We start from the raw sequence: 71,800 nt of genomic DNA, 5'->3' as shown, positions 1-71,800 counted from the left end.
CCTCCTCCTCCTCAAGAGCTGCGCTCTAATTCGGCGCTACAGGGAGTTGTAAACGGCTTTCATTTTTTTCTACCCATTTTAGTTTTTCTAAGCTTTTATATTGCATATATTCAGACAACTTTCCCATCATATTTCGCACAGTTTAGTTTAGCTCTCAGAAAAATTCGTGAAAAGATATGAAATTTTTTTTTAATGGCAGCTGTTATATAGTTAGTCAACAAGAGCTCGTATGTACCCTAGGCTCTGCTTCCGTTCTTTCCTCTTTCTGCTACAGAGCTGTCCATCATCACTCCTCTGATTGTTTTCTGCGTATATAGGTAATTGGAAGCGTCATCCCTATTATTATATTAATCATAATAATTGAATAGTGCTTTTAGGTTTGGTTGTCTTTCTTCCCTTTTTTCCTTAACCCCTGCACAGAGTAGTCGGCAAGGACAAGCGTCCAGGCATTTGGTTCAGGTCGTCTGTCTTCAATCTCGCTAATTCTGGGGGTGGTTGGTTAGTACTGGGGACGACGTACTCGTTGTTCTTGAGAGCTGCCAGCTGCGGGCTGATGTCCAGCTGGACCCCGTAGGGCCAGGACACTTCGCCGATGCCGATGGCTCCCTGCAGAGCGTGCACCCAGACCTCTCGCGTTTCCTGGTCGTCTGCACACTGAAAAGATACGATGCCACTTTAAGTATACGGCAAGTTCTCCTCCAAATCTGACAACACTCGAGCCGTGGTGCATGTGCACTGGGACTGCCCGACATTTGAACTTGCGTCGAGTTTGTAGTGGAAGTGTCCGCCATGGTGCATCGTGCTCCGCCGGTAGCAGGGCAGGGCAGTATCGCGATACAAATGTATCGCGCAAGTACCTTGGAGATACACTTGAGTATCTGCATCTCTGTATCGAGATTTATTCGAGAAATGTATCTCAGTAGGGAAATACTTTTGCGATAGTATCGATTGTATCGAGGTACTTTTCGAGGCTCAGGTACTTCGATACATTTGTTGTCAAAAATTGACTGGCGCAAGGGGTTCAAAAATTTGTGATATGAAACCGCCATTTAACAACCTCTAGAGGATGGAGAGAGATAGAGAGAGAGAGAGATTGCTTTGCATATTGTACAAAGTCACCAAAATTGAGAAAAAAAATATAGTTCGCTAAATGAGTTAAGTCAGTCATTTTTCCCAGGATCCTCATTTCCTGTAGATTCCGTGGGTGCAGCTTTCTTGTTCAACCATTTTCTCTTTTTGGCCCTCCCCCCTTCCCTTTGGGTTACACAGAAGCACTTATGACGACAGTTTGCCACGCATCCTTCCCCCCCATTTCAAGTTACCGGTAAAACTGTAAATAATAATGCTCCAAACAGGCAATAAGCGAAACAGGGCTCATTTCGATTAGACCACGTGCACGTCTTCGACGACTTCGAAGGCGGTGGTTCCTCCTCCTTAGCAAGATCAGGACAGATCCAAGTGAGGACGGAGGTCTTTGGCTACCCTTGCGACCCCCAGAAAAGACATCTCAATGCTCCAGGACTTTCTTTTCATCAAGGCAGCATTTATTCGTTTCGGTGGTGGTACGGGCTTTTCTCTTTCGCTAGTCTCGTGCTGCGATCGAATCGTTGGTGCCTTTAAAACGCAACTCGTGCAGAAGTGTAACTAGTTCACTTTCAAAGCTGAAAATTCATTTTCGGATCAAATGTACATGTGCATTTGCTTAAGATTTTGAATGCCCCTTATTTTGTGCCATATTTGATACTTGCGATACGAATAACGTTGAGGGATGTCCAGTTACATAAAAAAAAAAAAATATATATATATATATATATCTCAGTATCTGAATTTTTTCCTTAAAAGACATGGATCTCAGTATCTTAATTATCTGGGATACTTTTTTTTAGCACATCTGCCCAGCCGTGGTTGGTGGTCACTGAGTTTGTTTCACTTATTAAACGCAATGTCGAGATGGCGCAGGCCGCCGCCTGATTAAAAGGGTTCAGCCATCCTCTTTGATATCCGCCCAAATTACAAATGTGCACTTCATGTCTCTAGATTATGATTTGCGCATAGAACTAACTTTACAAATGCATATTAACGAATCAGACTTGTCCAAGCTTGATCAGTTTTCTCGTGGAAGTGTCTGTATAGCTTTATACTAAACCCACAATCTTACTGCGTTTTTTTATAGCGAAAAAATATCTATAATTCTAAATATATTCGTGGACCTTACCAGGTGAATGATGTCAGACCGGGTGATGATCTCCATTGCGAAGGTCTTCTTGGAGTGATGAGTCGGCCGCACTGCTTGCACGAGCCCGAAGTCAATTAGCCCCTTGCATGTACCCAGAGACTGCAAACCATCGGAAGACGCACTAAATATGTTTTCTTACTGAACTCTGATCGGTCCCACCGGTAAAAGGCTCTAAGCTGAAGTTACGCGCGAGAAACAAGCATTGATCGGCGAACTCACGTTGTAGTCTGATTGAGACTTGAAGTAGAGCAGTGACTTGCCATCAAGCACGAACCAGTATTTCCTCCAGAACCATTTTAGACTCTGAAAGAATTAGTCGTTAATAGCATCAGTCAGAAATATCCTAAGCGCGGCGACAAACAAGTGCTTTCTGGCGCAAACTCTGACCGATGATCACGCAGGGCCCGATCATCTATAAGGTTCCAAAGGGCCGAGAGCTTGTCAAGCCGTTTAGTGCGGCTTTTTTTCTCGACCTCCACCGATCTATCAATGAAAAATAAAGATATATTCAGAGGTCTCTCAACCTCGGCCCACGGGCCAGGTCTTTCCAATGAAGCTCGGCCCTCGGCCCTTTTCCAGCAGATCCGCTGCTAGCGGCGCAAAAAGAAGTGCGCGTGTAGAAACGGCGCCGTGACGCGCTCCAAATGCGCAAACTATGATATCAGGATGAACGAGAGGAACTGCAACGTTTATTACGGGACACCTCGCGCCTATTATTGTCATTGTCATCACTGGCATTATCATTCTTAGCCCCCTGCTTCGTGTCTGTAAGTATCTGTTATGTACTTCGGGTTCCGTATGACAATAACACTTTATTAACACAAGCGGCCGGAATGGCAGTTGCCTTCCTGGGCGCGGTTCCCGAGTCGGCTCAGTCGTTGCAGAGCGGGTCGGTCGCGCCATCTAGTGAAGGCGTACACATCACTCCTCCCTTCTTAATGAAGACTGCCTTCTTATCGAAGGTTATGTAAATCTCAGGGGCTTGCGGACAGTTCGTGTCGGTCGTCTCATACCGGGCGTCCTTGCTTCGCTCGTTGCGTAGCCTTGGTCCTTGTTAGGTGGTAGTTGTTCCCCAGGACTTGATGCCAAAGTGGTCAAGTGCGGCTTTACTTGGTCGTTGTGGCGACGCGCTTGCCCTTGCGGAGTTGACACAGTAACAATAGATGTTCCACTGGTTTTTTCAACCTCGCCCAACCACCAACGAGGTCCTTTACCGAAATTGCGAACTGCTACCTTGTTCCCTTTCTTGTGGCGTAGCCCCTTTTTCTTTTCTTCTTGCTCGGCCCGTTGCCTAGATTCTGTCGGCAACTGCTCCAGAATTGCCTCTTCACCTCTCCTGGGAATACAGATGTCCAGTCTTGCTTTCATTGGATAAGCCAGCATCTGCTTCGCTGGAGACGTTCCGCTCGGACGGGGTGCTCGGCGATACATGAGCAACCATTGAGCAAGTTGGAGCTTGAGGTCTCTTCCCTCCGTTTTCTTGAGTCCCTCCTTGACCGTGCGAACAGCTCATTCTGCTAAGCCATTAGATGCTGGATGAAAGGGGCAGTTCGGAGATGCTTGATCCCATTTCCTTGAACGAAGTCTTGGAAGGGCTGACCAGTGAATGGAGTTCCATTGTCTGTTACAATGCACCTTGGTAGTCCGAACCCTCACGTATGTTCTACGGTTTGCTCGGATGTGGCACTTGGCACAATGATAACTTCAAGCCATTTTGACTTCGCATCTACCAACACCAGTAGCATCTTCCCCTCGAATGGTCCTGCATAGTCGAGATGCAGACGCTCCCAGCATTCCTTTGGTTCGGGCCAGGGTACCGGTTCTGCTTTTGGTGGCATTGGGGAGTTCTGGAGGCACTGTGAACATTGTCGTGAACAGCGCTCTGCTTCTGCGTTCATGTTCGGCCACCACACAAGAGATCTCGCCATGCCTTTCGTGACCACCATCCCCTGGTGAGTTTCATGGAGCAGGTCTAAGATGTGTTGGCGAGCAGGGGTCGGCACAACCACTCGGTTTCCCCAGTACAGGAGATTCCGATGCACGCTTAGCTCATCGCGTCTGTTCCAAAATGGTTGTAGTGACTTGTCCGGAGGCTTTTGTGGCCATCCTTCCTCCACCCACTGTAGCACTTGACTTAAGTCCTTGTCGCTGTTTGTGAATTGTTGTGCTTGACTGAAATCTCCAGCTTCACCAAGCTCGAGATTGAGTTAACCAGTTTCGGAGGTTCTGGAGGATCGGTGTGTGCCGTCTTCAAGGGCAGCCTGCTCATGGCATCGGCGTTTCCGTTGAGACGTCCTGGTCGGTGCTCGATGCTGTACCTGTAGGCTCCAAGAGTAAGAGCCCAGCGTTGGATGCGCTAAGCTGTCATGGTTGGAATTGCCTTGTCTTCCCGAAAAATCGCCACAAGTGGCTTGTGGTCAGTGATGAGCACAAAACTTCGACACAGCAGGTAGTCTCTGAACCGTGTGACACCAAAAATAATGGCCAGTGCTTCCTTTTCCAACTGTGAGTAATTCCTCTCGGCCGGTGTCAGAGTCCGGGATGCGAATGCAAGGGGCGACTCCACGCCATCCTTCCGATGCGAGAGCGCAGCACCCACACCATACGGTAAGGCGTCGCATGCCAGAACAAGCTCTTTCGATGGGTCGTAGTGGGTCAGAACCCTTGCCTCCATGATGGCATTCTTGCTTTCGACAAAGGCTTTTCGTTCAGTGTCTGTCCATTGCCAGCGGGTGTTCTTGTGCAGTAGGGCATACAAGGGTGCAAGCACTGTGGACAGGTTCGGAATAAACTTGCCGTAGTACGAAAGAAGTTCAATATAGGATCTCAGTTCACTGACATCCCTGGGTTCAGGTGCTTCAAGGATAGCTTCTGCGTTTTACTTTGAAGGCTTCAGCCCCTCTGCGTTGATCTCATGGCCCAGATAGCAGAGTGATTCTTTGAAGAACTCGCATTTCTCTCGCTTGAGCTTCAGTCCAGAGTCTTTGACTTTTTGGAGAACTTTCCTTAGGTCCTCTAGATGTTCTGCGTCGGTCTTTCCAGTCACCAGAACATCATCCAGGTAAACAGATGTTCCTGGAATTCCCTGCAGGGTCTCTTCCATTCTTCTTTGAAACAGTGCCGGAGCCGAGGACACGCCAAAAGCTAAACGGTTGTAAGCAAACAGTCCTCGGTGTGTGTTGATAACCAGAAGCTTGCTGGTTTCTTTATCAGCGAGTACTTGGTTGTATGCTTCACGGAAGTCTAGCTTCGAAAACTTGACTCCTCCTTGCAGAGAAGCAAAGATGTCTTCCCCTTTGGGCAGTGGGTACTGGGTTGTCATCACTGCAGGATTCACACCCAACTTGTAGTCCCCGCAAATTTTGACACTTTTGCCATCGGCTTTTAGCACTGGTACGATGGGGAATGCCCAATCAGAGTGGTCTATAGCCGTGATGATGCCGTCTTCTTCAAGTCGTTGGAGTTCAAGTTCCACCTTGTCCCTCAGTGCATATGATACTGAGCGGGCTCTGTAGTACCGTGGTTGGGCGTCGGGTAGAACGTCCACATGCACCGGTGGTCCTTTGAATGCACCGCAACCTGGTTTGAAGACCTCATCAAATTCCTGGAGTGTTTCCAGTAGCCCTCGGTCGTTTGCAGTTTCTCCCAGTTTAGTGGAGTTTACTTGCCATGGAAACAGGTCAAATGCTGCCATCCAGTTCCTGCCACAAAGGTTAGGGCTCTTGCAAGAAACAACCAGAAGTGTCTGTTGACTTTTGGTCTCGCCGAGACTTACGTTTACAGTCAAAGTTCCTTGCAGAGGAATGGGTCCACGGATGCATTTGAGCTTGATGTCTGTTTCAGCTGGTCTAGGCAGACTTCTCTGATGGCTCAGGTATGTATCCTCGGAGATCAGCGAGACGGGGGATCCTGAATCTAGCTCCATCTCAATTGGAAGTCCATTTACCATGAATGTTACCGTGATTGGTTTCACAGTTGACTTTGCTTGCAATGCATGCAAGTAGTACTCGGACGGTCCACCAACTGATTCCAGCACGTTCACTTGTTTTGTGGACTGCTTCTTTGGCTTATCAGTCTTTGACAAACAGCAACTTGCCAGGTGTCCCACTTTTTCGCAGTTGTAGCACTTTGTGTTGATGTGGGGACACTCCGGGGGCTTGTGATCCCGGGAACCACAACGAATGCAGGCACTTGCTTTATCTTGTGATCCTGGCTTCTTTTTTGCTGTGGCCTTTGGATCCTTCCATTTTTGACCTTTAGGTCCCTGCTGACCATTTTTCTTTTTGTGGAACTTGAGATGATTAGTGGTACCTTCTTGGTTTTTCGAAGAGGTCGCGTCCACGTGGCCTCTTTGTATCTCGGTCGCGTTGCGTTCCGCTGCTTCCGTCGACCTCGAGATTTCGACAACCTTCTCCAGGGTTAGGTTTTTCTCTACCAACAGTCTTTGCTGCACAGTTTTGTCCCGTATCCCACACACGAGGCGATCCCTCAGCATGCGGTTGAGAGCTGCTCCGAAGTTGCAGTGTTCTGCCATCTGCCGAAGTTCGGCGACGAACTTAGCGACGCTTTCGTTCTCGAGCTGTACTCGTGTGTTGAAGCGAAAACTCTCGGCGATTTCGGACGGTGGAGGGCTGAGGTGACTGTTCAAGGTAGTCATGAGGTCCTTGTACTTCTTTTCTTTTGTCTTTGCAGGAGCTAGCAGACACCGGAGTGTCGCGTAAGTGCTGGTCTCGACGGTTGATAGGAAGATCCATTTCTTCTTCTCGTCGTCTTCGATGCCGTTTGCATTGAAGAACGCGTCAACTCTTTCCGTGTAGGATAACCAGGGCTCCTTATTGTCGTATTCTTCTAGCTTGCCAAAAGTCGTCATTTCTATAGTTTCGGAATTCACGCGCGGAAGTTCACGCAGTGTGGAATTCCTACCGGGTCATCCCGTGGTGCTGCTGCTTGGCGGCTTCTCCGGCTTGTCGTCGATCCGTTTCTCGTCGCCAGTTGTTATGTACTTCGGATGCTTCGGGTTCCGTATAACAATAACACTTTATTAACACAAGCGGCCGGAATGGCAGCAGCCTTCCTGGGCGCGGTTCCCGAGTCGGCTCATTGCAGAGCGGGTCGGTCGCGCCATCTAGTGAGGGCGTACACATCAGTATCTTAAAATTCCAATTCGTTATCATGTAGATTGCGCTTAGTGTCATCGGTCACAACTATTGCATATGGTGAGCATTAGTTTTATAATTTTCATTGGTCGTTTGCACTGTGGAACGTGCCATAGTTCCTACGCGCCTGGTCAGTTTTCTCGGCCACTAGTGTTACATGTCATAATTAGCTAAATATTAAATTTCAATTTGAAGTATATATGTATTCATCTACCTTAGGTATCTTTTTAACACCTACTCAGGCATTAATTTCTGCGTTTAAATGCTTTTCTAGGCTTATTTACTTAGTTTTGCTTCGTTCATAATTAGTTGTTTTTTTCCGGACCTCGAGAATGCTCGCACAATGACTTGTGTTTCATAAATGTACTTGTAGCACCGCTTCATTGAGCGAACTGCTATTCGGTTTAATGAGGAGGCTGCTATATCTCACATCGTTTCGATTCGAGAAGGGGTACCCTATAGATGAATGTTGCGCCTGATGAAGGACGTTAAAGAGTTTACCGTGCTACATCCTGCTAGTCCTCGGAGCTCCGAAATATTTAGAATTGTTCGCGGTCTGATCAAGCAGGTAGCTAGCCCTGTTGACTGCGCTTCTCCCCACGCATTGATGCACTGCGGAGACAACGCGATTCCACACCGACGCGCCGCGGTGTAGACAACGCGACTCTGCGTATCCCGTGCTTTCAACACGTGCTGTTCATCGACGCGTTAAAATTCGGAGGTTTTTATTACGGCACACCGCTGGCCGCAAACGCGAACTAGAGTATTCGCCCACGTAATGATCCTTACCGAGTGCAGCCCGAGTGAGGCAGTTTGCGTGCTCAAAGGAACTGCGTGAATTCCGCGGGTTTTTCCCTGACTGCACATATTTCACCGCAAAGTTAAGGAGGAAAAAGAGCCCCTTGTCAGCAGCGACATCAGCCCTGTAGAAGAGACTCAGCCACGGCCGGACTGGAAGCGCGCGCTCTCTTTTAGACAGCGCGCGCTGTCCGGCCGTGACTCAGCCTACCCGGCTAGGGCCCATTGTCCAATGCGTTAAAGGGATATTGAACCAAGGAATTTAGTGTCCATAATAAGTGGCGCACGTTCCTTCCACGAGCCAGCAGCCGCTGGTGTGCGCGAGCACACGCAATGAAAATGACGTCAAAGACCTCCATTCGTGGCTAAAATGACAGTGAAATGTATGGGCTTCGGGCCAAAGGAGAATAAAGACAAGTTTTTCATCTACACAGTGGTGTCTGGCGTAAAAGGTAAGCGACTAATTGGTCTAACAAGCACGTAGCTTTCACTTGTAGAGATGAAAAGCTTGTCTTTATTCTCCTTTGGCCTGAAGACCATGCATTTCACTGTTAAGTAGTCGCACTGAGCATCAGGAGGAGTTTCGCTTTTGTGGGCGTCAGTCCCGAAAAAGCTTGACAGCGACCTTTATCTCCAAAGTCCTTTAACGCATGAAATGCAGTATTAAACAGCGATGGTTTAAATTTGTTTAGAAGACATTAAGCAATCGTTTCGGGGAAGGAAGAACCTATGGCTTTTATAATTTTCGCGTTAAATCGTAGCCTCCTCTCTACTCACAAAGCCTGGCAGTTCGATGACGGAGCCATAGAGTGCCCGGTCGCAGATTTGGAGCGCGAGGATCTGGTAGCACAGAGCATATCTCGGGGAGTCCGGAATTCAGCGCACAGCTTTTGCAGCGGCGAGGACCCGAAGCATGGTTTAAAAACCCGACGAGAAAAGAAGCAGTAGCCCGAGGAACGCGAGAAGCACGAGCGGACATTCCATCGCTCGGGACAAGTGTGTTTCGGTTTCTCGCCGCAGCGGGGCGCCCGTTACCTGACCATTGTCTGCCGCTCTACCTTTTCACTTTCGACGGCCGCGTCACGTGACGATCTGCCAGGCTTTGTCAGTATAGAGGAGGGTATGGTTGAATTTAACAGGGAAACTAACTTGGTACAAAGATCACGCGACGTAAATATTTTTTTTTGTGTGTGTGTGCAAAACTTAGCGGAACTAAGTTTGCGTATATGTCACGTGACGTCAGGTCACACGACATCAATTTTCAACTAAATTTTGTGGGGAAACTGATATGGTGTATAGGTCATGTGATGTAAATTTTGCCGCTAATTTAAGTGGGGAACTGAATTGGTGTTTAGGCCACGTCTGCTTAATTTTCGCAGCGCCGTCCACACACTCGCTCCCGAGTCGGACCGAGAGAGACCAGACCGGTTTTTAGCCTCTTGCGTCGGCATAGGACCAGATGCGATGCTGCGGATCAGGTCCCACGCCGTCGCAAGAGGCTTAAAACCCGGTCTTGTCTCTCGCGGTCCTACTCGGTTGCAAGTGTGTGAACGGCGCTTTATACCCTGTGTCAGCATAACTTGACAGACGTCAAAAGCTCCTGCCCCAGCAAGCCAATTGAGGTGACGGAGCTAAGCGTGACAGCGCACCGCTAGCGCACGTCAGCGGTGCGGTGTCCCCTGCTTTGCACCGTCGCTCTACTTAGCTGACTTGGTGAAGGGTGTTGACCCTTTGCCAAGTTGGACTGAAATGGAGTATAAGACCGTTCTGATGATCCCTCTGTGCGCTGCCATCTTGGGCTGTGGAACGCGTTCTGAGCATGCATGCGCAGCAAAACTGTCGCTTCTGCCCACGGAACAGTTCTCTGTGACTCGTTATTGTTCGCCGTGACAAGCGCTAGAATGGTGTGTGTACACTAAATATACACCCGTCTATCAAGGCTACAACGTGGGCAACGGTATGCACGGTGTTGCGGACAGTCTTACGATCTTGGCGCTTCTCTTTTTGAGGTATCCTTCCATCTTGGGTGGCCCAGAATGCGACTTCCGAAACTGCACCCTGGCCCTGAAGCTCCTCGAGTCTTCTCGGGGACGCAGTTGGACATCCGCCGGCTCCGCACACATCTTGGCGAGCTCTGGGAGAAGACATTGAACATGCCTGCTACAGCGCATATATCATTGCCAGTACATTACATCAGCCGTCTTTCTTTCTTTATTGTCTATATGACATTATAAAATAAAATGAGACATTGGAGAGCTCTGAAGTTCGGCAGAGTCGTGCTAGAAGTGTTCTGTAGTCTTTTGGAGATACAGACATGGGCGTAACCGGGGGGGGGGGGGCAGATTTGCCCCTCCCCTTTCCTCCCCCCCCCCCCCCTCCTCAAAAACAAGTTGGTACGCCACTGGATACCGACATTCTTCTAGCAGGCATGGTTGAATGTCTAGCGAGCGGGAAATGATATGTTTCTTACATTACTTTATGCTTTTGAATTATAACGAATTGTGAATGATTGTCTCTCGATAAGATTGCACGCCATTTTTTGTTATTGCCTTCTGAGGATGGATGATGGATGAATCCGGCTGAGCCCTTTGGCTGAGCCCTTTCAAACCACGCCCGCGAGCTGCCACCTTGAGGCGTGGTTTGAAACGCACACCCAGAGAGTGGTCGGTCCTACGAAAATAATTTGCTAAAAAGTTTTATTGACTGCCGCTTTAGAGGTACCGGCAACTTCTTTGCATTGTATATTGTCCACTGACCCCGAAGTACAAAGCCGCTACAGACAGCAAGCACCGCGCAAAATATAGTGAAGCGTATTTTAAAGTACCATATTGCGCTTTGTGGACTCTGCGAACAATACAGCAAAAACTGGACATCGGTTTATACATTTTCCCTAACTTGACGCCTATTTTGTTTTGCTTTCTCCCTAACTTGATGAACACAAAGTTTCAGTGCCGGTTTAGTCTCCAGGATAATCACATTCAACCACATTGTTAGGTTTGCTGACAGTTTTCTAGCTGCAAAAAAGAAGAAAAAAAAAAAGAAATAAAACGAATTGACTTATTTCCAAGAGGCGTTTTGAATGTATATCATACGAGGGTGATTCAATAAATAAGGTGAATATTTTTGTATAAGGACTTCTAATACAGATAGAAGCTTACTTTTTTTTTTTTTTTCTACGTAGTCTCCCAGCACTCTCACACACTTTTCCCATCTGTGCACAAGCTTCCTTATTCCCTCAGCGTAAAAATCTTTAGACTGATGTCTCAGCCAGTCGCTCACAACACTTTTGACTTCATCGTCACTTTCAAACTTCGTGCCTCTCGTGAACGCTTTCAAGGGACCAAACAGGTGAAAGTCCGAAGGGGCAAGGTCTGGGCTATAAGGGGGATGAGGGAGCAGTTCCCAGCCGAGCTCGTTGATGGTCTGCACCGTTAAGGCTGCTGTGTGAGGCCTTGCGTTGTCATGATGCAAGATGACTCCTTTTGACTGATGACCTCTGCGTTTGTTCTTCATGTCTTTCTTGACCTGCCTCAGCAGTTCACAGTAGTCGGCACTGTTCACAGTGCTTTTTTCAAGGAATGAAATTGTGATTGGGCCTTGCATATCCCAAAAAACGGTGAGCATCACCTTCCTAGTGGACCGCTGGGACTTGAACTTCTTCTTCACTGGAGAGCCTGCGTGCTTCCACTCCATGGACTGTCGTTTAGACTCAGGCTCATAGTGCCAAACCCATGTCTCGTCAGATGTGACCACCTTCTGCAGAAACTCATCACCATCCTTCTCATAGCGGGAAAGACACTGCTGGGACAACTCGACCCTCCTCTGTTTGTGCTCCGCAGTAAGCATCTTTGGCACCCACCTGCTGCTGACCTTCGAGTAGCCAAGGTCATCATGGACAATTTTGTGTGCTGTCCCCACAGATAAGCTCAAAGTCCTTGCAATGCCATCCAGTGTCACCCTTCTGTCAGACTGAATGAGGTCATTGACTGATTCGATCACCTCAGGAGATCTCACTTCTGTAGGCCTCCCAGGCCTGTCTTCATCCTCAACACTGCTCCGTCCTTCTTTAAACAATTTAGCCCACTTGTAGACATTTTTCTGGCTGAAACATGTGGCACCATACACAGTTGACATTCTCCTATGAATTTCAACGGGTCTGCACCCTTCAGCAACCAAAAACTTGATAACTGACCGCTGTTCAATCCTGGAGCATGCTTCTTGGTCAGCCATCTTTGTTACTCGGTTAAATTCTCACAGTGTTGTTTGTAATCTGCATAAGAAATTAAATCCACGTGGAAAAGTAGTAAAACAATAAAAATAACTAAAAAGTAAGCTTCTATGTGTATTAGAAGTCCTTATACAAAAAAATTCACCTTATTTATTGAATCACCCTCGTATAAAACGCCTTTGCTCACGTCTGCCCGAAACCACAGTCCGTCGAACACATCTCACCGAGCGGATTGTCCATTTACTGGTGATTAATTACTACCGAAAACTCGCTTTTACGTAAAAAAAAAAAGTTTTTCGGCAATTCGAATGACTTCCTGCGGTGCCTCATTGTCCATTAGTATTTGCGACCTGTGCGCCAGTTTGCTACGTTTCAAAGTAATAAAGGTTGCTAATTGCGCGTTTGCGAACGCCGTTGGTCGCTTTTGTAGAACCAGCTCCTTGTGAATTTAATCAGAAACTGCTGCCATTGTTTTTCGTATGTCTTCACCAGAACCACGATTCTCATACAATTCATTGTTTCGAGTTATTTTTTCTGAAGAATCTCCATGCGTGCTTTAGTATGAATTCCCTGGCCACGCCGTCTAGTATACATAAGGCTTGTATTAACTTTCCAATTTAAAAAAAAACTTTTTTTCTTTGTAGTTATAGGCAAGCAAGCAATTCTTCCCCTATGTTGGAACAATATAATGGTTTCGTATAACGTTAGTAAAATATGACACGGTGAAATTAGTAAAATAAGAAAGGGTGTATTTAAGCGTGCATTGTTGTTCAGCTAAAACATTTACACGTGAATCTGAGTAGGTTGGTCTCTCCACGTATAAGAGCTCAGACGCCCACAACTGGAGCGTACATGATGACTGCAATGTCCAAATGAGTATCGTTGTGGCATGTGATTGAAAGATCTTTAAGGTATGTCTCCTGACATTGTGGCCTGCAGCGGACTTGCGAAAAGGACAGTGAATCTTTGTTCCGTCTTGCCTTCTTTGATCACCACGCATGCAATGATCATGAAACGGTCACATTTTGGGTATGGGCACGCAGTGTGTGGCGCCATCAAGCAATAATGGTATAGTTGTTATATTTTCGCTCTCTCTCCTGGCTATATGCGGACTTCGAATTTTCGCAATAGTAGCATTTTCTGGTTACAGTTTTTCGGAAAACTCCTCGACTGTTACGTGTGCGCGCGAACCAACGACATCGTTGTCCGATTCTTTGATGCAGGCTAAAGAATGGGCGTGGAAGGAAAGGGAAAGCTCAAAGGCGTCTGGAAATATATGTGCAAGCATCAGCTGACGTAGTAATAATGATATAAGTAATCGGATGGACAAAGAAAGAATGTCAGACAGTTCTCCAACACAATTACAGAATTTGATGTTTTGAAACTCTCATCAATTAGGCAGTTTCTTTGTTCTGACGGAACTGGTCTATCAGTACGAGACCAAGTCTTGCGTCGCGTCGGACAAAGTACCTCGTTACTGTTCACCGCTTTTTACAATTAACGGTAACAAACACGAATACCGAAGTATGTTCTGCGAGAACATGGCGCCTTCCAGTTCATTCTGCTTCTGTGAGTGCACTGTCACGCCTGCTGGTGCCGTAACGACATCGTTACGGCAGGCGATTTTTACCCGGTAATGTTACATCAAACAATAACTAAGAACACTTACCTCCTTTTAGAGGCAACCGCGAACATTCGATGATGCAGCAGGTGACTCTTGTGCAGTCATGATCGTTTCATCCTTTCGTTCGCGCCACCCATGGTACCAGGAGCCTACGCAGAAGTGCAAGTCATTCTGCCACTATGATGCTGTACGAAAATGGTTCGTTGGCGCCTGGATGCGTGTTGCCTGTCGATTGCTACCACTCTGTGGCCGAGTGAAGATCTTTTTCGAGCGGATGTAGATTACTCTTTGATGTTATTTGTTTCGACAACGTCCCAGCGCGGAGGAAGCCGGAAGTCGTGCTGTTCCCGCATCCGCCGTCGACTTCCGCTTGTCCTCCTCTCAGTGCGTCCAGCGTATAGAACTGAGTCGTCCTTTCGGTCACATCATAAAAATAAAACACACAGAAAAAATTTGAAAACAGCTCTTTCTAACAAAAGCCTTCCTCGCTTCTTTGTTGGTGTGTTTGTGTGTGCGCGTTTGTGATTGAGCTACGTCTTTGTTTGTCCCACGGGCTAGATCAAAGTGCCACAAAAGTTTCATATTTGTGTTTCGTTCTTTGGTTGTTTGTGTGTGCCATGTTCGGGCTCCGTAGTAGCAGACGACAAAAATGAATCAAAGCAGACGACGCCCGCACGCGATGCTGTGCAGTCTGCTTTTTTTGTTTGGTGTTTCGTACCTCTCTATTAATTGCAGTTTCGCTTTCAGAGCACCGCGTACCGAGCGAATAGAAATCTGCATTTATTATTGCGTATTCAAAACAATACTTAAAAAACAAACAAGTATTCATCTCAAGTAAAATATGAAGTGGTTCCCTCTCACGCGTGAAAAGCAATAATCAAAATCGTAGTGCAATCAGCTCATCTGGGGAACAACTTGAGTGGTCTTGTTCGTTTAATCTCGTCAGTTTGTTGTACCCCGCGGAATATGTGAGCTGAAGCACCCAATCCGGCTTTTTTCTTCGTCTGCGGTCTCCACTAGCTCTATTATTTCTCAATTTTCCAAATAGTCGAAAGAATTTGACATAAACTTCGTATTCAATCCCTGGTCCGAACCACAAACTTTTCAAGATACTGACATGTATGCCAAAGAAACATGAAAGACTGCTGCAGCTTATATTGTCCGCGATAGTACATATGAATACATCGGTAAGGTGGACCTCTTTCTCGAAGCGCCAAATATAGCCCCTGTAGTTCAGAAGTTTAGCCATTAGCCAATGAGTGCTAACCCTGACTTTTTAAGGCGCATTGTGAGGCTGATGACATGAACGCACGCCAGTACGATATGATAATCAAGCTCGAAACTGGCCAGAGAGCGAAAACTTTGCAGGACATGTTTTCGCTCAACGTGCTCGGAGTTGCGTTGCGCTTGCACATATACTCCACCGATGTCCTTCCCTACTTATTCGCTACTTCGCTATTCTGCGAGAAAGCGCCAATTGCCGTATTTGCACTTTGTCGTGCAGTGCCTTCGGGTGCGGGTACAGTAAGGTACACTCAACGAGCAGTTATCATATCTACAAGTAATACTAAATTTATTGCTGTTTTTTTTTTTTAATTCACGATCGCTGGTTTGTTTTGGTGGAATGTTTAGCCGAGATTTTGGTCAAAAGATTCAATAATCTCGTCGTGATGTGTTATAGATACTTTCTATCAAATTTAACTTAAATTTGTTCGTTTTCAGTCAGAAAAAAAGAATCGTAGTTCCCGATTAAAAAATTGCCCCAGAAGAGCAAAACAAAATTGTAAATACATTTTTTTTAAAGTATAGCTTTGCACTGCACCGGACAGAGGGGTCGAGGTTTAATCAAATATTTATTTCAGAAAAAAGGTAAAAGTTCGCTAGATGCCAACAAAAAGATCCGGAGATTCTTGGAGCAGTCAATGATGAGTAGATCGGGTCTGCGCATTCCGACATCGTAGCTTCCCAGACGCCATCTTTCTGTGCGTCTTTTTGCTTACTAGAGGTTTCCTCTCATCTGTTGGTCCATCTCGATGGCTTCGAAGAGGGCCTTGAAGTTTCCAGCACCGAAGCCCTGGGACAAAATAGAAATAAAAATGACGTATTTAAAGCGACTCCTTGTTTACAAACAAACACGTTTGCCTCCAAAATCTCTGAACCCCCCTCCCCCCCCCCCCTCTCTCCCCCCCCCCCCCCCCCCCCCTGAGCGAAACATCCGCGCGCGCCTCTTGCTTGTGACGTCATACACATGGCCTAGTGTATACAAACTAAGCGTTGCAGGCAGTAACAGAATAGAGGCGCCGCTGCTTCGTAACACTGCGAAACGATTTCAATGCAATTTTAGTATAAAATGACAATAAAATTAAACAAAAATGGATGAGTGGAAGACTGCGTTTGAGTATCGTCTGGTGGGGTAAGTAAGGGAAGTCAGCTTCTGCCTTCTTCCCCAAAGAGCAGCCATTCAGCTACATCTACCACCGTACCGTACTGGTACAGCGGTACGGTACGGTAAAGTACGGCGGTAGTAGCGGTACCACCGGAGTCTTTGAAGCATACTTTTAAGCGCGAGCCCCGCAGTCACGGTATTACCCGGGCGCGCGCTTAAAGGTACACAACCCGCCCCCCCCCCCCCCCCCCCCCCCACCACAATTTTTGTATTTTTTTTTGTCAGGCGAATTAAATCAATATTTTTCTACAGCGTCACTTGTATTTATATTATATTAAAAAAAAAAAAAAAAAAAAAAAAAACGCAACTGCTCGAAATCGAAACGAAAACTGGATTGGGGAGGACAAAGAAATGTAGAGGAGGGGAGAGTTACCGAAAGTCACGTGGCTACACCCGACTGCGTTTTCTTTTTTTTCTTCTTCGTCGTTTTGGTTGTGCGAAGCAGTCAAAAAACGTGCACATCGAAATTCGCACGAAAAACGGAAAAGTCAAGCACTTAGGACGCTGTAGAAATTACAGAGAAGATGCAAGTGAACTGGTGAACTTTCAACATTGTAAAACCCAAAACGTAAAACAAAACAACAAAAAAAAGAAGAAAAAAAAAACAGAAAAAGGGGACACACTGGTCCCCCTTTTCGACCATCGCGGAAAAAAAGCGACGCGTTTCGAGCAGTCACTATAGCTGACCAGACTTTTTGCGATGCGATCTAGTCGTGGAGCGGCTGAGCCAATCAGCGGCGTTCCGAGCAGGGCCTCCGAGAACCGACTCGCTCATCGCGCACGCCAGTGTGACCATCTGATTTTTTTTGTGATGCGATCTAGTCGCATCGCGCGAGTGCTTTACATCGCTGGTGTGAACGCACCTTTAGTACTTGACGTTTGCGCGTTTTTCAAGCTCTTACCAATTCGTGTTAGTAAGACGAGCAATGTCTTCAGCTTGGAGAAGGGGCGACGATTCGAGGGCGTGCGAATCAGCTTGGTGGTCGGGCGTGAGTACGAAATAAATACAAAAATTGCTTTGATCGGTAAACTATTTTTCTTTCGAAGCTAGACAGATTCGCCGGCATTCCGCGAACAGGTCTGAAGTAGAAATGCCCCCGCCCGTCGCCACAAAAAAAAAAAAGTATAATATTTTTTTAAAATTATTATTGAGTGTGTGCCTTCGATGACCCACGACTTTGATTATATTTGGTGTGTGTCTAAACCATCGAGAACGGCACGTGACCACGGAGAAGGGAGTGAGCGCGACTCAAACCGGCCAGTTCTCGACCGGCGGTTTGCGGGCAAAAAGAAAACGAATTTTGAGCTGGAAATTGTGTTCTGGGTAGTGGGGGCTCATATGTCATGTCGAAATAGAATCCTTGGCGAGCTCAAATACCCTGTTACTGCCTCTTTAAAAGCATGCTTGAAAGACTCCGGTAGTGCAATACGCTGAACACGGTAACGGTTTGCTAAAAGTCCCCCAATAAGGGGACCACACTGAACTGGCAACCAATCAGTTAGTTCGCTGTAGCAAATAGTAGCCGCGAATGTCACGAACTGCAACTGGCAACCAATTAGCAAGCCCGTCGCCTACCAGCAGCGAATTAGAGACGACCTTTCCAACATGGCGTTTCGAGAACACGTCGTTCGCACTGTGTGTTGTAAAGAACTGAAAGTGCCAGGAAGACAGGGACATGTGAAAAAAAGACACCGCAGTACGCTACTAACAACTGACGGTTATTGAATAAAGCATACACCATTTAATCCTGCATTTCAAAATGCCGTCAGAATCGTCTTTGTTCTCTTCGATAAACAAAAGTTGCGTACGACATTGTGGTGCTGAGTTCTTCACTTGTCGTCGTCTTCGCACTTCAAGTTGTTTGAAGCTGTACCGGCTAGCCAATTTTTCCGTATTGGTGCTGTACTTAATACAGCAGCAGCCGTGCAGAAAGACCCGTAAAATAGTGTGGCTCGTATCTATGTGCGCGTAAACAGTCTCCGGTTCTGGAAGAGAAATGCAAGTGCTCGCTCCCACTGACCGAGTGGTTGTGCCTTTGGATGACCTCCAGGAAGACGGTGGGCCTGTCCTGCATGTTCTTGGTGAAGATCTGCAGCAGGTAGCCATTGTCGTCGTAGTCGATCAGGATCTTCAACTTTTGCAGCTGTTGGAATGCGGACAGATAGAACAGATGAACGGGACGTGACGTAAGGTATGTAGTCTTCAAACATATCTAGAGCGCGGATCGCCTGTTTGTTGGTCTGGTTCGGGGAAGGTAATTAGTGAGTCCTTTTCAAAGTTAAGTGCCATCTGGCGGCTCAAAAAGCAGTTTTACTTTCGACGAACTTTTTACTTTAGACAAACTAATGTATTTCATCGGGCACCGTCACTTTCGCAAGTCCATGGCAGACAAGAACTGGAGTTTTGGTCACCTGAATTGTTTCTTCACTTTTTTTAGTTCGCATGATGTGACCTGAAGCACTGACCATGCAAAGCGCGATTAAAGTTCCGCCATAAAAATGCTTTGGAGTTCAACTTGTGACAAGAGGTTGATTGAGCCATACTTTGAAATAAACGCTTACGCAGGCGTTGTCTCTATACTCTGCTTCATATGTCATGTTGTTCTGAAGTCTCGAACGTACAGGCCCCTATGTCTTCCGCTTGGAAGATCTTCAGCGTCCTCGTTTATCATCCTGAAGGCTGCCATTAGTTTGGCACGAATGCGATACACTGAGTTCGCTCTGTGGAACCGAGGGATCCTGGGTTCAATCCCCATCCCTTCCCGTTTCAATCTGGATGAGCATCGTACCGGCGTGCGGTCGTGTATCACCACTGCGCAGTGTTGGCGGGAACGCGTTGCAAGTAACGGCGTTACCGGTAACGCGTTACGTGTTCCGGTAACGTTGTAACGCACTTGTTACATTTTCAAAACGGTAACGGGTAACGCACTTACGCGACTTATTTCGACAAACGAGCAACGTAGTTACGTTTCTAGTTACATATTCTTTACGGGACTTAAAAAGATTACACTTAAATTTGTTTCGTGTTTCAAGGCGCCAAGTTATGTAAATTTTGAGGTCTTTGCGTGTTTTTATTTTCCGTTTCTTCTCGTGAGTATTTAGGTTGAACCGCAAAAAGACAAGGTAATTATGTTCAGTTTCTAAATAGACATCATTTTTCTTAAAATACGGCGCTTATGCGTGCCTGCAACGTCAAAAGAGTAAAACATATTTTTTCATAATTTAATAAAGTAACGCAGACGTAATGTGCGTTACTTTTTAATGGTAACGTCTTCCTTTTATTTTGAGTTAACGTAGGTCGGCAACGCGTTACTTTTATTTGCAAGTAACGAGTAAGGTATTTAGTTACTTTTTTCAGTAACTCCTACAACACTGCAACCGCTTGATGCACTTTAAAGAGCCCAGGCTAGCAGGCGTACTACGCTGGCGAAATTTCTCATCTACAGTGGGTAACCATGTCACCATACTCTGGCAGACTAAACTGCCTCTGTCTATACAACTAACGACTATATTTTTTTTTGCCATGCACTGATATGACGTTAGGGGTCAAAGTTGCCAGTCTGAATTTTAAAAAAAAAATGGTCTATCGGTATTCCGGGTGAATAGTAATGCAGTTTTGGCAAGTAGATCCAACCATCGCGCCCCTAGTTTCTAAATTGAGAACTACACTGACGGGGACAACAGCAACATAGATGATATGGTTGCGTTTTGACGCAGCGCTCGACCCACGTAGCCAAACGTTGTGTCAGCGTTTGGCTGAGGCTCGTGTTCAATCCGTGAAGCCGAACGCGGACGCAGCAAATAATTGGTCAAGAGTCCTGCCCAATCTCGGCCCTTTGCTCAGTCGAGAAAGATGAAGTAAAAACCATATGGTTCGATCTCTTCACCTTATCCTACGACGTTGACAAAAGCAATGTACTACACCTACCGCATTCAGGTCCTCGGAGACTGTGATCTTGGCGGTCTTGAGCTTCTCCCTGAGTTGCACGTAGTACTCGTCCGGAGTGTCCAGGAACTCCATGCCACGTTCCCGGAGCGCAGTGATCTGTAATCATGACATCATCGGAAATGCATTCTTAGTGGGAACATCTAGCGATAAACAGGGGCATGTCAAAGAATGTGCCCGATACATACCGCAGCTATGATGTCGCTGGTGTTGAGAGCAATGTGCTGAACACCGGGTCCGCCGTAGTAGTCCACATACTCCTGCGAGGTGGAAATGTCCTTAAACTTCTGTACTGCTGAAATATCATTGCATTGGCATTAAGAAGTCATTGAGATCATGTTGTTTTAAAAACGGCCTGTTTGGTCTAGGCAGTTAAAGTTCAGTGGACAACGAACTAGCAACATCACATTTCCTCTTTTCTTCATCTCTACGGTATAGTGGAAATGGACTCTTCTGCCATAACAGAGGAGTCGAAGATTCAAGACAGTAACAAAGCCTGCCTACATATGGTTTACTACCTCTATTTCGCTCTGCTGATATAATGGTCACATTTCTGGCTTTCCCCATCCAGGCGATGAATGCACAGTCACTGGGCTGTGACGCGTGTACGGTGTCCTATGCTATTTCGCAAAAGATTAAACTACTGAGTATTTTCAAAACTAGACCCGCATCCGAGTGGACAAAGATGGCAACCCGCAAAAGGCGATCATATGGGTTGACGAAACGAAGCTGCATATAACTGTGACCAGAAGGTTCCTGGAGGTGAAAAGGCACGAAGGTAACAAAAACTAGTCAAAACTAGTAAAAAAAAAAAAAATTTGAAAAGACGAGAACTTTCCGAAATCTTCAAAATGACATGTTACGTACCATTAAAGTAACGTGTTCAGTGTTCACCTGATACGATGTCAATGCTCGATTAGCTCTCATGGCTTGGCGACCTAAATGTACACACATCATAATGAACAGCGTACGCGTATTCAGAACCTTGGCCTCAGATAGCACGGATGTTCTATGTACTATCACGATCCATATGAATGTGAACTCTGCACCACGTGGCCCGCGGTACTATCAGTGAATACTCCGTTAAGCTTAGATGCAAGGGGTGAGACAAGTAGATACCTGCGCTCGTGGACATACTTGTTGCGACGCCCTTCACTTCCGGGTCGTCTGGATAAACCGACCATGGCCTCCGCAATTTGTCGTACGCACGCACGCCGTTTTATACGTGCGTGACGAGGAAACTATTCGTAACATTCGTTCGAGCTTCAAAGTGGTTTATTGGATATCACATGATAATAACTCTGAGCGACGCCAAACTCGCTGCGGGAAAGTTTGCGATTGATTTATGTTGTGTCTTGTTGCTTTCACCGTTCCACGGATCGAAATATCGTCTACGCTTGCAGTCCGCTAACTTCTTGCGCGTGCGGATTATGCGGTATTTCGGTCTCGCAAAACTCACGCCAAGTAATTATTATGCAGTTTTAGTAGATTGTTCTGACACTCCCGATAAGGAAATGATGCATGCGCAAAGGCGTTGGCGAAGTATCTGGTATTGTTACTAAAACCATAGAAACAATCCTAACGCAGCCTAATAAAAAGTTACCACACACAAAAAAATATATAAGCTATTTTTGCTAGCGCACATTCCTAGCGAAAAAAAAAAAAGCTCTTGATCATCGGTCAACAGTTTCGCGGTTCCGCCGACTGTTCTTCACTGGCAGACGATCCGGAAGTGCAGAGTGGTGCAACGATCGCAAAGCGCAACCGCAATCTCAACCGCAAAGCGCAACCGCAATCTCAACCGCAAAGCGCCTTTGTATACTTCACGGAGCAATCGACAGGGGGCACTGATAGTACCAATGCCACGCGAAGCGGTGTTCACAATCATATTGACCGTAATGGTACGTCCTGAAGACATCCGTGGAACGTTAACACATCTCGAGCAAGTCTGTAGAACCACGTCCCTTCGTCCCTGTCGTTCTGTGTTTTGTCCCTTGTCCGTATCCCCAGTCTCGGGTTACAACTATGCTCAAGTTACACCAGCTAGCCTGCACCCTCACCATTGCTTCATAACCATATGTGCTTCCAGGGTCAGCTCAGCAGTGACCTCGGGTCGGCCGGGCCGGTCGTTGCCTGACCTGACCAGAGGAAAATTGGCTACTCCTTCGCCCGGGGGGGGGGGGGGGGGGGGAAGGGGGAAGGAAGGGGGAGGGGAGAAGACGCGAGGTGTGATGCTTTTAGTTCGTTTGCCCGATCCCCCAAAGTTCATCCTTATCCCGCACCGCTAGGTGATAGTTACAAAATTGCAGAGGGGACGCAAATTGGCTTAGAGGGGCGAAGGGATGAGTCATACTTTTGGTTTTTAGTCTCAAGGCAAGGTGGCGCAAACTACCGCCCGATATAAAAGGTACAACCGTTGGCATCCATCCATCCTATCCGTCCTCTGATTAAAGCCCGGTTGTTTGCGAATTTGTGCCAGCTGAATGCGTCCTCTGAGGCATCACCTGTATCTGGGACTTGCGCATCCCGTTGGCTGGCTCGTTGATGGGTATCTTGATGGTCTCCTCATAGTTGCTGACCACGATGGACCTCAGCGAAGAGTAGTTGGTGTGAATTTGTTTGTCGTCCACAGACCAGAAGCGATGGAACATCAGGTTTTTCTCGTACCTGTAACCATTAGAAGCGGATGTATAACATACAAGTTTGCTGGCAGTCACTCTTCAAAAGGTAGTCTTGCTAGCGTGAGTCGAAAACACTTTGTTGAAGCACCAGTCAGGTCGCCGTGGAACACTTTAACAAGGCTTGGCAATCAGACGATTTACACACAACTGGAGCAAGACGGCGGTACCCTGATGCCGTACTTGCAGAAGAGTACTTTACATGTTTCCGTTTTTCAGAGACGCTCTATCCTCCAAAATTTGTGTAAAAATGCGGATCTCTATAAAGTTGCCATGGATACGATAAAGGCTCTGGGCATTTCTGAAGGGTCTCGCACACAAAAGACGAACAATTCAATTTATTATCGCTCTCAATTTTGGTGCGGCGATAACAAAGGCATTTGATATTTTTGGCCGGTCACAGCGATGTGCAGACCAATCAGTTCACTGGCATGAATGTTGTACCCTGACTTACCATTGAGCTGCCGGGACCATCTCTAAGTCAGGCTGATTAAGGACGCAGTGATCGATGAAGTTGAGGCCTACGTGAGAACTGGAGAAAAAAGCATAGATAATTTTTGTTTGTGTGTGTCCACGCTATTTCCAACAAGGCTTCATGCATTGTGCGTTCTTCGACGGGAAACCAGGCGAGCTATAATTTTTTTCACCATAAAGGCCGGTTCACACATACAGCGAAGCGCTAAGTTAGCGCTACGTGAGCGCTCGAAGGAGCGCTCATGTGGCGCTTCCTAGCGCGTGATGTAGCGCGCTCGGTTAGCGCTTCAGTAGCGCTCTGTTAGCGCTTCAGAAGCGCTCTGTTAGCGCTACAGAAGCGCTTTGTTAGCGCTCTCACGCTGCTTGTGCCGTGCTTGCTGCTGCGGAACAGCGCGTGCACGGCGATTCCTTTGTTGTTGTTTTTCCTTTGGCATTTAAAGAAGAGGAAGTAAAACAGCCGCTCTCCAAGCAAAGGGTCGGGCAGGCGACCCAGAGTCATGAACTTTGAGGGACTAATTGATTGGGTACTACCTTATCGCTTTCTATTCGATATGCGTGACCCTGGTTTCAAAGACACGCAGTTAAAAATAACCGCCTTCGAAAGAGCGCTCTGTGTCTCGGTCCCTCAGCCTAGGAAAAAAGTTCACCAGGTACCCGTCGGTATCTCGGTGGCGAAAGATTTCGGGCACCCAGAAGGCTCTTCTGGGCGTTCAGCCGTCCACACACATATGCACTAATCGCGTATGTAAGAGCATTTGTCGCATTTCTATATCAGCATCCCACATGTCCGCCATGGTGCTGCTGATGCACACCAAACCACAGGAACCGGAACCGCAGTGCACGCGCTAATCCGCAGCACCGCGGTACAAGAAGCGCTACTGAAGCGCTAACACGGCGCTACTGAAGCGCTAACAAGGCACTACATGGAGCGCTAACAAGGCGCTATTGGAGCGCTAACAAGGCGCTACAGAAGCGCTAATCACGCGCTGTGTCGGAACTAAGTCACGCGCCAGGAAGCGCCACATGAGCGCTCCTTGGAGTGCTCACGTAGCGCTAACTTAGCGCTCCGCTGTATGTGTGAACAGGCCTTAAGAGTGCAGCCAAGGGCTAAAAGACGCCAAACACGGACAAGCGTACTAAACTCGGAAGATCATGGTGTACATCCCCTTGCTGTCGTGAAGTCAGAACTTGAGGTGGTCTCACAATAGCGACAAAGAACATTACTTGGTGGGTCTAATACGCCCTGCTAACATTTTTTTTTTAGCATAAACGTCACCAACTGGGTAGAGGAGCATGTTTACGAGTAAGTGACACCTTAGCAAAACGGCAGTGATCAAGCGGCCGTGGCCCCGATCACCGAGAAACAATCTTTCTTTTGTCGGCAGCCAAACTCGGTGTTTTCCGCACTCGGGATATTAAATGCACAATGCGAGACAACGAAAAGAAGTAAGCATACGATGGTTAAAAGCTCGAATGCCGAAAACGTCTTTGAGACATTTCGAGAGCAGCTCAGGGCGTTGTCGATGCCTACCAATAACGCACTCGCTTACAGTTTTTCGTAGCTCCTGTCCTTGGACGGATGCTTCTTGTAGCCGGGCAGGAACAGGCCGTTGTAGTTGCCTCGCTCCACGAAAGTGTGGGTCGTGTCTCCGCACTACAAATAGCGTGTCGTTTGTCAATACATAAAAAAAAAATCCGAGTCATTTGAAGGGGGAAGCGGTTCTAATAATCAATTCTTTGACACTTTTTGTTGTAAATTGCACCAGTTATACGATGTGGCAGTCGTCATATGCTTGATGTATAAATGCTGTGAACAATTTATTTCCTGTGTGAATTCCGCTTAGAATGAATTACTGACGGTTGTTAGCTACAGAAAACGCGTTAGTTTATCTCTCCACGCAATGGCAGTCGCAATAAAAAAATAGGAATAAAAGGAAAAACCTGCACCTTTCAACTCTTCTAGCTAGCTTCCAGAACAAGTGACCACATGATCTGGTGCCTATCATGTTACTTACTGGGGTTGGCAAAGCTCAGCGAATGTGCCGAGCTCCAGGCATTGATGTAGAGTTCGGCTATTCAATTACCGCAGCGATTCGACACACGGTCCAACTCAAATCTCTTTGCATGAAAGCATACTCTTGCAGCACTTTAGTCGAAATGCTCGTACAAAGCTGTAACATTTGTCCGTTACAAAAAGAAATATCTGGTAATATGCAAAAATTCTAGGTATATCCAGTTATAAGTATATCCCTGTGACGGAAACCGACCAAATCATATCGGCGCTTCGTTGTAAGCATATTGGTCGCTTATTTGCAGTGGTGAGCTGATGATTGACACGTTAGTGGAAATATGATGACCCCATGTTTGACGAATGTAAGTGTGAGTTTGATGGCTGCATGTATTCGCGACTCCAACTGTTTATAGGTAGCGCCACTCGTTTTCCAAAATGGCGGTTAAAGTGAGGGTCGGATAGGCGTGCTGGTATAACAGTTGCTAAACCGGTCTAGTGTGTTGGCTTCACTGAGTAACACAAATTATCCCCGCTTATACGAGGAAGCCAGGGTGTTAGGCCCACAGGTCACCTCTTTACACTGATAACAAAAACGGTGGTTAGTGTGATACTTACGCCAGGAGGCTTGTTTTAATTCAGCAACGAAACCGAAACTAACTTCTATTTTAGATTGAATTTCTCGATGTAGGTGTTAATTTCGGTTTTTCTTCTAATGCAAGGTCTGTCTCACAGCGTAATTATTAAGCTAAAGAAATGGTTCGAATAAACTTTACGTTGTGATATACGAGCCCGATCCAGACACTTTAACAAGAGGGTCTTTCATACACCTGAAAGGTATCAGAATGTTTCATTTGTTGAAAAAATAAGCGCTGACATTTCAGTGTTCTTGCTGCTTTTTCTCACTCAGGTAATTGCCATGTAAAATAATGAACTGCGGGCCCTTTGACGGGTTTTTGGACAGTTAGAAAATCTTTTGCTTTAGTATTTATTCTAAGCACAAGAATAACAAAATAAATCCAAATTTTACCAAATATCGCTACGGGTGATGAATTTAGAACAGGACAGTTAGAAAATCTTTTGCTTTAGTATTTATTCTAAGCACAAGAATAACAAAATAAATCCAAATTTTACCAAATATCGCTACGGGTGATGAATTTAGAACAGGACAGTTAGAAAATCTTTTGCTTTAGTATTTATTCTAAGCACAAGAATAACAAAATAAATCCAAATTTTACCAAATATCGCTACGGGTGATGAATTTAGAACAGGACAGTTAGAAAATCTTTTGCTTTAGTATTTATTCTAAGCACAAGAATAACAAAATAAATCCAAATTTTACCAAATATCGCTACGGGTGATGAATTTAGAACAGGTTCCCAAAACGTATAAATTAAGAAACGCTGTTCTTGCTACAAAAACCTAAAAACGGAATCAGTGTTTTACAACAAAAGTGTGTGTGTTTTTTTAAGAAAACACGTGACTCATACGTGTTTGTCCGTCCCTTCTCGTCCCGGCCTCGCGGTTTTTTAGTCAAATATTCATCCAGTGTTTATGTCTATCTTAATAACGATGCCAGTTTTTAATATGCTAAAAAAGAATCCAGTGATACTTTTCTGTAAAAATTATGGTTAAATGGCGTATTATTTTGATTGTGGTGTGGCCTACATTACCGCAATTTGTATTAATTATGATACAATTAAGATGTTTGAATACATAGTTTTTCAAGCTCTAATATAATGTGTTACTCATGCTCTAATTTCAAACGTGCAAACAACTTTGGCAATCCAAGGTTTGAAAATTATCAGCACGGGTGCCAATTGCAGCATTTTTAATTAACAAGCTAGAAAATAAAAAAAAAATTGCCTAAAATAAATGAAAACAGTTTTGCTAGTCTGGAAAATCCGTGCAAAAGGGAAATAATTGTGAGTAAAAAATATGGTGCTATCAAAATCGTGACTTTTGACAATCGGCAAAACTTCCAAATTCACCACCAATCTTCCGGACCAAACGCCCAGAAATACAAAAAAAAAGAGATTCCATTTGTTTCTTTTAATTACAAATTGCTTCTCAGAACTTTTTTTTTTTTTTTTCATTTTTACGCAACGTCGTTTTGCCAATCTCTGCCTTTCCAATTCGAAAAAAAAAAAACGCCTACCTGCTTGCCCGTCTGCTGACTGCAGCACCTTTCGTTGGCGTTGGAAGACCGGTGAAACAGTAGCGAGTTTTATCATTGCGTATACGAGCGAACGCCAGCACTGTGCATTTGCGTTAACGTTGCGTCTTCCCCACTGCGCGTGCGCGGAGTCCAAAAGTGCGGTCTTCGATTGGCGCATGGCGACGGCGCGCATGCCGCAGCGGGGAACACGCAACTGTAACTCAAACGCACGGCGCTTGCGTTTGGTGTTATATGCAATACTAAAACTCTCCAGATAGTAAGGCACAAGTCCACGCCGGCTGCAGCACTACGTTGCGACCGTGGAGAGTGTTGTTTGCATTCCGAAATGCCATTTCGCGAGACATAATCGCGAGTAGTTCCGCCGTGCCCGCTGAGCAGGAGAACCGGGGGACCCTCACTAGAGCGGTTCCCGTTTCCGCCGCGAGAGGGCGAGCAACGACCTGGAGACGCGAATAGCGAGCATGAGCATGACGGCAAGATACAGGAACCGTAATCGTTCCACCATGACGATGAGAATTCGTGATGGATCTTGATTGAAGTATATAAGCTACCTGTTTGTTTCCGCTAACATTTTCCGTTAGGGATGGCATGTACCGACCAGATTTACCGTTATGGCAAGTATACTGCCGGATGTAACTTCTGTTTAAACCCAGTTATTATAAAGTTTTAGTATTGCGTGTAGAAGCAAACGCGAGCACTGTGTGTATGCGTTGCCGTTGCGTACTCCACACTGCGCATGCGCGTCGTCGCTGTGCGCCGATCTAAGACGCAGTTTCGTCTCCCGCGCAACGCTAATAATGCACACTGCTTGTTTTTGCTCCTATAGGCGATACTAAACCTCGGTATTACCTCATAACCCCTTTCTAAAAAGTTGGAAGAAAAAAAAGAAAGGAACTTACAGTTTGGACCGTCGCGAACCGGACTTTTCCGCAGTCGTCAGACTCCTCCCATATGTCACGAACGATAGCAGCACCACGCTCCTTTGCCCTCTGTTTGGGAGAAAGCAACGCACTGTCATGAGAGAGTTTTAGGGAACCGTTTTTGCACGTCCAATACGGTATACGATGGGCACTCCGGTATACGCAGTTTGCACCGGAGGGCCCATTGTATACCGCATCGGAAGTGCAAAAACGGTTTCCTAATACTCTCCATTGTTTCGTACTGAGCCCCAAATGCGCATTACAATTTTAATATTTTTGGAGGAAAAGGGGGGGGGGGAGAGAAGGGAAAGACGCTAAACGTGTACCGAGGTACACATCCTTCCAGCGCGTATCACGAGGTGAAAACTGTCGGGACACTGGGATGTGGACCCATGCACCTCGGTGTGATATTCGGCAGGCGACAGCTACCGTGCATGATCCAAACGCCTTTCACAGCCCAGTAGAACATGGCAGCACCCAGAAGGCGATTCTGCAGAATATCACATCTTGATGCACGCATCCATAGCCAAGTGATTCGGCCGTTTTCACTTAAGTGTTAAGTGCTGGAGGGGTGTTTAGACTTCTCTGTTGTTTGTTGGTTAGCTTGAGCTTCATCCAGGCTTGAGTTCTCATTTTGAATGACAGTTTTAAGAGTGCCTTAGTTCTTCTTCAAGTCCCCACCACTGGTCGCAATGTTGGTCGGTTACGGCGAACGTTTTAGTCCGTAACGGATTAACTACGGCTGTAGGATAACATGTTCGGTTGGAAGTTTGCGTTGGGCTTGAAACTCGAGTTTGCTGGCAGAGACATCACTTTGACTTGTTGTTGAATTAAAGCTTAAAGCGGGTAAGGCTTCAAGTTACTAGACGGTAGAACAACAAATAGACTCGAGCAGCTGTACGTAGTGCATTTTCGCAATGCTGTTTCAGCTCGTTTTTAGGTGGCTTATTCACTGGACGCCATTTTCGAGCGCTTCATTCACGGCGCATGCAAGCAAAACTTTCTCGAGCATGTTTGCCGAGGAACTCGTAGTAAGTATTGTGAGTTTCGATTCAACAGCAATTAACCACCAAAAAAGCCGATTCCCTAAGTCCACAAGGACTGTAGGACGCTAGTTCTGCCGTGCCTACTCACCTTGACAATGGTGTCCAAATCTTCGACGCTGAACGCGATGTCCTTCACTCCGTCACCGTGCTTCACCAGGTGAGGACCCATCTCTGTTCGAGTGAATAGGTTACAAATACTGCGATAAGCATACTGACCAATGTTTGACAGGCGTTTTAAGAAGTACTTAGTTGGTGTCACGTCGCAATGAAAGGGGCTACCTTTAAGGCTTTTGGTCTGCGGTATTTGCATTTGCAGTTATCATCGCAGCTCGGAGAACTTGAAGCGAAAGAACCTCCCGCAAACAAGAAAGGGGAAGAGGCGAGGAGGACATTCGTGTTGTATCGCGCCTGGCAGATGAGTGCTATGTCCGCTGAAATGATGTGTTCAAACATCTCGCGTCATAAGATGCTTGAAGTCACATAGCTAACCATTTGATGTCTTTTTTCGAAAGTAATGGTACATTAGGTAATAACTAGTACGGTTTCCGACGAGGTTACTCGACTCAGCTACTGCATTGATAGAGGGGGGCAGATTGATATGGTATCGCGTCAGAACCTACCATTTAAGCCTAACATTGTCCTTTACAATAGCCCAATAATTAGGTAAATAGAAGCTTACCTTTACAAAAGAGAACAAAGGGATCAAATTAAGGAAGAAAAATCGCGACCTTGCTTTTTGGTTTCTGGGGTTCCTCAGGGTTCGGTGCTTCGGCCTGTACTTTTTTATTTTGTTCATGTGTAAAACTTTCGAAGATACTGTATGTGTTAAGATCTTCGCAGAGGGCACAGTTATTTATAGCGAAATTGCTATTAGTTCAGACAAGGTAAATTTAAATAAACATTTGAAAAAAAAAAACGGTGTAATGTTTGGAAAATGACATTGAAAACTAATAAGATAGTGTTCATGACAATCACTAAAAAGCAAACCCCTTTGAAATTATGTTATCACATTGGAGATGATCTGCTTAAATATATGTAACAGAATATACACGACATCATTTCTGTTGCGTCACGGCGCGGTGGTGGCGCGTCGAGCGCACTTTCGGTCTGGGGCTTTGGGCGGAAGTCACCATGTGAGACGTGCATTTCTGCGTTGTTTTGAAAAAAACCAGACAAAAACCTGCCTTCTCGTCAAAACGCCGCGATTGAGGCTGTACCAAAAGAGTCGGAAGTCAGTTGTCACGTGCTCGGTTCGTCCGAGAATGTGGATATGTGCCGTGAAAAGGGAAAAGCAGACGCCGTCGGACCATGATTGCTTGGGCGGGAAGCACTTTGGGTAGAATTCACGAATACTTGTGGTCATCAGATTTATTTGTTTTGCTCCAACATGAACGCTGGAAAACCGTCAAGTTGTACGGATCACCTGTGGACTACGTTCAGTGCGTCTTCAAGTTCAAACGGCCGCCTGGTCGTTCGAACTGTCGTCTGCTTTTTCAAACGTTTCTGCTCGTCGTCTGCTCTCTCAGACGACACCGGCCCGCAGACCAAACGGTGGCCCGGTAATTGCGATAAGAAGTGAGTGCAGGCCTCAAAGGACTTTTTATGTTTGAAGGTTGGTTGGGCTAAGCAGGCTCGGTGAAAGCAGCAGATACAAGGAGGTGTTGATCATTGTTACCAGAGGCCATAACCGATCACCGACTTGTTATGCCCGATTCACTCGGTCAGATTCTGCGCGCGATTTTCAGTATCGACGTCGACCATCTCAGCTACGGTTCACGCTTTTGCAGCCCGACCGACGTCGCGACTGAAAATTGCGAGCGGAATTATCATCATGCGAATGAGACTTTAGCGTCCATTTTGCGGCGTTCACGCGGAATGAATCGCCACATGTCACATTATTAGCCGTGTAACAAGCCTCGGTAATTTCGTTGAGGCCGCTCAAGTAGTCAGACATTGCCAGGAAAAGATAGAATCAACAATTCCAACCCGAAAAAGAGCACGTGGACTCACACCGACGCCGACAATATCGCATTTCAGTTGTTTATGGTCGACGGCTATCTTCTTGCCCACACTCCATCGCGCATGCGCGGCGCCGCTGGCGTTTGCCATGGGACGCTCCGGTTTGTTTGTAAACATGAGTTGGTCTATAAGCTCCTCGGATTCTTTTTGGTCTGAATCTTTCGTGTAACCTTTCATGTTGATCGAATATGCAAAACGGCCATGCAACGGACACTACGGAGAACCTTAAGAAACACATCACCTGAAGTGAAAAATTACTGCATTTAGAAGTGCGATTTACATGTTATGGATTATGCCAGCCCAGTGTGGGAACCTTATACGCAATTACACATGGCCACCACTTCAGAGAATAAAAAAAGGAAAAAGGCACTTGGATTTACTTAAAACGACTACCACATCATCGCTGAAGTGCGATATATAGCTGTTTTTTTTAATTCAAACGCCTATGATAATAAATCGGTTAAATGTTTATCTTCAATTATTAATGGGTTCATAGAAAATTACCAAAACGATATATATATATAAAATGTTCGAGCCTCATAATTGTTGAAAATAAACATAACAGGCATATTGACCCATACATATACTTCACGGATGGTTTTAAGTTCTCGTTTTTTGTAAGATCTACAGATGATTGAATAGCCTACCTGAAACATTTGTCAACAGTGCAAGTGTACATCTGTTTGTAAAAACACCTTGCCTCAAATTTGATATCCTAATTAATGTCTGCATTGTCATAAGTGTTCTTCCTCAAATGCACCCTCTCCTGCCTTGGCCACTCTGTTAACTGGCAGTACAAAAAAAAATTAATAAATAAATAAACAGTACGCGCGCGCCGTATCAATGGCGATTTCTTGTAATCGTGCGCGATCTTTCGCTGTGCAAGGCACGAATACTTTGTCCGGTAAAGGTGTCTTTTAGAAAACCAATAAATTACATTGTCATTCGTTTTATGAATATAATCCGCACAATATCCTAATTTTTAATCCACCACCGAACAAGTATTTCAATTTTAAACAGGACTCTACTATTGAGATTGCACCCGCAAAACACACACAGCGTTTTCGTTGGCAACAACGGAACTTCTGGGGTAACATAATCATGCAAAGAGGACGACAGCTCTTGACTGCTGTCCCGGTAAAATAACCTATTTCTAAGAACAACAAGATTTACGGCATTGAGAGAAGCTCAGTTCTTCGACCATGATCATTGTACGCACCATCAACCATGTCGGTCAAAACCGGGAACAAGTCAACGCCCGCGACTCTGACCTTACCGTGACTGATGTAACGTCACGATACTACCAGCCACGCATACTTGCAAAATTTGGCGTGTAGTTTTGCACTGATGTTCAAAATCGATTTCACAAAAATTGAGGCGCGTTTTAGTAAAATAAATAACACATCTGACTATATTTAAACCATCTGTGCGTGACCAGCGGAAATTTTTTTTAGTAACTTCCGGAAATCACCGTACAGTCCCTTTAAACAAGGATGAGTTTCAGATGGGTATGTTCAATTGAAACAAACATATTGATAATAGAAAAGTCCACGCACCCGTGTCTCCGGGAAGCAGGGCCGAAGCGAACACGAAGATGATCTTGTTCTGTTGCACCACGTGGGCGGCCATGTTACGGGAACCTGTCTCCAGACCCTTGTAGCACATGTACTCGAAACCCATCTTGGTGCAGTAGTGGGCAGCGGCCTGCGATCATTTAAAAGGCCATCAGGGTCAGTGAACATGGAGGAGACCGGAGAACGATCCACGTAGCCTGTCAAAGACAAACATTTTCAGCGATCTTTAACTTTAATATTTTCTGATGCATGCAATCCAGTATGTAAGGAGCGATCGTCTAGATTCGTTTAGAAGACGTTAACCGTCAAGCGACGTCTCTGGTGTCAGGTCGGGATGTCTTTTCACACCATGACACCAAGTTACCTGACGTCACGTGATGTGGTCAAGAGACGTCACGCGGACTGAGGTTACGCGACATGGTCACGTGACATCGTGTCTCGTGACGTCAAGTTACGTGATTTCATGTGCCATAGGGTATGCACAGGGGATACATTTTTGGGAATAGGGCTTTCATTATATTTATAAATCATTTCATGCTCTAAAAGTGTCCCGTTAGCGACAAAATTTTCTAATTGTAAATTTATCGTTTATTGGGGTATTCGTAGATGTTATCGGTAATAGGAGGTTAAATATTTTATGATTGATAGGTAGCTTTCAGAAGCCACTTGATGCTGTAAATAATACCATGTACGAGATGTATAACGGCTTAATTGTCAGTGTGGTAGCTATATAGGTAGTCTTTTGATACCATGAGTTATCAACTTAAAGTTTATAAGACTTTGTCACTGACTATTAAAGTTTTGAAGAAAAAAATGACTGCAGCTACTTGGCTTGGTAGTATTAAACTTTCTTAATTGTTGTCAGCTATACATCTAGGAAACCGCTGACGATATTACCAAAGTCTGGGTAGAGAAATGACAGCTTTCTATTTGCCAATTTAGATTTCAGAGAGCCTTTTGTTGATGTCAGTGATGTCAGGTTCAAGATCTTTAAATGTTGGACCATATTTAATAATAACTAAGTTTTGAATACGAATATGGCTATCTTGTCTGCTTATGATTCCAACTCTCCCATTGTAAATTATAATTTTATAAACTGGCTCCTTGGGTCGCATCTCTAAGTCAAGTTAGAGATGTTTTAAGACTGGTAATTGATAATTAAGGTACGTCGTCAGGCACCGTTAGAGGCATCAATACATGGCTTGCACTGACGTCACATTGCGTACTTTTGGTCACCATGAGAAAGACAGAGAGAGAGGGAAGCTGCTTTTGTAGGAATTTTGAGTGATGGGTTAATCTTTTGTATTCTTATGGGGGGGAGAACGGCGACGCCTGGGCAGATATGGGAGACACAAAAGCAGGTGTTGGTAAGAGGGGAGCTCCTTTTTCCCCTTTTCTTTGGTGGCTTTCAGAGGGCTCTCTGAATAATGTCACGTGCAAGCCATTTATAATGTTCGGAAGGAGCTTGTAACTCTATAAATTTACAAGAAAACTTTTGCTAGCCCTTTATTCGATCGATTATTTATAGCCCATCCATGCTATTAGTAATGTCGTTCTAAGCAGCTTGTAAACCTTCAACATGGCTAAGGTTATGCAAAAACGCTTCATTAATGCTCGTTATAATTTTGTGAATTATTGCAGAAATCAGAATTGCACGCTTAGAGAGTTTATGAAGGCCCCTATTGTAAGTCAGTATATTATGGGCCGTTGATGCCATCAACTATTTGAGGCTCGAGAATTCCTATAAATGCGAAATCTATAACCAGAGAGCCTCGGGGTACCATTGACTATACTCAGTCAGTTTTATAGACGTTACTTCGAAAGAAGTAACCGATTAAAATTACTCTTCTTCAAGATTATTCAATTAGATTACTTGATTACCTGAGAAGAAACGTAATTGGCCATCACTTGAAAAAGTTACCGTTACTTTTCCGATTACTTCAGATTTTCAGAACGACAGGTTTTTCTGAATTTCAGACAGTGCGCAGTCTGCCTGTTTTGAAAAAGGGTCTTTCGCGCTGTCCATTATTCGATTAGTGCAAGTGTCGTGTGCTTCTTTCACAGAGGTTGCGATGATGTCAGTACGCCAAACTATTATTGGCTGGTTGAAAAAAAATAGTGGGTAGATTTTAAGGCATCTAACATTCAGGTCTACCTACTAAGCTTTCAAGCAAAGCCAATCAGAGCTCCGCGTCGTTCTGTCGTGACCGCAACGCCTGGGCAAGAAGCAGACGAACTTGCTATCCGAATGAACTACTTATTTTCCTAATCCACCAATTTTAGAAAGTCACCCTCCGCTCGGAGACCTGGTTCGAGGATTAGGAAACTTGTACAAAAATGGGCGCCATGAGGAAGCAGAGGAAAAGAAAAAGAGTAGCGGATACGTGCAATTTTAGCGCTTCCAAAAGTAATGAAATCACTCTTGCGATTACTTTATACTAAATGTGATAAATTAATACAAAAGTAGTCCGAAGAGTAGTAAATTACTAGTAATTTTATTATCCTTGTAATGTGATACCAGAGACGTCTGTACTCAGCTTCACGTTTTTGATGCACCGCAGCGGACGCAACAAGCCATCCCAGCCAGGCCGGAAACTTCGAACAGATGACGTGACTACGCGTCCTTCCCGAAGGTCATGTGCCAGTCACACGTAATGGTTGGCTTTTATTCCTCGTAGCGTGCTTTGCGGCCCAACGTAACGTGAAATAAGTTATAGTGAAAACTTTTCGCTGGACAACTCGCAAGTAAATCCTGCCTCGGAAAGTTTCAAGGTCCCCGAACCTTTCCGTGTTCACTGAACCCCGGCATGCGGTTCTCACCTGCTTGGCGTTGCCAACCCAGAAGGTGATGTGGTCGAAGGCCAAAAAACGGCCTCCCTCGGGCTTTGGGGAGAAACGTATAATACATGCACACATGATTGACAAGCCGAAGTACAACAATCGGTAGGGTACAGTTCAAAGCAGCATTTTTAGTATAAAACAGCACTATTCTACACGGATTTTTAAAAGGCACAAATTGATTCTGAAGTCTTTTTTTTTATGACAAAAACTTGGTTCTCGTGCCCTAAGCACCCTAGGAAATGATATGTCTCCAAACACCGAAGACCGCTGGAAGGCCTCTCCGAACTGCTGTAGCTGCTGCATGTGATTTCGGAGAGTAGCACCACTGTCGCGTTCATGACGTAAGAGTAATGTTTTTACTAAGAGCCATGTTCTTGACTTAGGAGTCATGTTCTTGACACCTGACTCAGGTCGCCGCGAAGAAAACCCAAAATGTACTGATAAACATTTGTATCAAAGTAAACATTTTTCAGTGTTTAAATACAATAAAATAAACATATTTCCTTATATTTAATGCAATAGAAATTGCAAAATGCTAAAAGCCTCTTAAGAACTATTTCAAATATAGTATTTCAAATACTGCCCATCCCCGTGTATTGTATTTTATAATCCGGTAAGATCCTCGGGCATAACGACATTCCTCCCGGAACAAAATATGAACGATAATACAAGTATGCATGTCCATTGTACGAATCCCGGACACAAGCTCACCGGATAACAGCTCACCGCTCTTGCTCGTGAACCCGGACAAAAGCTGACCCCGATAAAATTGTTTACTTTTTTGCATAAACTCAGATAACACAAGTAACCAGCGCATTCTATGAAAAATAATGTATGACTCGCGCAAGGTATGCTCTTTGTTTAAAAAAGGGTGTTGATTGCTCAAATCTTTTAAGGCGAATACAGCCTCCAACTGCCTCCGGCAGTTTCGGCATGTCTTTGTGGAGCTGATAGTTCACACGCAGCTTCCGGTTCTGAAGACGCTTTGTTGCCTTCCAACCCATCTTCACCGGGGTTCACCTTGGCGTGCTTGAAGCAAAGCTTTCGTGACCAATGCTTGATCACGTTAAAGTCATTGAATCAGCCTTTGGACTCTTGACTGGCCCTATCCCATAAGCTTGTGGAGCCCGTTGTTCTGCCCTTCACGCGAGTTGTTGCTCCTGCCCTCGTCCCTTAGCATGGCCACGTACACATCCCACACCGCTGGTGGAAATTCTGGTCTTTGTCGGAGCACGGTCATTGAGAGTTGTCCACTTGTAGGAAAATCCATTTTTGTACACGTTACTATACAAAAGTAGTGATTACAATTACAAGTCCTTTGCTTAATAATAATTCAGTTAGATTACTTGAGAAGAAAATTAATTAGAAGTTAGTTGAAAAGTAACCGCTACTTTTCCGTTCACTTCAGATCTTGAAAACGAGATTTTTCTGCCGGTTCAAAAACGATTCTTTCGTACTTTTTAATATTGGATTAGGATCCAATCTTAAATTACTCTACAAATCAATACATTACAAATAATTTAATTACGTTTAATGAGTACACTACAAGTCTGAAAACATTTCAGCACAACCTCTAAACATTTGACCTTGATTCTTAGTTAACCGGGTGAACTTACTTTCCAGAGGGTTGTTGATGTGACCCCATTTAGCCCCCCGTCTAGCCCGGCCCATTTTACCCCAAGTAAAATTTTCGTCCGGCTTATCAAAAAAGACAAGAGAGCTTCCGTCTGGGTCCGCCAAAGAATAAGTGAGGTTTTGTCCGGTTCCACCAGAAAATAGGTGAGATCTTATCCGGTGATCTTTTGTCCGGGGAGCTTTCGTCCGGTGATCTGTCCGGTTACACCATTGTGCGTACAACACGTCAGGCAGATCAGCAGGACTGAATGTCAAAGTGATGTCATGCAATCTTCTAAGTTCTATTTTCTATGTCTACTCCTTTTTAAATAAATACGAAAATTGTTCGCAGCATATCTGCTTCTGTAGGCGTTCAAAACTCCGGTTAAGTGAATCGTTAGCGTAGATGACACACACTTCCTTACATCCGCAATCTCTACGTATGGTCCCTCTCGCCATCCTCATTTAACAGCCTCTCTTAAACAAAACGAAGGAAAAACATCCTGGTCACTTGGATAATGAATGAGAACAGAAACAAAATATTTCGGTTAACCACTTGGGAAACTGGTTTTTGGAAAGAAACTCAGGCTATCTGGCGACTCCGTTGCATTCCTTCGGGGTGCAGCCACGGAGACAGGCAGACGGCTTTAAGAAAGTCCAGATAAACACCAGAGAAGAAGCCTGGCAAGATAGACGACGAGCTCTCCCATGGGATGTTATTGCTTCCGACTCAGTCACGTGGTATCGACGCGCTGCGTTTCAAGGTCAGCGCTTGGCTGCTGTCTCAAGCACCCAAAAAAAAATAGTAGAAAAATCTTGCAAAACTTCTTCGCTGGTGGTTTTCTTTGTCATTTGTGGGCACGTTCAGATTTTTTTTTCGGTTGTGAAATCTGTTCAGAGTTTCGAAAGAGACTTCGCCTGTTCGCTTGATTTCCGACGTTTGCGTAGTGGCACCTTCGTCGCAAAACCTATTGCAAAAAGTTCTGTTCTGCAAAAAAACAGGTCGTTGTGCCTTATTGTGCTTACTTGCCTGTGTAACTTCAGTGGCAATACATCGCATGTCCTAAACCACTTTGGGGGCAACTTTTTTTTCCAAAAATTGTACAGGGCTGTTTCATAAAGAAACATTTTTTTTAATATTACCCTTCGTGCAAAGGATGTCACAGAAAAGAACGGGTTTAAAAATATCTATATAGACATTTTTTTAGCATTTCACACATTTCAGAAAAGAAAAAAACCCCAAAACACAACAAAATTCTATAGCAGTTATCATGGCTCATCAGTGCCATAAAGTTATATCATTGCATTTTTAAAACTGTTAGCGTCAACAATTTGAGGCCCTGGTGTGGAAAGGTGATTGACTGTAATAGTACTCGTCATGATTGGTCCTATCGAGCTCATCACTAATTTACAGGCTCAAAGCCAAATAAATCTTCAAACAATGCGGTATGTTTACTTGAAATAGAAGGAACAGAATTAAAAGGGTTCTAACTCATATTCTCAGAAAGGATTACATGTGTATTTATCTCAATTTTTTACGAGATATCTAGGTTTCTATATAACAAAATATGACCTTCTAGAAATACGTTTCGTAAAAGTTGACGTTACCGTGTTGAAGTGCAAAAAAAGCTGAGAGTATTTACTTATATTTCAGAGAATGAAAATACAGGAGTCGAAAGAATAAAATACGAGATGTAAGAGAATAAAACACAAACAAACTTACGCAGTCGCTTTCATATCCAAAGAGATGATTAATTACGAAGTTTGTTTACGTATTTCAACGAGGCTGACGAAAGTTTGCCAGGACTTCCAACGTTCATGATAAGAAAATCGTCTGCCCCTCGCTTATCTCGGACGCGTCGTCTGCTCGGGTGAGTGTCCAATTTCGCCGCCTGTTCGCGCCCCTTAGACTGCAGTTGGCAGACGACTTTTCGCTGGGTGAACCAAGTATGTTTACGTGAATTCATTTCGCATAAGTTTATGTAGCGATCACTAATCTGAGAAAAGAATGGTAATTCAAGAGACAGGATAGAAAATTTAGTTTAAACACGATACGCCTCACCTTGGGTCCCTTGTCCGTGTAGGTCGTCTGCAAACACAAAATCAGATTTTTTTTTTATCGTTGCAAGAACCGTAATCTTGAGTGTTCTACTTTTAGTGGGAAAATTATCTGAACATGATGTAAGCTTTAAATTAGATGCAACCACTTCCAACTAACCGTTGACTCATAAGTGGCAATTCGCTTGTTGTTTGTCCGGGAGGGGGACAAAAAGCGTTCCTCACGCATTGCCGTTCAGCATGTTATTTCTTGGACAACAGTGTGCGTTTTGTGATAAAGACTGAATCGACGTCAAGCGGCAGTTTTTGCCCAGATGCGGAGATGTGCGAGGTAAAATATTTCTGGGTGCCGCCTTACATTGTTCAACTGAAATGCAAGAAAAAGAAAAGAAAAAAAAATCGCCCATACAACATTTGCGCAATACAAGTATCTACAGGCAATTTGTTCCGCCAATTTTCGAAGTGCGCACTTAAAGTTGGAGTTGAACGGGCCAGTCAATTTTTCTCTTAAAAAAAAAAAAGTACGTACTGCGCCGGCGATTTCACTGTAGTAATACCTTAAATTTCCAGCGTACAACTTTCTAGTAAGCTTACTTTATCTTTATATCTTTGCTATTTTAGTGCTTGGGGCCTATTGCAACTTGAACTCTAGCATGTAGTTTCAGAAACAAAATCTTACTATAACAGAAAACGCTCACTTAGAACAAACAAGGAGATACAAATAAAACCACACAAGCCCGATCAACCATTAGTGAAAATGCAGGAAAAGCTTCGGAACATTATGTGCGCATCTGCAGTTTCAAAGCATAACTAATAACACGATATTAAACATTTATGTGAAAAAAAATTATAGATATTTGAACGCGCCAAGGAGACAAAACCTTTCCGTCTCTAGCCTCGATAAGTGTAGGTTTTAAGTCTGTGATGGGATATATCCATAACTTGATTAAATATATATTTTAAAGCCGTAAACCTCGTTTCTGGTTATTATTAGTGTCTTGTATTAAAAACAAAATAAATATGTAATCATCGCTTATATGTCTCTTCTTCATTTGAGCGCTCCTGAAGAGCATAACATATAGTCGCAAGTGTAACAACTTAAATGTAAATAAAACCGCTGTACTCCCTTTCGTCGGAAATTTATCATCTCTGGACTATATTGCCCAGAAAGCTAGCGACACAATCATTGCTGTCCACAATAATATGAACTCCGTAGTGTTTGCACTATACTGTATACATTTCTGCCGAAGCGACAAAATAAAAGACGGTATTTGCTGAAAACGTATACATCGGTGCTTTACGGCGCATTCTGAAAGCTTGTAGATTTCGGAGATGATTAATATAGCGCTTACCATGTTCGAAAACCAGCTAGAGCTTCGGTGGTGTGATTTCGAGGGCGCGACGTCGGAATTCTCCGCCAAGTCGTCGGTTCTGCTGCGTGGCAAGAGAAGCGCCGAGGAAGGGTATTTTTTCTTCGAGGGAAAGGAGGAGCTCGAGATGCTATCGTCGTCTGCTAAACCGGCTTAACCTCCCGATTGGTCAATTACAGCTCCGTGACGTCGGAACTCCCCTCAGGGTGTCTCGGAGCGCCAACGATCTCCGAGAGCGACGCTCGCTTTATTTTTATTTATACTTTGTTCGTCGTTTGTCTCGAATTTTTGTGGCGAAGATTTGGGACGTGATCCTGGCTACACTCCGTTTCAACCTTACGTCCAAGCGCAGCGGATGTTACGAGCCATCGGAGCCAATCCAAGGCCGTGTGCGGGTCACGTGACCTTAGAGAGGGGGCATAGTGGCGCGCGGAAAGCCTATCACGGGCTACGTCCACAGAACGGGATGGGCTAGGACAGCTCGTAGCGTCCGCTGTGTCCAGACGTAAGCTGAAACGGAGTATAGTCGGAGGCTGCTTTTGGCGTTTCTTTGTTTGTTTTCGGATAAAGTCGGTTTCAGTAAAAGCCCTTATCGCGACCCACCACGGTTGTCGTGATTATGACTCTCGTATGTCGGCGTGTCTGTGATGGCGTGGCAGCTGTGTTTTCCGCCTTCCGACCATGAAATGTGAACGAACAGTCTAAACAACCTACCGCAACTGTCTTACAAAACTCTCGGAGGCCTGTGCACGCTGCTGTGCCATTGCACACGGCCCGTACGGTTGTCTCCAATGCCTCCACCGTGCTTCGGTAGAGACGACGCTCGCCAACATTAAAATGGCGGCGCTCTCAGTGTTATCAGACCACCAAGCAATATTAGCATAAGGTCTATTCCGATCATGAGTATATATAGCGCAAAAACAACAAGGAAGGAAGGACGAAGGAGACAGGAAGGGCGCTAACTGACAACTGACATTTTAATACACTGTACAGACGTGTTCTGTTTCCTGCCGTTCTCAGTCACGTAGTATGCGGTGCGGGGCGAAAAAGTAATGAAACATTTCAACCTGGAATATGTGAGAGAATATAGGTGCGGCAAAGCAAGAATGTTTGACAATAATGCATTTTTCGTAAAACCTTCCAGCGGCGTGGAGAGATCCAAGACGATGTTTTACCGCATACCAGAAATGAAGAAATTCAAGACGACTGCGCCCTTGTGAAAAATGCGTATAGAGAAGGAGAAGAAAGAAGTTCCAGATGCTATCGATTAAAATAAATAAATAAATAGAAGAACGCCATCAAATGCGTCTGTTATACCCGTGGTTATATCTAATGAAATAAAATATATTATTAAGGAGAGTTTCTGTTCATATCTTTCAGTAGAAAGAAAACAGCAAGAAAAAGAAGGGAGGGACGAAAAATTGCAGGGAGCAATAATTTTGAAACAAAAAAGAAGAATGTCGAGGAACGCGATCACATATCGCAGATGGTAAAAAGACGAAGATCAAGTTTAAGACCAAAAATGAACATAAAACTTGCAGGCAGGCTACTTGTCGCCAAGTCGTGAAATTGAGGTAGTAAGGTTCTTTTTTTTTTTTTTTTTTGATAAGGCGATTGACTGATGCACAAAGTCCTACAAGACAAAATTGTTTGAGCTTCGTACAGCTCGCGTGTTCTTTTGGTCCTAAAACACCTTAGGATTTTGGTACGGTCGAACATTGCAGTGCACAGACGATCCCTTACGTCTATTGCAAAGTGGCCAGCTGGTGACGACCTCAAGGACAGGACATGTCCTCGTAAGCGGTCATTGATGCATCGTCCTGTTTGTCCCACATACATTTTGTCGCGGGTGAGAGGAATTTCATACACCACCCCTCTTTGGCAGTCGGCGTATTGTTACTGATGTTTCACTTTGCACTCAGCTTGCTGTGGTTGGAGATTGTTGATTCTCGGACACAACCGCTTGAGTTTGTCCGGTGCAAAAAGTGCCACTTGAACTTCATATTTAGACGCGATATTTTTAAGTTGCGTGGGATTCGATGTATGCACGGCAGCACTGCTGGTCGGTTGTTCCTTTCTCGTGTACGCTCCCATTGTCCGCTGTTGGTGAATAATGATTGAACGACTTCAAACAATACCAAACTCGGGAACCCAGATGCCTCGAGGCGCTGCACTTAAGCTTGAAAACTATCAACCGCTGAATGTGTACACGACTCTTTTAAGGCTGCACTCATTGTGCTTTTCACAATTCCTCTCTTGATGATTTTTGAGTGCGCTAAGTCAAATTGCAGCAGGATTTTTTTTATTTTTTTTTTTGGTTCTTAGTGAGCACTTTCAGCAAGTGTGCTTGTCTTTGAACATCAGTTGGGGATCTAAAAATCGAAGACTTAAATTTGTTGGAGACTCATGAATAAAATTAAGCCCTTGCCCTTCAAAAAAAAAAAAAAAAAAAAGGGTGTGGGGAGGGGGAATTTGATGATGTTGATTGTCTGAGCTTCATTGTTCATGGGTCTTTTTGATAGAAGCACTACATAATCGTCTGCGTATCTGAAAATGTGTGAAACTTGCTCGTTGGAAAGTGCAGTAACGATGGCCCGATCACATTGTGATAGGTAGATGTCACAGAGGACTGGGGCCACGCAAGACCCTATACATCTAGATATATTTATAAGAATAAACGGCACCGCGTTTAAACAGATAAAGATAGCGCGCGATACATCGTTTCAGCCTTTCATTAGGGCTCCGTGTTCTTTTTTGACGCTGCCTTTGTCTTGTTGTTCTTGCTTGCGTGGTGTCGCCACGGTTTTCAACGAAGCGCTATTTGGTGCTCGTCTTTGACACCGTCATAAATAACTAAATGCGCAGAATATTTAGGAAGCTACGGTTTTAGGTATCCTAACCAGTCGCAGGGTCTTGTCGGCAACCGCTGCAAACAAACCTGCAAACAAATCTGCAAAAAAAGAAAAAAAAAGAAAAGACGTTTGCAATTTTCTGTAATGCCGAATCGGAGTGCAGCTTTTCAGAAGGAGGAGGAGGAGAGGGCACGGAGGGGACAGTATGCCCCTCCTTCTCATTTGTACCCTCTCCTCCTCCCTCCTCATCCACTCCTCCCGTGCTCCTCGCCTCCTCCCTCTCTTCCTCCTCCCTCCTCTTCCCTCCTCGGCCCCTCCTCCTCCTCCCTCTTTCTCATCCTCTCCTTCTCCTCCCCATCCTCCTCCTGCTATCCTCCATCTTCCTCCTCCCTCCTCCCCTTCTCCTTCCCCCTCCTCCGCCCTTCCCCCTGCCCCTCTTCCTCCCTCCCGCGCGGTGCATTATGAGAAACCTCCCAAAATGCAACGCGCGCGTCACCGCTGTGCAATATGGGACGTTTCCCATAATGCACCGCGCGGTTACTCTGACGCCGACGTCGCTCAAGCCGGAAACGGGTGCCTAAGAGCTGCGCTCTAAAATGAAAGACGTTTACAATTTTTTTTGTAACGCCGAATTAGAGCGCAGCTCCTGAGGAGGAGGGGGAGGTGGGGAGAAGAGGGAATTCCCCTCCTCCTTATCCATACTCTTCCCTAGTCCTCTCCTGCTGCCATCCTATTTAGCGGAGATTTTTCGCTAAATTTCCCGTTAAATTTAGAGGAAAAAATCTCCGCTAAATTTAGCGGAAAATGTTCCCGATAAGTTTAGCGGGCACGTTTTTCGCTAAGTTTAGTGGGGATTCTTTTTCGCTAAATTTAGTGGGGAAAATTTTCCGCTAAAGTTAGCGGGGTTCTTTGCCGCTAAATTTAGCGGGAAATTTTTTCCACTAAATTTAGCGTGGAAATTTTTCCACAAAATTTAGGGGGGAATTTTTTCGCTAAATTTTGCGGGGAATTTTACCCATAATGCAATGCGTGGTGATGTCACGAGTCACGTCACTCATGACCTTCGTGACGTCACACGTGCCGTCACGTGTGATGTCATTATGAGAAACGTCCCGTAATGCAAAGCGCGGTTATGCCGACGGCAACGCCGCAGAAGCCAGAAACGGGCACGACCAGATGTCAAAGAATTGAGTTTTAGTATTGCGTATACGAGCAACCGCAAGCACTGGGCGGTTGTGTTAGCGTAAGTGTGCCACACTGAGCGTGCACGTAGCCCCAGATTGTGTCCTGGGGCCCTGATCTACACCGTGGGACCCAGCGGGACCAAGAGACTGGGACATGGCCGCCTGCTGTGATTGGCCAGCTTCGTACCGCTGTGCGATCACAGCAGTAGGCGATGTCCCGGTCCCTCGGTCTCGCAGTGTAGATTAGAAATGATTATCTCTGTTCCCTTTCGTGCGTTGTACCATATATCCTACTCTATACTCACAAAGCCTGGCAGTTCGACGACGGAACCATATAGTACCGGGTCGCAAATTTAGAGCGCGAGGATCTGGTAGCACAGAGAATCAAAGAGACATTTCTCGGGGAACCTGGACGTCAGCGCACAGCTTTTGCAGCGGCGAGGACCCGAAAGATACTTGTTCGCTCGGGAGAGGTGTGTTTCGGCGTCTCGCCGCAGCGGGGCGCCAGTCACGTGACTCTCCTCTCATCCGTTGTCTGCCGCTCCACCTTTTCCATTTCGGCGGCCGCTTCTCGTGGCAATCTGTCAGGCTTTGTCGGTATGTAGACCTTTTTCACAAGGGCGTCGCCATCTTGAAATATCGTCACTTCCAGTATGGGCGAATACATTGCTTTGCCGTGGCCACGCCAATAGAATGCATTGAGGATATAAGCGTAACCGTCACTCATTCTAGTCTTGTCTCCCCTCTCTTTTTTTACTACGTGCAGATTGAAACGTTTTAATATTTTTTCGTCGCCCATACGGGATATGCCAAGGCCAAGATTCCGAGACATTCGCGCTAGTTTCAAGACTTCCCACCACGCGGCGCTCAAAGACCAACCTGCAGAATATTTTTCAACCAGAAAAAGTTCCCCTCGCCACACTTCCCATTTCCTCCTCTCCCACAGTTGACTTGACGGCGGGGAGACTCCTTTTGTTGCTGCATCTCGGGGCCAGATAAGCCAAGCTAAGCGCATAATGGGCGATTTGCGGCGGGAGGCACAGCGACCCCTTTCCTCCGGCGATACCAGAGAAGCGCCCGAAACCGAACTCTCCTTTCTGCAGCATTTCAGAGCCTAGCCTCTCGGTTTTGTCTCTGAATTTTTGTTTTGTTTTGCGATAAGCATGCTTGGCTACTCCGAGCATTTGACTGCTTCTGCCGTCCATGTAAAGTGACCCAAGGCCATGTGAGGATGGGCATAGGCTAAGGGCCATCGTCCAAGAACCCTAGAGTTCGAAGGAACTACCGCATTTTCCGGACTATAGCCCGGACCCGGTACATAGTCCGCAGGGAAATATTTTGCGTCAACAATAAAAGTGCTTGCTTAGATAGTCCGCACCCGGGACACAAACGGCACCCAGTGCAAAGCCCGCACTTAGCACCTAGTCCGAACGTAAAAAGTATCATACTCAGCAGACCTTGACAAACGCCTACTGTATTAGCTCACGATGAAGCTTTATCGTACGTAAATCAACATTAGTATAGTCCGTTACTCATAAAATCCTTCACGATTATCATAGTGAAGGATCTAGACAAATTATATTATTGTATTGTCCACACCTGTAGATAGTCCGCATCGGGTGAATTTTCAACTTCTAAACTTATATAGTCCGAAAAATACGGTACTACAGAGTGTATTGTGACCCTGGGTACTTGAAGAGGAAGTGGCGAGCCTTACAAAAAGTGTTTACGGGACGGGAATTCATGCCAGCGTGCGTACTCTAACATGTCCGGTGCTTTTACCCCAACCCACCTGGTGTTGCCTAAATGGGACACACGTTAGAATAAACAGTGCTGGGGGCTGTCAGACCGTTGTTTTTGTCCTGAAATTTGACCGAAACTCCAAATATTGAGATCTGCAAAAATCCATAATACGAAGCAGAGCCTTTTTTTTTTCGGTTCCTTGGATTTTTATATTGCGTTTTGAGATCCTACTAGTGACCAGTGCCGCGTTTAGACGTCATATTGCACGTGGCCACACCGGTGACTAGAACTCCACCTTTCCGTAAACAAAAGTTTAAAGTACAAGTTCACCCGTCAAATTTTGGGAGTGTAATTACAATATTGCGTTAATTTTTCTCAACTCATTATCTCTTCTCGAAATGGTTAATCACTTTAGTACAGTCGCCCTCTTGAGACTTCTAGGCGAGAGATGGCAAAAGCATTTTCCAAAACTAACTGTTTTACATTACCGATTCCTTTCTTAAAAATCACTAAAACTTAATTATATCACATTACAAATTACTGATTACTAAAACTATGGGCATTCTCTTCGTATTACATTTAATTTTTGCAGGTAGAGTTTGCTTGTCGATAATGAAATATCAGTCTGCTGTTGCAAACAGTGCAATGTAGGCACAATATAATATATTACTGTCATGCCGCAACCTTGTTCAGGAAGCCGCCGATGACAACGAGGTTTTACGATGCGCTAGTAACTCCAAAGTATCTGAATCAGTGGTGTCGCCATGCTGTACTACAGCGCAACATATGAGATGAGACCATAACCGTGCTCTCGCAAGCTCGTTTTTAATAAAAAAAGAAGATAATATTTTTTTCTTTAATTCTCTACTTGTGCTTGTAAGTTGCAACACAGCAAGAGCTACTCAAGTCTATTGTAATGTATCACTGATATCCGATAAGCTGAGGTGGCGTAACCTGTGCAGCATAAAATGCTTTGACGGAATCGTGTGTTCTTAGGTTCACACGTGAGGTGCGAGCTAACGAACCTATACCTACAGCCAAGTATAAAGGCTCCGAGCATTAATTGGAATCCGACGGAAGCACTTCGACTTTCCGGACTGCCGTGACTATATCTGGAATGACTTCTCTAATCGAGGTGAACACACGCACACATATACCGGAGGCGCTGCTGAAGTCTCAGGGGCTCGGGTTTGCGTATAGATTATCATTTGCGCCGATACCCGGTTTTCGCTTTGCTAAAATATTTCAACAACTGCCAGTCTTGAACGGGTCAACAAAAGAACTGATCGTTTTCACGTAGTTGGGTTAAAACTATGTGGTTAGGCTACTGTATGGGTGCACTACTAAAACCAATTATAATGACATCTAAAGCGACAATCACTTTCCTGTGTACTTTATCTTGTAAATAACACTTTTGCGATTGACATGTACTTTTGCGCGCGTGCACCGTCGGCAAAAGTCGCACCATTAAATGATCTCCCTTCTTTTTCTTTTCTTTTTTTCTGAGAGAGAAAAAAAAAGGGGGGGGGGAGGAGAGAAGGTTGTTGAGGGTAAAAAATGTTGGAGATATGTGCTCTGATTGTCATGATTGTGCATTTTTGATCACCAAACCTTTACAGCTCCCACATGAACGCGACGTCCCATGATGTCAACCGCAGAAACAGTTTGATCACTACTCGTACATCAGCCACTGCATTCGGCTTTCAGGTTATTGTGTACCTTCGTGCGTGTGTGCGTGCGTGTAACTTTGATATTTGTACCTGATGTTTAGGAGTGCATATCTCGTAATATTTTCTAGATATAGCGTTGAATTGTTTTTTGTATATTCTTTCCGGAACGGTAAATCATCTAAAAATATTTTTTTACTCGAGTTTTATAACTGAAATTATTTACAACGCTTCGAACGTGCTTCAATGTGAAAAGTTCCCCAACTTCAGCGTGCAATTAAAAAAAAACTTCGTTTTTCTTTTTTTTCTCGAGGAAAATATTTTACACTATATCGCGTGGTGTTCCATTATTTTGTCTCCATGCGAAATGCAGCGCTTCGAAATACACGAACTAGGCAACTTTGACATTTTTACCCAGTATTTGTGAGTTGTTATCTGGCAATGTCTTCAAGATATAGCATTGAACTATTTCTAATATGTTCTTCCCAAGAGGGCCTATCACCTACATAAAAATCATTACACTCACTAATAACTGGACAAATTTACAGTGCGGCAAACAGCTTCCAGGGCCGAACTCGGTCCCAAGCAATAACAAAAGTTACAAGTAAAAAAAGAAAAACGATACCGACATTTTCAGAAGCTTTTATTTCTACGCCACATAGTTTTATTGTGCCCAGAGTTTGCGAGCTCAGGCTGAACTCAAGCAGGATTTACCAGTGAACCACTCTAAGCGATCCATTATTCGCAAACACAAAGCAGCGTACTCTGTTACGATCCGTTCTACCTTAAAATGGACCGCAGCGGACGCTACGAGCCATCGGAGGTAAATCAGTTCCGAGTGTGTGACACGTGCACGTGACATGCGCTGAGTGTGGCACGAGGCCAAATGAAGCGCTCGCAGCGCTGCATTGGCTGGAACGACTTGCAGCGTCCGATGTGGTCCATCCCTGGGTATACAGAACATAATCTTGTACCAAAGCAGTATGTCTGACTTCTCGGATTACCCGGAAGACATCTCCAAGCAGCTCACAAAAGTGTCATTGTATTTTGTCAGAATGTCGAACCGGCCAAAACCATTATCACGGAGTACCTTCCGCACAGGACAAGGCGAGGGGTTAAGTGGTCGCTCAAGCGTTGTGAGAGCCAGTCCTTTGAAGACAGGATATAAAGCTACGACCCTCGTGAGCCAATCGGGGCATCGGAGCAAAGCACTTGATGATGTGCCATCGAAACACGATCCTCCCACGGAGAGCTGTCTCGTGCGTCGCTCCCTTGCTCTGATTGGCCAACGGGGATCGTAGCTCTCGCCGTTTACCAAGTTATGGTGAAACAGAGATACACTCAGTCTTGGATGAAGAAAGAATAAACAATTAAAACAGGGACAACACAACTACATCTTTCACATGAAATGTGAAAGATGTATACAAATACATCTTTCGCATGAAAGATGTAGTTGTGTTGTCCCTGTTTTAATTGTTTATTCTTTCTTCATCCATGACTTCAACCAACACGCTCTTCTACTAAGCACACTCAGTCTGTGTAGCTTTTCTATCTGATCGTTTTTTCTGTACCACGTATTTTTAAAGTTTAATGTCACGGTTTGAGCGGAGAACGTAACGTGGCTTTTCGAAGCTACTGGAGAATCCAGTGTATGTCTGTTATCTGTTTCAACGGTCGTTTACTTACAAAAGCAAGCCGGGTCTTCCTGACAGAATAAAGTGCTCCTCGCCGACATTTACGATTCTGCCCCATACCATGATTAGTTTAAGAAATAATCCAAATCCGAAAGCCCCGTTTCCATACCCCTGCCGCAAACCCCCGCGTTTTGTCACACATCTTCAAGATCCCCGGCTTTTAAAAACCAACGCCCGCTTAACAATTTTCCAAGCTTCTCCCCTTATATTGCTATCAACGCGTTTCTTCCTACGCATTGTATACATGATTAAGCAAGGGATGGAGTTGACAACGCGACCACAATTACTACTTTTGTGTACTTGTTTATCGAATGCGCTCTCGTGGCCCGAAGTCGTTATAGAGCGGAAGGTAAATACACTGCCAAAATAGTCTGTACATCTGTAACAAATAATTACTAATAATAAACAGAAACAAAGAAGCAGGTCACGGGCCACCGCAAAAACGTCACTGATGGCATTTATAATAAAGTTAGGTAATTGATATTAGCAACCAACCAGATGAGGTGGTTTTATCCGTGGACTGAGCAAGGTAGGAAAGATTAACTCGTATTTCAAATTAATGCTGGTGATTGGTTCCGGACACTTCATCGAACGCCGTCTCATCGAAGCCATTTAATCGAACGTTATTGAATCAAACGCTATTTGATCAAAGCCGTTTAATTGAATGCTTTAAAATAGTATTTGGAGATCGTTTCTCGTTTTCGGAAATAGTTCCTTTTGCATCGAAGGACAACTATATTCTATGCCATATTTTCAATTAAATGTCAGGACCAAGAAAAGAACTGCTTTTCTCCGGCAATATAATGGTAGTCGCATGAGGACAAACACGCGTACACTATGCAGTGCTGACTACCCCGCGACAACCAGAAAGTTTCTGGCTCAGTGACTTGGTGTGCGCCGCCTATTTGTGTCACACTTGTGCTACTAAGCTTGTCTAAAATAGGGAACACCCAAGATCACAATTGTTTTAAAGATGCCATTTACGCAAGAGAAAACCAGAAAGTTTTAGATGAGGCGATGAAAGGGATAAAAAAGGGTACAAATATTTTCGGACATTTCATTATGCACGTAGTTCGTAGCTCAGGCTCAAATCAATCACGATTTGCACAAGAAGCTGTCTGGTTTTCGAAGCTTTCTCCCAAGCCTCCCCGTTATTTACAGACTTGGGCTTGAAACATTGAACCCGAACACAAGAAAGAACGCAGTGGCGACTCCTCTCCCCCCCTTCCCCCTCGAGCGCCTCGATACCATGAGACATCGGAGGTGACTCAGTGCTGGGAAAAGTGACACGTGGCATTCGGATTTGGTGCAGCGATGCGCGCCAAGGAGCGAGAAGTCATATGAAACCCTCACAGCAGTGCATCTGCTAAAACAGCTTGTAGCGTTTCCATCAAGCCCCACCCCAGCGACCCGAAGGAATTCCGCAAGCAGGCTCTAAAGCGACCCATTGTGCGTTTCGAAAACCTTGAACGGGCAATAACGTTATCACAGAGTTCCTGGTATACTGAACAAAGAAGAATGATAAGTGCACCCTCCCCCCCCCCCCCCCCTTCCTCGCTTTCAGCATGAATCACACACACCCCGTTCCAGTATTGCTTCTTTCTTTTTTTTTTTTTTAATTCAATATTTCCAAGCGCGGGAGGCATGGGGTAGTCAGGGGTAGTGCGAGAGCGCCCTGTTTCAACGACTGCTCTTGTGAAAGATTGCATAACTTTTGTTTTTATATATTATTATGAAGCCGCCAGTCGCTGCAGTTATGGCTTAAAGGAGTCATGAAACGCTTTTTCAACTTTTTTTCTGTTTAGCTTTCCTCCTCAACTCATAAATCGCGCATTGTACCAAACAGTTCAAGAAGTCGGAAAGGGGGGAGTCCCCTCTTGCTCGGAATCTCCCTTGTGTAGCCCGGACACAGCCATTGTCCCCCTAGAAGATTAGCCCGTCGCTCAAAATTCCGCTTTCCTCACCCCGTTCACCCCGAAGCTGACAGTGCTGTGGAAGCTACGTGCTCGTTGGGCCAGCCACACATTTTCCACGTGATCACGCTCTCTCGCGCATACCGACCCGCAGAGAATGAGGTCAGGTGATGAAAGGGAGGCGGCTGATTGGTCCGGCAAGCGCGTAGCTTCCACCGCAATGTCAGCTTAGGGGTAAAGGGATTAAGTGAGGTCCGGTGTCGTGTGAAGTGCGCTTGGGCCCTGGTGACGCGCTGCGGGGGGCCCGGTTTTAGGGGTATCCACACGAAGGAGAAATCCGCTCCTTTCCTCCGCGGAGCGCGCATCACGTGAGACATACGTCACCCCTTTTTGACGCCTCGTGGCGCCGTTCTCTCGTTCTCCTCCGTGGCGGAGGCGCGGAGGCTTCGTACTCTTAGCATGAGAACTCCGCAAGTGCGCGCGGCGGAGCCGGGGACGGAGTTTCCCGGGTTGCTGACGTCACGACATCCGTCCGCGGAGTTCTCCTTCGTGTGGATACCCCTTTATGGTGGCTAGTAGCCCGGTGACGCGCTGCGGGGTCCGCGGATGTATCACAGTGAAAAGGCGGAGAGTTTACGAAGGGAAGGAGGTACGAAATAGTCCGCTATGTTTTGCAAATTTTTGTAGCGAAAGTCAGGCTTCTGACTTTCTACCTTTGTTCTTTTGGCCCACTGAACGATGTGCTATTAGTAAAATCCCAATATAAATTGATTTACTCCAGCCCAAAATTCGTTTCATGGGTCCTTTAAATCTCTGATGAGCCCGGATACTTGGCGTTTTACAAATTTAGAAAAATACAAGGACAGTCAAATGGCTCTGTCTTTATTCGCAAGGTTGTTGGATTCTTCAGACTGGGGATCCGAACAATTCAGTGTAGGAAGTTTCGGTGTAGGTCGTTTCGGTGCCGACATTTCGGAGCACGGACTTTTCGGTGCAGAGACTTTTTGCTGCATGGATATTTTTGTGTAAATACACGTTTGGAAGTTCAAATAGCTGAGCTTTCCAGCAGGCATTGCGGACGGCTAGCGGACATTTCATCGAACACCGTTTCATCGAATGAATGGACATTTCATCGAACGCCATTTCATCGAACGCCGTTTCATCGAATTGCTTAGGGCCGTTTCATCGAATTTCTCTGTATCGAGTTTTGAGGCATAACAGTGCTTTGTAGATGTTTTACCTTACATTTGTTAAGACTAAGGTAGTTAAGAAACAGTCTTTAGGGTGGAACCAAATTACTAGAAATAAAAACCATTGGTATAAAAACAAATGGGTATGCGACTTACTGAAACGTTTTACTCATGTGCCTGTCAGAAAACATGATACTGGAGGTAAAGGACCGACACTTAAGGCTGTCCGGGGGTTTCGGTAATGTGCCATTCACACCAGCTCATTTGCACACTTACGCTTAGTTGAAGGTTTATTCACGAAAAGCATTTAACTGCCAGGGCAGCACGCTTATAATAAAACGATGCTCTGTCAGGAGAGCACACGAAATAAAATACAATAATACTCTGATTATCAGGTTTTTGCTCAGATTGCACGTTTCTGCTTTTTTTTTTTTTAGTTTTCAAACTCTACAGAGTCAAAAGCTGCACAAAGTGTCAGCCAACATGGTTTCGGGCTACACCTGGACTGGAACCACCTCCCCTTCACTGTCAACTTTATTACCGACGCTTTTGCCTATTATGAATCATCTTCAGGACGCTTTCTTAGGAAGGCCAACCCGCACCAGACAATAGTAAAGCACTGGGTGTACTCTGTCACCCTTTCGGATCCTCACATAACCCAAGGTTACAGGTACACGCTGTCAAACAATAAAACACTACCCGCTTCCCAGAATCTCGTCTAGGCATACACCTAGAGGAGATTCCTTATTGGGCATGAGATCGAACTATAGGGGGCGCTCTGACCCGTTTGTTTTCCCCACGCTTGGTGTTTACTCAACAGAAGGCCTGTGCACATGCCGACAGGCCTTATGGGCATGGCCATGTCATCTTCTACAATAGAGCGCGGGGCTCAGTTTAATGTAAAAAATACTAACAATCGACGAAGCGACGTTAAGTGCCGGATCTCTCCTCAGAGAATGCGAGCTTGACCCACTTCAACTTTTGTGCTGAGCTGGAATCGTGCATGCTGCATTGTTCATGCAGGCCGTAGTGGAAACAAAACAGCCCCTCCTCCCCCTCGCCGGAGAACACGAACCCCAGCCGAACGCTGACGCCACGTTCGGTTATGTCGGCCGAACGCTGCGTCATTGTATTTGTTGTCCCCATCCGTGTAGTTGTTAGGTTAACCGCTCGGGGCGTCACGGTCTGTCCTCCTCCCCAATAATGAATTACAGACTGCTGAGTGTCGCCATTGATGGTACAATTGACGGCGCGTATGCCCGAATTTGTGGGGAACGCCCCCTTTTTGGCCGATTTTGACGTCTGAGGCAACCTTTGGAGAGCGATAACTAAATGAATTCTGGGCCGCTTCAAAAGCACTCGGGCATACGCGTCATACACCTAGAGGAGATTCCTTATAATGAATTACAGACTGCTGAGTGTCGCCATTGATGGTACAATTGACGGCGCGTATGCCCGAATTTGTGGGAAACGCCCCCTTTTTGGCCGATTTTGACGTCTGAGGCAACCTTTGGAGAGCGATAACTAAATAAATTCTTGGCCGTTTCAAAAGCACTCGGGCATACGCGTCAAAGACCTAGAGGAGATTCCTTATAATGAATTACAGACTGCTGAGTGTCGCCATTGATGGTACAATTGACGGCGCGTATGCCCGAATTTGTGGGAAACGCCCCCTTTTTGGCCGATTTTGACGTCTGAGGCAACCTTTGGAGAGCGATAACTAAATAAATTCTTGGCCGTTTCAAAAGCACTCGGGCATACGCGTCATAGACCTAGAGGAGATTCTGTATAATGAATTACAGACTGCTGAGTGTCGCCATTGATGGTACGATTGACGGCGCGTATGCCCGAATTTGTTGGAAACGCCCCCTTTTTGGCCAATTTTGACGTCTGAGGCAACCTTTGGAGAGCGATAACTAAATAAATGCTTGGCCGTTTCAAAAGCACTCGGGCATACGCGTCATAGATCTAGAGGAGATTCTGTATAATGAATTACAGACTGCTGAGTGTCGCCATTGATGGTACAATTGACGGCGCGTATGCCCGAATTTGTGGGGAACGCCCCCTTTTTGGCCGATTTTGACGTCTGAGGCAACCTTTGGAGAGCGATAACTAAATAAATTCTTGGCCGTTTCAAAAGCACTCGGGCATACGCGTCATAGACCTAGAGGAGATTCTGTATAATGAATTACAGACTGCTGAGTGTCGCCATTGATGGTACAATTGACGGCGCGTATGCCCGAATTTGTGGGAAACGCCCCCTTTTTGGCCGATTTTGACGTCTGAGGCAACCTTTGGAGAGCGATAACTAAATAAATTCTTGGCCGTTTCAAAAGCACTCGGGCATACGCGTCATAGACCTAGAGGAGATTCTGTATAATGAATTACAGACTGCTGAGTGTCGCCATTGATGGTACAATTGACGGCGCGTATGCCCGAATTTGTGGGAAACGCCCCCTTTTTGGCCGATTTTGACGTCTGAGGCAACCTTTGGAGAGCGATAACTAAATAAATTCTTGGCCGTTTCAAAAGCACTCGGGCATACGCGTCATACACCTAGAGGAGATTCTGTATAATGAATTACAGACTGCTGAGTGTCGCCATTGATGGTACAATTGACGGCGCGTATGCCCGAATTTGTGGGGAACGCCCCCTTTTTGGCCGATTTTGACGTCTGAGGCAACCTTTGGAGAGCGATAACTAAATAAATTCTGGGCCGCTTCAAAAGCACTCGGGCATACGCGTCATACACCTAGAGGAGATTCCTTATAATGAATTACAGACTGCTGAGTGTCGCCATTGATGGTACAATTGACGGCGCGTATGCCCGAATTTGTGGGAAACGCCCCCTTTTTGGCCGATTTTGACGTCTGAGGCAACCTTTGGAGAGCGATAACTAAATAAATACTGGGCCGCTTCAAAAGCACTCGGGCATACGCGTCATACACCTAGAGGAGATTCCTTATAATGAATTACAGACTGCTGAGTGTCGCCATTGATGGTACAATTGACGGCGCGTATGCCCGAATTTGTGGGAAACGCCCCCTTTTTGGCCGATTTTGACGTCTGAGGCAACCTTTGGAGAGCGATAACTAAATAAATTCTGGGCCGCTTCAAAAGCACTCGGGCATACGCGTCATAGACCTAGAGGAGATTCTGTATAATGAATTACAGACTGCTGAGCGTCGCCATTGTTGGTACAATTGACGGCGCGTATGCCCGAATTCGTGGGGAACGCCCCCTTTTTGGCCGATTTTGACGTCTGAGGCAACCTTTGGAGAGCGATAACTAAATAAATTCTGGGCCGCTTCAAAAGCACTCGGGCATACGCGTCATAGACCTAGAGGAGATTCTGTATAATGAATTACAGACTGCTGAGTGTCGCCATTGATGGTACAATTGACGGCGCGTATGCCCGAATTTGTGGGGAACGCCCCCTTTTTGGCCGATTTTGACGTCTGAGGCAACCTTTGGAGAGCGATAACTAAATAAATTCTTGGCCGTTTCAAAAGCACTCGGGCATACGCTTCATACACCTAGATGAGATTCCTTATAATGAATTACAGACTGCTGAGTGTCGCCATTGATGGTACAATTGACGGCGCGTATGCCCGAATTTGTGGGGAACGCCCCCTTTTTGGCCGATTTTGACGTCTGAGGCAACCTTTGGAGAGCGATAACTAAATAAATTCTGGGCCGCTTCAAAAGCACTCGGGCATACGCGTCATACACCTAGAGGAGATTCCTTATAAAGAATTACAGACTGCTGAGTGTCGCCATTGATGGTACAATTGACGGCGCGTATGCCCGAATTTGTGGGAAACGCCCCCTTTTTGGCCGATTTTGACGTCTGAGGCAACCTTTGGAGAGCGATAACTAAATAAATTCTTGGCCGTTTCAAAAGCACTCGGGCATACGCGTCATAGACCTAGAGGAGATTCCTTATAATGAATTACAGACTGCTGAGTGTCGCCATTGATGGTACAATTGACGGCGCGTATGCCCGAATTTGTGGGAAACGCCCCCTTTTTGGCCGATTTTGACGTCTGAGGCAACCTTTGGAGAGCGATAACTAAATAAATTCTGGGCCGCTTCAAAAGCACTCGGACATACGCGTCATAGACCTAGAGGAGATTCTGTATAATGAATTACAGACTGCTGAGTGTCGCCATTGATGGTACAATTGACGGCGCGTATGCCCGAATTTGTGGGGAACGCCCCCTTTTTGGCCGATTTTGACGTCTGAGGCAACCTTTGGAGAGCGATAACTAAATAAATTCTGGGCCGCTTCAAAAGTACTCGGGCATGCGCGTCATACACATAGAGGAGATTCCTTATAATGAATTACAGACTGCTGAGTGTCGCCATTGATGGTACAATGGACGGCGCGTATGCCCAAATTTGTGGGAAACGCCCCTTTTTTGGTCTATTTTGACGGTTGAGGCAAGCTTTGGAGAGTGATAACTAAATAAATTCTGGGCCGCTTCAAAAGCTCTCGGGCATATGCGTCGCAGAACTGGAGGAGATGCATTATTATGGCTTATAGAGTACTGAGTGTCGCCATTGATGGTACAATTGGCGGCGCGTATGCCCAAATTTCTGGGACACACCCCTTTTTTGCCTGATTTTGACGTCTGAGGTTGTGATGACTTAAGAGATACTGGGCCGTTTCAAACGCTCTTGGGCGCACGCGAAGCAAACCTACATAAGATTGATTAATTAGCAGTAACAGCGTGCTAAATGTCGCCATAAATGGTACTCTTCATGTCCCGTTTGCCAAAGTGTCTGGACCACGCCCACTCATTTTGGCATTTTTATTTTTAATACCATTCTTGGAAGTGGAATAGCTGGTGAAATGAAATTTGGACACTTTGTAAAAGATAGTTCGGATCAAAAAACGCTTTGACTCCTTAATTATTCAGCGCTTTAAGTATAATGTATTTGAGCTAATTACGCGATAAGAACAAAAAAAAACAAAAAAAAACCTGCATTTAGGTTTTGTGTTTATCAATTAAAAAAATATTCAGCGTAGTTGCTGTTTTGTTATACATTACATATGTTGCTAAAAAAATGTATTTATAAACGCAACAACGTCACTGAATCCTCGAGTCTCCTCACCAACTGCGGATTCTTTTTGGTATTTAAAGCCCTGGGGAACCACTTTAAATTTAAGTAATCTGAAAATAAAAACTGTTTCCATGGAGCTAGAGACATTGGCTATATATATAGCAAAATGCAACTAAATTGATCGTGTGGTTTTCTTAGGGTTTGCATCGAATGTTGAAAAGACGTATGATTTTTCTGCGGTTCGCCATAGGAACCAATGAGTAAAAGTTTGGTTGCATTTTGGCCAGACTTAATATAAACCCAGGGCCACGAAAATTCTCGTGGAGGTTGAGGGCAACGTATTAAAACGTGACACAAAAGTGCAAAGGGATTGAGTTATTAGTTTTCTTTGTATAAAAAAAGATCGCTTTGGTCCATTGAGTTACGGGCGCCGGCGCAGCGGCGGCCGATAGATGGCGTAAGTAGTAACGGCGCTCGCCTGTCCGAGAATCTTGGGGTTGCAACTTGGCGGTTTGGGGCGAGAGTACGAGGAAAAGGTTTATAGGAGGCTATGGTTGTACGGAACCCTGATGGCAGCAAAGTAGTGCAGCTATCTCGCTGAATTTGTGTTTAAGCATACGTAAATATTTTTAAAGCGCGAGACCGGGATCTGAGGTGGCGTGGGCCCTGTGGTTGTTAAATCTGAATCTAATGGGAAGATCCGTTTGACCAACGTATTGCATGTTACATACCCCGCAATGCAGGAGGTAAATGACATCTGTGTCACAAAGTCTTCGTTTATATTAAAGGTGGATTCGGAATTAATACTGGTTGCCTCTATAGCCTCATTCATTTGACTGCACGATTTGCACTGCGGCTTTCTGCAGGACCGACAACCGCCAAACTTCGTGGAAGTAACTTTAAATCGCACTAGAGAATCCTTAAAAAAAAAAAAATAATAATAATAATCCGACCTTAAACAACGCGCGGTGGTTTAAACAATGCGGGGTGGTTCCAAAAAACGGATTGAAGACGCTGGCTGTGAGACAGAATGTTATAATTTTTACGTTAATAACATGTTAATAATGTTAGGAAGGTACTTGCAGACGTTAGAACTAGAATGCACCGATTATTGCTTGAGTTGATTCCGCTGTTCTTCTTAACCACTGTCACGCGGTCGGGCGTTCTCCCACATTTTCAATGTCGTCATTGGCTATGTTTGTAGGATATTTTTGTTTGGTGAGCACTCTCTTTAGATTATCAGTGCTTTGCCTAAAATCCTGTTCATTGCTGCAAATTCGTTTAAACCGGTGCGCTTGTGAATAGGGAATACTATCTCTGCAATGGCGGGGATGGCAGCGATCAAAATGAAGATATTGTTGCCTGTCTGTCGGTTTTCTATACAGCTTGTTAGTGAGCTTGTTGTTAACTATTTTGAAAGTGACGCCTAAGAAGTTAATTCAGTGTTGCGATATGCTATAGGTGAACCGAATTGAAAGATGCGCTGAATTTAAGGCAGTAATGAATGTATTTAGGTCGTCCTTCGTGCTAGTCCTTACTATAAAGATGTCACCGATGACCTTCTTATAGAAATGTGGTTGAATGTGACAGCTCGACAGAAATCTGCTCTTGAGCTGTGCCATAAAAGTGTTTGCGTAATCTGGAGCCATTTTTCCCTCGGCAGTCCCACTAGTTTGAAAATAGTGTTGGTCTGCGAATTTGAAGTGGTTGCATTCAAGTATCAGTCATATTAGTGCCGTTAATGAGTGGCAATCTAGGTCGATTGTTTCGCGAGTTTGTGCATAGGCCTCCGTGATCGCTGCGATGCCGTCCTCATGCGGAATATTAGTGTATAGCGCTGCAACGTCCAATGTTACAAGGAAGAAATTAGCGGGTACATACCAAGTTAGCCAACTCGCGGAGGAAGTGGTTAGTATCCCTCAAAAACGACGAGAAGGTTGGAAGGATTTCTCTGATTAATGAGTCAACGAAAGTTGATATTCGTTCGTTAACAGTTCCTATGCCTGATAGAATTGGCCTCCCCGGGTTGTTTTCTCTGTGTATCTTAGGCACTGTATAGAAACGGCCCGATTCGGAGGGCCATGGTTCAATGGAATCAAAGATATCGTTAGTTATTTGCGTTTAATTCTTAAGTCGGACAAAGCCGTCAAGACGTCCGACGCAATTTTTGATGTCGGGTCGTGAGGTAGCTCTTCGTAGAATCGTGAATCATTTAGCTGTCGGAAGTCTTCCTTGATATAATCTTCGCTGTTGAGAACGACCATAGCCCCGCCTTTGTCAGCTGGCTTAATAACAATGCCGTCTCTGGAGCCGAGATCCTTCAGGTACTTGTTTTCGGAGACTGAGAGATCGTAAGCTCGGCTTTTTTCAAATGTCGCTAAAACCTCTCGCTGAACGAACTCTATATAAAGGTCCACATACTTATTCCGCCGTGTTTTCGGTCTCCAATGTTTCTTCGGATTGGAAGGAAGAAAGAGATCACGGTCCTGTGGGCTTTCGTGAAAATACTCTCCGAGACGTAGGTTGCGCGAGAAGTTGTCCAAGTCCTGGTACGACTGAAACTCATTATATCCTCCCGTTGCTGGAAAAAAGCTCGGTCCCTAAAGAGGATCCTACTTTCTTCCGGTGTGAGAATTGCGTTCGGCAAGTTAACGATATTGTCACCAAGTTCGTTTTTGTTCGACGTTTGCAATTGGCCCGAGGCCAATGGCGCTAGGGTGGTTTTTCGTGTGTGTTGCTACGATTGCGATTTTTTTTTTTTTTTTGTGGACATGGGTCAGGATTGGTTCCGTATGAGGCTGAATTGTGGGTTAAATTTCTCATCTTTCGATTGCTGTCAGGAGTGCCTCGCTTTAGGTGTCGCCCAAAACCACCATCCTAACCTGGAAGCGCGCCGAAAATCCTATCACGGGCAAATGTTTCTTCTTAATAAGCGTGGCGTGCAAGTTCCATAGCGTGCAAGTTCATCTTTCTCAGCGATGCTCAGAGTATTTGTGACCGTTATTCCCCTCTCCTCAAGCGATTTCGCTGACATCATCCTCACGTGATGTTGTTTTGTAATATTAACAAGTTTGAGCGAGGCTTCCGATAGAGTGTCCTCCCAAGTCTGCCGTTAATTATCGTTAAAAGTGCTCAGAGAAGGGAAAATCGACATCTTAAAACCATTTGGTACCGTATTTTCGTAGGTAGAGCTAAAGTTTCCGCGTGCAGACTGTGACGAATTTGTTTGTCTATGATTTTTCGAACTCTAAGGGATGTCTTAGATCTGGGAGGGGAAGGGACGGTACCTGGGTGATAACTCAGTCAATACATCCTCTTGGGTTAGGCGCCTGCTGCATTTGAGAAAGTTCTGAGGGTATAGGGGCTCCGGGAGCGTGGAGGAGCGCTAGAGTCCGGGCGTGCGGAGGAAGAGGGGGAGTAAACTTTTGTTGATTGCAAAAGAGGCTTTTGGTCTAGGATGGGCGCTTAGTCCAGGGCTCCAATGCTCTCTGCCGCAGCCTTCGCCCATTCTACCAGCATTAGCTGGTCGTCAGGGGAGGGGCTGAGCAGCGCAGCTTTCCAGGTCTCGTAGGAAGGAGAAGGGGGAAGGCGAGGGGTTGGAGAGACACATCCAAGTGACGTGTGATGAAAGGATGGGTACTCCCCGCAGTGTGGACAAGTTTCTGGATATTTGTTGGGGTAGAATCTATGCAGGAGTGCCAAATGTTTGAATGTTGACATCTGTAACTGACGCCGGGTCGTGGCCTGGAGGAGCCTGGCCTTGACGGCGTTAACTCGGACCGGCGGATGCGCCGAAAGGTGGCAGACTCGGCCGCCCATGTGGACGAGATCGTACAAGTGGGGGCGAAGCGGCTGACACGGCAGGAACATCTTCATGAGCGAGACACTCGCCGGTTGGCAACCGTGGAGGTTCCCTCTGCGGCAGAGGCGGGCCATTGCTTTTGATTATAAATGCGAAAGCATTAACTCTCGCATGGAGCGAGCCGACGTCATCAGCTTTGAAGCCGCGGCAAACAGCAGCTAAATTCCCCTGCCCCAATGGAGCCAGTTGAAGCCGCGATCTGAAGGCTCGCAGCTTGGAAGCCGAGCCACAAGTCGCGTCAAAATCCGGCTAAATTACCTTCTCCCAATGGAGCGAAGTGAAGCCGAAATCTGATGGATAGGCTCCCATTGGCTGGCGCGCATCATAGTTTCAAAGAACGAGGCTCCTATTGGCCGGCTCGCGCTAGTTTCAAGGAGCGCCACCCCATTGCGCTGCGGGCCTGCGCTGCAAGGCGAAGGTAAACGGAAGCGGCTGGCTGCGGGGCGGCGGGGCCTCCCAGAGTCCGCTCGGGCAGACTCCGGAGCTGCTGCACGGCCGATGTCAGCGCGGCGCGGCCACTTCACAAGAGCGCGCGCAAGAACGACCTTCATGCTTTCGTATTCACAACTCATAAAAAGTTGCGATGGGCTGGTTGGGCTCGTCGGTCCGCGTGTGAACGTTTATTATAATATTGTTTATATAAGGAGGAGAAGGGGAGGGTACGCAGGAGAAGGGAAGGGTATGATGAAGGAAAAGGGGAAGGTATGAGGAGAGGAAGAGGGGAGGGTATGGAAGACCCTCCCGTCTCCTCCTTCCCTCCTATTCCCCTCCTCCTCCTCTAGACCCTCTCCTCCTCCCACAGTTTCCCCGCTAAATTTAGCTGGAAAATTGACGCCACGTGACCTCAACACCAATTCAATTCCCCCTAAATTTAGCGGGAACTGAGTTAGTGTTGAGGTCATGTGGCGTCAGTTTTACCGCTAAATTTAGCGGAGAAACTGAATTCGCATTATTGCATTATGGGACGTCACAGACCTACACACCAATTTAGTTTCTTCGCTAAATTTAACGGGGAATTGAATTGGTTATAGGGGTGTGACGTCCCATAACGCAACGCGCGCGCTTACGCCGACGGCGGCGCCGGCGTCGCGAAACACGGGAATGAGCGCGTAAAAGCTGCAAGCGCTCTAAAAAAAACATCCTAAATGATTTTTGGGAGTCCCGCTGTATGCCTACGAGTGAACAAAATTACAGTAGCGAAGGAACCGCTCAAATAAAAGTCGCAGAACCAATCTCAAGAACACTGCAGACGGCAACAGTAAGATATCTTTTATTAGTGATAAGCGTCATGAGGATGGTATAAACGGGAACAACACTGAAGACCCCAGACCCGTCAATTTGCAACAGATGTTACTAGAGTAGAAGCTGATATCTCGCTAAAATAGGAAAACTCAAATATAAACGATGACTGTCCGCAGCCTACATGCTGGGTGCCGCGAAGTCGGGATCACAATGTGAACTATGTCAATAGTTTGGGACTCCCACAACATGACTGGGAGCCTTCACGTCATGACAAGAAATCGCGGCAATCCAGTTACGCACTTGGTTTTAGTGACATCCCAGTACCTAACATTCATGTACCATGACATGTAAACAGGAGACTCAGTGGTACTTACTTCACTAGAAAACGAACAAGGAACTGAAAGACTCAGGAGTGAACGGTACAAAAACAAACCATCTGCACTGACAATGTTCATAACTGGGGCATCGTGCACACGCTACCTAGCCCTAACGAGAACAGCCGAGACACGAGAACCTTTAGCAGACGCTCTCCAACTGTGGTGACCGGCATCGAGGCTTCGCAGTCGATGTTACTTGCCAACAGATCGACCCAAGCTTGAAATTCCTCACTGTCAGTGTCCTGCGCCGCCACGGCGGCTGAAACCGTGTCAGTAGTTTCGCCCAAGCAAACTGCACAAAACCGGGTCCAGAATTCTTCGTCAAATGCGCCGCTGTATTGCTCAGTTCTCATTCGATCTTCGAGCTGAGCCGAGAGATACGCACTTATATCGGCACAGCTCTTTTCAAGACGTTCTCGTTCCTGCTGCTCAAATTCCACTGGAACCAGGGCACTATGCATCCGGTCAGAAGGGAATCGGGGAAACTCCTGGCTCGCTGCCGAAACCCCGAATGATTGTTCGGGAGTGAATGGCAGAGAGCAGTCGCAAAGACTTAACGAAGCCTGAGCGGCTGGCTCACATCGCATAACCGGCGAAGCGTCTTGATGACTTGACGTCTGGACGGGAACATCGTACGAAGTGGTCGTGTCACAGCGACTGGTTGCACCACAAGTATTGGATCCACCGGTCGCACCACAAAAGCTTGTGGCGCCACAAGAACTGGGTGCACCACAAGAAATGGATGGACCACAAGAACTGGATACAGCACAAGAGCTGTCTGCAACACAAGAACTGTCTGCGACACAAGAACTGTCTGCAACACAAGAACTGGTTGCACCATAAGAACTGGATGTTGGCAGGGCGGATGCCCATAAGTCTGGGTAGGCGATTGTGGGTGGCGAGCACCAACCAGGGGACGTTGCTTCCGGCTGCGGTAGGCTTGCCGATTCTGGGCTCATCGGGAGTCCAGAGGAATCGCAGTCACGTATTTCTGTTCGGTTCTTTGCTGGAGGCTTGGAGCTTGTCTCTGGCAGGTTCTCAACCAGCTGTTCCGGCTGCAGTCCACGGTGAGGCGGTCTCTCCTCAACAGACCTCTGACGCGTGACGCTGCTTGATAAATAAGAAAATCCTGATGATTTAAGCCATAGATTCCTCAGCACAACAACGCTCCATTACGCCCGTCCAAAATCGGCGTTTTTGTGACCCGAGGAACCTTTTCCGCAGCATACCTTGTTCACAAACACATCTCCTTGTGAACAGCTAATGATGCCCACGACGAAATCAGGTCGCGAGAAAGGTGCCCATGAGGTGTTTGCGAGAGGTTTAACGAGAACGCCTCCACGCAAGCAAAGCAGGGTGTTGGTGTACTTACCCTGTTGTGCGCTTTCGTTTCTTTCTCAAAACAGGTGCATTCCATCTCTCTGCCTTAAGTTCCAGTTGCGACAAGGAGGAGCTGCAGTTGACGGTCACGAACTGAAGCTGGCTGAAAACCAGGGACTCCGGATTGCCAGGACCAACAAACTGGATGGCTAGTTGGTACCGCCTGTGCAGACCCACGTATACCTGTCCCAATCACGTCCCCAGGGTACGAAAGAAAACCAAACCACTGAGTATCTTGCTGCTTCCCCAAATTCATACAAATAGTCAAGTTTTAGAGTGTTTGACTGCGTTGCGCCGAGAAGCGGCTGTGAGTAACCGGGGCCCATGGTCTTTGTATCGAGCTGGCAACCAATTCAGGAGTCAACTTGGCACGTGGCATGCAATGCATGAATGTCCAGACTGTAACTCGCAGTCGAAACATGTAATCAAACACATTAAAAGGCTCTCGAATGCTGCTACATGTGTAGGGGCCTAACCGTTGTACACGACAACGGCAATGGTCTGACCGGTCGAAGAGCTGAATGATACAAATAGACAGGACAGTCCCAAAGAAACGCTCATGCAAAAAAGAAATAACAGTTAACAAATCAATGCACCGAAATGCCGAGGACGACTGCCGATCACTGGGGTGATGATGATGGTTGTGTCCGTTAACCTCAGCTTTCGGTCTGCAGTGTCGCAGACCTATGCACCAGCCGGAGCCGCACGACAGCCTTGTCTAGGCTGCAACGTTAGTTGCTTGTTAATGGAGTCATATAGCATCCAGCCTTGGTCAGAGGGCGTCTCTCTCAGTGATGCTAAGGGTCGTATAAAATACTTTACAAAACAAAATATATGGTGATGCTTTCTACAACAAACACGACAAAATATGATTACGGTAGAGCATAATACAATGCAATGAAGGTGGAAACGGAGTATTTCATTCTCTTTCGCAATATGCTAAATATATTGATACACAGCTTGCACTGACGTCACTTGGTCAGAGATAAAGGAGGAAAAAGGCGCGTGAGAGGGTGGTTTCCGCTGTGTTAACGGGACACCGCTGCCCATCGGAAAGGGGGGCGGACTGACGTTACGTGCAGGCTGTTTAGTGCTGGGTTTGTGCTCGGTAAATTCGATGAACTGGGTCGTGCAGTCTTGACGAGCGGAAGCTTAGGCTAATTCATTGCTTTAGATTTAGAGCGCAGCTCTTAGGCGCCCGTTTCCGTGTTGAGCGGCGTCGGCGTCGGCGTAACCGCGTGCGATACATTATGGAAAGTTTTTCCGCTAAGTTTAAGAGGGGAATTTTCCCACTAAATTTAGCGGAAAGATTGTTTTGCTAAATCTAGCGGAGAAATTTTTCGCTAAATTTAGCAGGGAAATTGACGTCACGCGACCTCAACACCAATTCAACTTACCCGCTAAATGGGAGGACAGAAGGTGAGGAGGAGGGGAGGGTACGGAGGGGAAGGAGGGGCATATTTTCCTCCCCTGTAATCCTCTGTAATGCCGAATTAGAGCTGCGCTCTAATTCGGCATTACAGAAGATGGTAAACGTTGTTTTTTTTTTTTTAAATTAACACTTGTGATTTTTCTATACAGTTGTGTGTGCTTGTGTTATTATATAAAATATTGTGCGCAGTCGTGGTGTTTCTCTGCTGCTCTGGGGCGAGGCAGGGGCTCGTCAGGCATCGGCAAAGTTGCTTTTTTTTTTCCCTCCCCTCTCCAATCAGGTAACAAATAAAAAAGTTTTCATTTGAACCAAGCTGTTCGAATGACGAGGTTGACAGCAAACGCGACAAGGGGTGAGGATGGTCAAACGCAAAATAAATAAATGAAGCTAACCTTGGGCCGTTTAGCAGATGGGTTGTTGGTCAACCGTAGGTCAGTGAATCCGATGAATTGACACATCCAGTCTAGGCCAGGCATCGTCCCCCAGGGATGAAAATAAGTGGAAACTAAAAGAAAAGAAGCGGCGATGGTTAGTATTTTTGTCATTACTGTTACAGACAAGCGTTTTTGGAAACAATACAAAACCAATAGGTAGAAAAGGAATGGACATTGACACATTTGACATTCGTCCGTCCGTTAATCTGTATTGTCGAAGGAAGCCATCCCGCTATCTTTAACACTGTTTTTCATAGTTTCCTGCTTAGCTATGTGCAAGCGTTGCCGTAAATTTTGCAAGTAAGGTTCAGGTGTCATGCTTAAAAACAGCTCACTTGCTCGCCTTCCAAGTTGAGGTACTACAAACATCCGACAAACCGACATACCAAGATCTAAGATAACTGGTGTGTCCTCGAGACATGTGCGGTAAATGATCGAGCAGCGCGACCAGCCTTCCAGATGCAAGACCGAACCCAGTGCGAATACTCTTGGAAAAGAGCAACGGGAACAACGTCTTCTTACTGTTTAAAGCCTGCTTGGAGGTCGTGTGGTTAGGAATCCAGACTCCGTCAAATCGACGGATCATCATTTCCGTCGGCACGAAGATGAGGAGTAGGCTGTAAAGTCCCTCAGGCTGGAGACCCCGGACCCGGATGATCAGGGCCGGAGTCATCGTCCTACACCGAGAAAAGTGCGAGTCATTAGACAACTACCAGCCAGCGCTCAATGACAAGCATAAGAACAACCCGTCCGCCGGAATCGCCTCGTAAAGTTTTTTTTTTTTCTTTTTCGAAGACAAAATGTTTTTATTGTATATTTCAGAAGTAGATTGCTGTCTGCCAGAAAATAATATAATTTTATGAGATTCTCAATTCTGCCCTGCCTCAAGATTTGTGACTCAGCTCGTCCCAAGCGAACGGGTTCATGAATGGGAACGCGTTGAAAAAAAAAAAAAAAATGGGTTGTGTGTGTGTTTATACAGCCTAGAACTTGGTCTGCCTCACAGGGGCGACGAGTCTCCCAGCTGTAGATGAGAAATTTAGCCAGTGCGGTACAGCCGCTAGCCTGGGGTCTTTAACGTGCATCACGCAGTAGTGATACACGACCGCACGCCGGTACGATGCTCATCCAGATCGAAACGGGCAGGGGTGGGGCTCGAACCCAGGATCCCTGGGTTCTGCAGCGCGAGCTTTCGCTCCACGTGCTCCGAGCTGGTGTGCGCTAGACCACTCGGCCACCAATCCCCCCAAAACGCGTTGACACCTTACGGGTGCAGTGGGTGGATGAAGCCCTTTCAGATTGCAAGTAATACAGCGGATTAAATCTAAAAGTAGCTGAAATCTGAACGAAGACCTTGTAAAGGAGGCTCCTTGAACACTCAGAATGGTAGCCGAAGTTTGTCCAGAGTACGTAGCTGTCTTAGAGACGGTACGTTGCGGTGCGATGGTTTTTCCTAGCAACTTTTTTAGGGTAGCTGGTAGGAATAACTTCAAAATAAATTTCATGCAAGCACCAAAGTGGCAGCAGTTGTTTCGCTTCAAGACACTGAATGTGCAATGACATTTTGAAACTTTCAAGTGTCATTGTTCTGAATAACAATCAAACCATTTCACTTTACACTGGTGAATATAAGTAATACTCGTGAGTGGCAAGAAATCGGTGGTCAGCATGCCGAGTCTCGTTCTGCGAGCTTATATTTTCCCCTGTCATACTCACTGGCATCCAAAGCACATTCACAAGAGAAGAGAAGAGAAGAGAAGAGAAGAGAAGAGAAGAGAAGAGAAGAGAAGAGAAGAGAAGAGGAGAGAAGAGAAGAGCAGAGCAGAGCAGAGCAGAGCGTCATGGGCACTTTATAAATGTTCGTTGCTCGTTGAAAGAATGGTGTGTGTCTGTGTTCGTCCTTCATGTGTTTTATTGTTTCCGTGTATTCTGGAGTTTTCAACGCGCTCTGCTACGTGTACTGCACCAGAGAAGCACCAGGGGTAAGCGAGCTGGTCGAAGTTACTAATACTAAAACCCGACACCAAGGATGAATTCATGCTTGGCGGCTGTTCGCCTTGGAGTGGCTGGTATACCTTAGCGATACATTAATGACACAAGGGGGACACCAGATAATTTGCGTCAACTGAGACGTGTTGATGGCTATATCCTTCAGGCATGTCCTAGAAAATAGTCGTCTGGGGTAAACAGGCGAGGACCAACATAGAAAGCTCAAAGACATGGTCTCGAACTCAAAAATTGAGTCCCGCTTCATCCCGAATCCTGTCAGGAAAAAGCGGTGCAGCCCTACCTGTAAGTGTTGGACACCTCCATCTCGTGGTTCGTGGCTGCCAGTCGAGCCCAGAGTTCCTCGCGGACCAGTTCAGCACCCAAGACAAGGCGCCCGTCAGGTTGCCGTGCTGTGTCGGCTGCCCAAATAAGTCAAAACCAAAGCTTCTAAAGCCCCCATTCCGCTACTCGTATACCATACAAAAAATAAAACGCGGGCTTTCTCCGCAGACATGAAGACGGAATTTTGTGCGGACATCCGTCAAGCTTGTGAAAAGCTCGTTTGCTTTATGCTTTGAACATGTCTGTAGACTGTCTTTTGTAGGATGGAACGCGGAGCTAAAGTTTGCCTGCTCCTTTTGCAGGGGCATGTGGCTACGTCGGAACGCCGAGGTCTAACTGGCTCTGATTGAAGGATAGCGGGTAGACCTCAAAGCAGGTTGCCTTGAGGTCTACCCGCTATCCTTCAACCAGAGCCAATCAGAGCTCGGCGATCTGACGTCGTCACCACAACCTCTGCAAAAGAAGCAGACGAACTTGCGCTCCGCGTTGGCAAATTCAGAATCCACGAAGGGAGCATTTTTACGTGTAAAGCGCGTTTCGATCCTCTGGGATATGCATTTTGGATACAAGGGCATTTTTAGGCGCTTCATTTCAAGGACATTTTAGAAGAATGTTACGTACTTGTTCAGCAGTCCAGGTATGCCTACAGTTGTGGGCGACATTAAGTTGAAACGACAGATCGACGACCTATAGGTATACCGGTGGCCCTGCCTCGAACCGTGAAGTTGTACTCTCAACGAGATATAGCCTGCGGACGAGAGCAAGGTCGCCCCTGCTGTCTGACTCAGCCTGTTTCTGACCCTATTAGCACAACAATGACAGGCCTTTTTACTTTATTATCACCCCCCCCCCCCCCCGGCTTGTCACCCCCTTCATAATCTCTGCGCCTGGTCCCTGTGCCTGTCAAATCATGTTTACGATGTCTGAAGAGGCAAAAGTGATCAGACGTTATAACTAGAAACGCCTCCCCCGGTAGCTGCACGTGCGCAGCAACAGCGCGCAGTTTTCAAGCATGATCAGCCTCCAGGGTCGCTGAACTCGTCAAACACAAAGTTGGGGCCGAAGGTGACGGAGCGCACCAATTGGCCTATCACGACGATGACTTCGCGCTTTTTTCGCCGACGTCCCATCGGCGCGCTCCGCCAACCTTCGGCCCAACTTTCTGTTTTACGAGTTCAGAGCCCTAGATTTTTTTAACAACTTCGCGCGAACGCCGCCTGGCCCGTAGATCAGCGCCTAATCTCGGCGTGAAAGGTCAGCGAGAATACGCGCTTGTGGCAGAAGGCAGACGCCTAGCCTCGCTGACTTGCTGTTTCACGCCGCGACAAGGCGCTGATCTATCGGCCAGTCGGCGTTCGCGTGATATCGTTGAAAGAAATCTGGAAGCTGATCACGCCGAGTCAGATAAGTACGCAGCGCAACCTCGTCTGCATGCATACACAACACAGATACACCGGAGCATACAAGACGCCACGCAAGCAGTAGACGAGTTTTTGGCTGAATCGGGGTTGTCCCTGTCAAAGAGCAAGACCGTCTGGATGCCGGTACGGGGGAATGGAAGAAGGTTTCAACCGCCAAGCATCGTGTTAGCGGGGGAGAACGTCACAAAGGTCACCAAGCAGAGGTTCCTGGGAATCGTCATCACAAGCAGGTTGAGATGGGCACAAGCCGTAAAAGCGACATCGGAAACATGCAGGCCTGCCATGAACGCTGTTCGCCGTATGACTGGAACCGCGTGGGGATGCACGGAGCGGACCATCACAGCTGCCCACACGGCGCTTGTAACGTCAAGGGTAATGTATAGACTCCCATACATGGCCCCATCTCGGACGGACCTGGAGAGGATGGAACAACGACATCGGCATGGACTACGAACAGCACTGGGGATTCCCAACGCTGCCAGGAACGACGCGGTCCTTCTGGAGGCGGGGACAGAGTCGCTCGCAAGACAGGCCAAAGGAAGGAGACTTCACCAGCTGGCGCGATTATCTATGACCCACCCGGGCAGATGGTTCCTACATCGAGTCCAGGCCCGGATGAAATCGCTATGGAGCGAGGCGGTAGAAGAGTTCCACAATGTCACGGACCCACTACCGACGAGGACGGACGAAGCAAGGATGGCTCCATGGGACGTAATCAAGGTGTCCAGTGACGTAAGAATCAAGCACCTGCGTTCCAAGAAAGATAGGCCAGGCATCGCTATCAGAGCAGCAGTTG

General features: G+C 46.0%; 2 protein-coding genes across 2 annotated transcripts in view; both read right to left on the bottom strand.

Annotated features, from left to right (window-relative positions):
* LOC121838397 overlaps positions 1–10,318 on the bottom strand; it is a 12,529-nt gene extending 2,211 nt beyond the window's left edge. Inside the window, exons 1-4 of the mRNA XM_042294630.1 lie at positions 10,176–10,318; positions 2,456–2,539; positions 2,216–2,335; positions 521–654 (exon numbers count right to left, since the gene is read on the bottom strand). Coding sequence (XP_042150564.1) covers positions 521–654; positions 2,216–2,335; positions 2,456–2,539; positions 10,176–10,313 — 476 coding nt within the window. The 5' untranslated portion in view covers positions 10,314–10,318. The remainder of the gene's footprint in view (positions 1–520; positions 655–2,215; positions 2,336–2,455; positions 2,540–10,175) is intronic.
* A 5,558-nt stretch (positions 10,319–15,876) lies between these two features.
* Positions 15,877–41,351, bottom strand: LOC121832879 (4-hydroxyphenylpyruvate dioxygenase-like). Its single transcript, XM_042294629.1, has 13 exons — positions 41,198–41,351; positions 39,850–39,876; positions 36,153–36,215; positions 33,315–33,462; positions 29,828–29,910; positions 28,673–28,762; positions 25,137–25,240; positions 23,567–23,644; positions 22,939–23,101; positions 20,623–20,694; positions 20,417–20,533; positions 18,510–18,632; positions 15,877–16,116 (listed from the first exon to the last, which is right to left on the bottom strand). Exons 1-13 carry the CDS (start codon positions 41,198–41,200, stop codon positions 16,042–16,044), a joined length of 1,146 nt encoding a protein of 381 aa, XP_042150563.1. The 5' UTR covers positions 41,201–41,351; the 3' UTR covers positions 15,877–16,041.
* Between the last annotated feature and the right edge of the window lie 30,449 nt (positions 41,352–71,800).

The sequence above is a fragment of the Ixodes scapularis genome, unplaced genomic scaffold (genome assembly GCF_016920785.2).
Source record: "Ixodes scapularis isolate PalLabHiFi unplaced genomic scaffold, ASM1692078v2 PGA_scaffold6__148_contigs__length_123643588, whole genome shotgun sequence".
Lineage (NCBI taxonomy): Eukaryota > Metazoa > Arthropoda > Arachnida > Ixodida > Ixodidae > Ixodes > Ixodes scapularis.
The sequence above is the reverse complement of the archived record's forward strand: the minus strand, read 5'-3'. Positions and strand labels throughout refer to the sequence as shown.

What these genes read in the sequence shown, in the direction of transcription:
- LOC121832879 (XM_042294629.1), bottom strand. An exon ending in ACACGGACAAGGGACCCAAG is followed by an intron (nt 36,216 to 39,849) that starts GTGAGGCGTATC and finishes TTCTCCCCAAAG; the next exon opens with CCCGAGGGAGGCCGTTTTTT. An exon ending in GACAGGAGCTACGAAAAACT is followed by an intron (nt 23,645 to 25,136) that starts GTAAGCGAGTGC and finishes TTTTTTCTCCAG; the next exon opens with TTCTCACGTAGGCCTCAACT.